The 72,089-nt window shown below is 34.7% G+C and overlaps 1 protein-coding gene and 2 non-coding genes across 3 annotated transcripts; 1 reads left to right on the top strand and 2 right to left on the bottom strand.

Moving 5' to 3' along the window:
- The first annotated feature begins 1,663 nt into the window (after positions 1 to 1,663).
- On the top strand, positions 1,664 to 1,770 carry LOC121225462 (small nucleolar RNA R71). Its single transcript, XR_005923338.1, has one exon. It is a non-coding gene; the product is annotated as a small nucleolar RNA R71 (small nucleolar RNA).
- Positions 1,771 to 5,255: 3,485 nt separating this feature from the next.
- Positions 5,256 to 5,361, bottom strand: LOC121226630 (small nucleolar RNA R71). Its single transcript, XR_005924375.1, has one exon. It is a non-coding gene; the product is annotated as a small nucleolar RNA R71 (small nucleolar RNA).
- A 32,042-nt stretch (positions 5,362 to 37,403) lies between these two features.
- LOC107931919 (ATP-dependent DNA helicase homolog RECG, chloroplastic) lies at positions 37,404 to 56,498 on the bottom strand. Its single transcript, XM_016863877.2, has 18 exons — positions 56,321 to 56,498; positions 55,895 to 55,991; positions 54,969 to 55,051; positions 54,749 to 54,884; positions 53,025 to 53,660; positions 52,808 to 52,920; positions 51,916 to 52,144; positions 51,101 to 51,261; positions 50,101 to 50,182; positions 49,017 to 49,106; positions 48,115 to 48,348; positions 46,806 to 46,877; positions 46,446 to 46,598; positions 46,230 to 46,373; positions 44,927 to 45,085; positions 39,415 to 39,498; positions 38,315 to 38,887; positions 37,404 to 37,820 (listed from the first exon to the last, which is right to left on the bottom strand). The coding sequence occupies exons 2-18, from the start codon at positions 55,931 to 55,933 to the stop codon at positions 37,728 to 37,730; spliced, it is 3,081 nt and encodes a 1,026-aa protein (XP_016719366.1). The 5' UTR covers positions 55,934 to 55,991; positions 56,321 to 56,498; the 3' UTR covers positions 37,404 to 37,727.
- Between the last annotated feature and the right edge of the window lie 15,591 nt (positions 56,499 to 72,089).

Here is a 72,089-nt window from a genome sequence, read left to right as displayed (position 1 = left end):
CATGCGTTCTCCATTCATCTAGTTCATCAATCTGAAGCCTTCGTTCTTCGTGAGTCGCTCTATTTTTGTGGCATGGATTAGAATGTGGCTCCATCATGTTCTTCCTAGGGGACTTCCACAAAGAAGTTTGAGTTGTAACATTATTTAAGTTAACTGAATCATCTCGATTGCTAGATATTTTTGCAGAATCACGAGCTTGAAAAGTAATCATGTCATCCCCTACACGAAGTATCAATTCACCTATGCCAACATCAATGATAGTCCTAGTAGTTGCTAAAAAAAGGTCATCCTAAAATTAAAGGCACATCACTATCCTCTTCCATATCTAGAACAACAAAATCAATTAGCAATATAAATTTTTCAATTTTAACAAGTACGTCTTCAATAATACCCCTAGGAAATCTGATTGTTTTATCTGCCAATTGAATGTTCATCCTAGTTTGTTTGGGTTTCCCAAGACCTAGTTGTTTAAACATTTTATAAGGCACGACATTAATACTTGCCCCTAAATCAGCCAAAGCAGTGTTAACATTTAGACTACCAATTAAACAAGGAATCATAAAACTCCCTGGATCTTTCAACTTGTTGGGTAGCTTTTTCTGTAGAATGGCTGAGCAAACTGCGTTCAAATCCACATGTGACGCCTCATCCAACTTTCACTTATTTGCTACAAGCTCTTTTAAAAATTTAACTGCGTTTGGCATCTGTAAAAGAGCTTCAATAAATGGTAAGTTAATATGTAATTTCTTTAATAATTTAAGGAATTTACCAAATTGTTCATCCTTGTGGTCTTTCCTTGTTTCAATGGGGTATGGCACACGAGGTTTATATTCTCTACTTACCGATTTTTGCTCACAGTGGTCCACCTTATCCTTGCCTCGATTCTGGTTCAAGTTCAACTAACCCTTCTTCGTCTCACACAGTAATCGCATTAAGCTGCTCCCTTGGGTTAGTTTCAGTATTACTTGACAGGCTACCTTGTGGTCATTCGGAAATTAACTTAGCAAGCTGTGCTCTCTGAGTTTCGAGCCCTTGAATTGACACTTGTTGACTTTTAAGCGCTATTTCAGTATTTTGAAAATGAGTTTCTGACTCCAAGATGAATTTCGTTAGCATCTCTTCAAGGTTCAACTTCTTCTCCTGCTGGTAAGGTGGTTGTTAAAAACCTGGGAGATGTTGTGGCCTTTGATTTCCTTAACCATCCCACGAGATATAGGGATGGTTTCTCCAACTTGCATTACAAGTGTTATTTTATGGGTTATTTTGAGGTCTAGAATTATTATTACCCATATATTGAACTTGTTGCTCCTCGGTTCTAGGGTTGAAGGTTGGATAATCTGTGTGTACTCCTCCTCCACTTGAATCACACCTCATCACTGGATGTACCTGAGTAGAACCATACAAGTCATCAATGTTTTTATTTAAAAGTTATACCTGGTTAGATAGCATAGTAACCGCGTCGAGGTTGAAAACACCAGCAGCTTTCGTCGGCTTCATTCTCATGACTTGCCACTAATAGTTTTTCAGTGACATCTCTTCAATAAATTTGTAAGCCTCTTCAGGTGTTTTGTTGTTTAATGTTCCACCAATAGCTGTGTCAATAAGTTGCCTTGTTGAGGGGTTCACACCGTTGTACAAAGTCTAAACCTGTAGCCATAGGGGTAACTCATGGTGAGGGCACCTTCTCAATAGGTCCTTGTATTTCTCCCATGCATCATAAAGTGTTTCTAAATCCATCTGCACAAAAGAAGAAATATTATTTCTTAATTTAGCTATTTTAGTCAGCGAAAAATATTTTAGTAAAAATTTTTCGGTCATTTGTTCCCAAGTTGTGATTGACCCTCGAGGTAACGAGTTCAACCACTGTTTAGCTTTGTTCCTCAATAAGAATGGGGACAACCGAAGGCAAATGGCATCGTCAGAAATGCCATTGATCTTTAAAGTGTCGTAGAATTTCAGAAAATTTGCTAAATGAGTGTTTGGATCCTCGTCCTGCAAACCATCAAACTGAACAAACTGTTGTATCATTTGAATTGTGTTAGGTTTCAGTTCAAAATTATTTGCAGCAACAGCAGGCCTAACTATACTCGATTTGCTTCCTGTTAAAGTAGGTTTAGTATAATCATACATAGTACGAGGAGTAGGATCCTGATTTACTGGGTTTGCAGCAACCATGGGAGGTAACGGATTATTCTAATTATCAGCCATCTCCTCGATTGTGGTTTGAATATTGTCCTCTTGCCATTCCTCTATATATTGTAGGCTTCGCCTTATTTCTCATATGTTTCTGCAAGCTATGTTTTCGATCTCACTATCAAAGAGTAGAGGTCCTGACGGGTTTATTCTAGTCATAAACTATAAAAACCTGCCAGAAGTAAATAAAAGAAAATTTAGTAATTTCAGCAAAATAAAATTTAAATTGCAATAAAAATAAAAAAATGGCTAAAGTAATAAAAATTAAGTGTTCCTAATATCTTAGTTCCCGGCAATGGTGGAAGAAACTTGATGGTCGTAAAACTAACTAAAAATTCAACTTAAGGCAAGCGCACCTATCGAACAGTAGTATAATTATGGTGAGACCGGAAATATTGTATCCACGAGGACTAAAAGTACTAGTAATTACTATCTTTTTATTATCTAGCCTAAAATTTAAGAGAATGTTTATAAACTAAACTAATTTTCTAATTTAACTAAGATTACGAAAGAGATGAAAGTTGGAAAATACTTTAGAAAAACCAATGGAGAAGACAATACCCAAGAGAGAATCCACCTAGACTTCACTTATTACCTTTGACTTAGACAATTTATTCACTTGACTTATTCCGTTGAAATCCCTGATTTATGTTAATATCCCTTTTGAGACTAAAAACAACTGACTCTAGGTTGATTAATCGAAATCTCTTTCTAATTAAAACCCCTATCGTCGCATTACCTCGATCTATGGATTCTCTTATTAGATTTCACTCTAATCCGGCAGATTTATGTCGTCCTATCTCTAGGATTGCATGCAACTATGCTTAATTATGAATGATCTACTCTTAAACAGGGATTACATGCAACTCCACTTTATTATGAATGATCTACTCTTCAACAGGGACTTTTCCTCCACTGAATAAGCACATCAAGAACCTGAATTAATATCCTGGAATATTAAAGCAAGAATCATGATAAACCGTAATTTATACATATTTCTATCCCATGCTTAGCACATTTTATGGATGATTTTTCCTTAAAATTGGTGAATTCAATGCTCCTAATGCCTTAATTTCATGTTTTATACTTAGGTGAGCATAGGAGAGTGAAAGGAACGAGAAACGGGCCTCAAATGGAGAAAATGGGCCAATGTACTAAATCAACACGGCCTGGACTTCCTCACACGGGAAGACCACACATCCGTGTCAATTTGGCAGAATCGAAGCACGACCCACACGGGTGTACCACACGCCCGTGCTTATTTAACAGGCTTGACCACGGCCTGAAGTAATCGCACACGGGCATGTCCCTACCGAGCCCAAGTTTAGTCCAATTCAGAAAATATCAATTTTGAGGGTTCTTAGGCATTCTAAAGCCTATAAATACACCGTAGAGGAGGAGGAAAAGGGGACACGGAGGGAAGGAAGTAGGGAACTGCTCAAGGAAAGCCGATTAATCCATCTTAGAAGCCGAATTCATCATCAAGACTGAAAATCTCCCCTCAATTTCATTTCAGGAGTTTTGGGTTTTTCTTTATGTTTTGTATTCATTATTCTTCTAATATGTTTACCTTTTTAGTTATGAACTAAAACCCCTAAATACCTAAGGGGAATGAAACCTAAGATAGATCTTGTTATTATTATCTGAATTGTATGATAAATATTTGACTTATTCTTAATTATGTGTTCTTAATTCTTGTTTTGATATTCCAGGATATTGATTCAAGTTAAGCTCTTATTCAGAGGAGGAATAGACCCTATTTAAAAGTACATTTGTCATAATTAAGCGAAATTGATTGTGTGCCTAGAGATAGGGTTGACAAGATTTTGCCGGATTAGGGTGAAACCTAATAAGGGGATCCATAGATCGAGTTAATGCAACCCTAGAGAGTTAATTAGAAAGAGATTTCAATTATTCAACCTAGGGTTAGACATTGTTAGTCTCGAGAGGGATAATAATATAACTTAGGTATTTCTACGGATCAAGTCAAATGAATAAATCGTCCGATTCAGAGTCAAATAACAAGTGAAGTCTAGGTGGATTTTTCCTTAGGTATTGTCTTAATTCAATCATTTTTCCAAAAGTAATTCCCTAATTCTATTTTCTGTGAATTCTTAGTTTAGTTCATTAGTTAGTTAAAACAAACCCCATTATTCTTAGGCTAGACAATAAAAAGACAGTCATTACTAGTACTTTTAATTCCTTTGGGTTCAACAATCCTGTCTTGCTAAAGCTATACTACTGTTCGATAGGTACACTTGCCTTCATCGTGATAATAGTTAGTTTCAAGAATGATTCATTATAAATATTTAAAACCTGTCACGAAAATCACGTATCAACTTTTTGGCGCCGTTGCCGGGGAACTAAGATATTAGGAACACTCGATTTTTATTACTTTAGCCATTTACTTTTACTGCAATTTAAGTTTTGTTCTAATTTTTATTACTAATTCTTCTTTTTCCCTTTTTCTGGCAGTTTTTTATAGTTTATGACTAGAAAAAACCCATCAGGACCATTACTTTTTTACAGTGAGATTGATCGCATAGTTCGCAGAAACCAAAGAGAAATAAGGTGAAGCTTAAGTTACATGGAGAACAAGCAAGAGGACGATATTCAAACCACAATCGAGGAGATGGCTAAAAACCAAGAAAATCCGCTACCTCCTGCGATTGCTGTTAATCAAAATCCTGCTCCGCGCACTATGTATGCTTATGCTAAACATTCTTTAACAGGAACCGAGTCAAGTATAGTTAGACTTGCTATTGCTGCAAATAATTTTGAACTAAAACCTAACACAATTCAAATGATACAATAGTTTGTTCAGTTTGATGGTTTGCAGGACGAGGATCCCAACGTTCACTTGGCAAATTTCCTAAAATTTTGTGATACATTTAAAATCAATGGAATTTCTGATGATGCCATACGTCTTCAGTTGTTTCCCTTTTCGTTAAAGAATATGGCTAAACAATGGTTGAACTCATTACCACGAGGGTCAATCACTACTTGGGAACAAATGACCGAAAAATTTTTATTAAAATATTTTCCACCGGCTAAAACAGTCAAATTACATAATGATATCTCTTCTTTTGTGCAGATGGATTTAGAAACACTCTACGATGCATGGGAGACATACAAGGACCTTTTGAGAAGATGCCCTCACCATGGGTTACCACTTTGGCTACAGGTTCAAACGTTCCATAATGGCCTGAATCCTTCGACTCAGCAGATGATTGATGCAGCCGCTGGAGGAACTATCAATAATAAGACCCCTGAGGCAGCTTACGAATTTATTGAGGATATGTCATTGAATAACTATCAGTGGCAAGTTATGAGAACAAAGCCGATGAAAGCAGCCAGTGTTTTCAACCTCGACGCAGTTACTATGCTATCTAACCAAGTAGAACTCTTAAATAAAAAGTTTGATGGTTTGTGTGGTTCTACTCAGGTACATCCAGTGATGAGGTGCGATTCGAATGGAGGAGGAGCATACACAGAATATCAACCTTTCAACCCTAACATCGAGGAGGAAGAAGTCCAATATATAGGTAACAATAACTCTAGATCCCGGAATAACCCATATAGTAACACTTATAATGCAGGTTGGAGGAACCATCCCAATTTCTTGTGGGGCGGTTAAGGAAAACAAAGGCCGCAACATCCTCCGAGTTTTCAACAACCACCTTACCAGGAGAAAAAAAACCCGAACCTTGAGGAGATGCTAACAAAATTTATGTCGATGACAGAAACTCGTTTTTAGAATTCCGAGACAGCACTTAAGAATCAACAAGCATCGATCCAAGGGCTCGAAACTCAGATTGGACAGCTTCCCAAGTTGATTTCTGAACGACCACAAGGTAGCTTGCCAAGCAACACAGAATCTAACCCAAGGGATCAACTCAACGCGATTACTAGTCAAGATGAGGAAGGGTTAGTCACACCTAAACCAGAACCAAGGTAAGAAACTGAGATAAGCAAAGGTAAAGGTGAGGTAGACCACAATGAGCAGAAACCGGTAAGTACATAATACAAACCTCGTGTGCCATACCCTAATGCGACAAGGAAAGACCGCTCAAATGAACAATTTGGTAAATTCCTTAAACTCTTTAAAAAATTACATATTAACTTACCGTTTATTGAAGCTCTATCGCAGATGCCAAACGCAATGAAATTTTTAAAGGAGCTTTTAGCAAATAAGCGGAAGTTGGACGAGGCTTCGCATGTGAAGCTAAACGTAGTTTGCTCAGCTATTCTACAGAATAAACTACCCAAAAAATTGAAAGATCTAGGGAGTTTTACAATTCCTTGCTTAATTGGTAGTTTAGATGTTAATAATGCATTAGCTGATTTAGGGGCTAGTATTAACGTTATGCCTTAAAAAATGTTTAAACAACTAGGTCTTGGGAAACCCAAACAAACTAGGATGAGCATTCAATTAGCAGATAAAACTATAAGATTTCCTAGGGGTATTATTGAAGATGTGCTAGTTAAAATCGATAAATTTATTTTTCCCGTTAATTTCGTTGTTCTAGACATAGAAGAGGATAGCAACACTCCTTTGATTTTAAGAAGGCCCTTTTTAGCAACTGCTAAAACGATTATTGATGTTGGCACAGGTGAGCTCATACTTCGTGTGGGAGACAAACAATCACTCTTCAAGCTCGCAATTCTGGCACCACATCGAAAATTGAAGGTGATTGTCTAAACCATTCTACTAAAACTGACAATACGGTGCAACCTACTTTGTAGGAAATGAATTTGAAGGAAATACATGAGCTATTTTCAAGCAATAGTAGAGGACCTATTCATGAAGAACGAAAGCTACAAATTAAGGAGCTAGATGAATGGCGGACACATAAATTGAGAACACACGATAAACTAAAACTACACCAGAATAAGCTCGATACCTTTCCAAATCAACTTAAGGTTGGAGATAAAGTTTTATTAGATGCCGCAAATCCTCACATTGTCACTGCCAAACTGAATGAAGAAATTCCTCTTACGGTACTTAGCATTTTCCCATTCGGTACAGTCGAGGTAAGTCATCCTAAGTTCGGCACTTTTAAGGTAAACAATATCCGCCCAAAACCTTATTTTGATGAGATTCACACCAGGAATGAGGAGTATAAACTCCTCAAACCACCATGACCATTCAATGGAGAGGTAAGTCGAGCTTAGACTATAAATAAGCGCTTCTCGGGAGGCAACCCGAGCACTAACAATATTAATTTCTTTAAATTTTAGTTTAAACATCTAACATACTAACAGACTCATGGAACGCAAGCTTTCGAAAGCGCATAAGGCCAAGAACATGGGCGTGCCTTAGGCAGTGTGAAAATAAGGTAAAATTTTTCCCTAACACGGGAAGCGATAAGTTGCCACGATCATGCAACATGGCCGTGGGCGAACCTGCCAAAACAACACAGGCGTGCGACACGCCTGTCCCTTGAAACAGTGGCTGAACTTGTCCAATTAACACGGGCGTGTGACACACCCGTGCCAAGCAACCGTGGGCGAACCTACCAAAACAACACGGGTGTAGGCCTTCATACACGAGCGTGGGAGAAGCGAACGAAGACAGACACGGTCGTTTGACACAACCGTGTGCACCCACATGCCCAAGGAACACGAGCATGGGCCAAATGTCAGACACACTCAAATTCAAAATTCGAGAATCACACGGGCAAAAATTGGGGAACACGAGCGTGTTCCCTAGCCGTGTGTCCCAAAATCTATAAATACCCTTTACTATTCATCATCTCCCTCACCCAAAATCCCTAACCCTAGCCGCTGCAGATTCATACGACCTCCTGCCACTCCCATGCACCGCATTCAACCACATTCTCGACGCCCATTCTCCTTTTTCTAGCGTCTGTTTACTCTTTTCTCTTTTCTTTTACTGAGTTCTAATGCTATTTATCATAGTAATCTGCATTTTTCATGCCATTTTCATCTTTCTATCACTCAAATTTCATATCGAGAGTAGTTATCATTTTTTTTCATGTTGAAGTTTTTACTCATTGTATGATCTATCTGCTCTATTTGACTAGTTTACAATGCATATTTATGGTTAGGATAATAGAAAGACTCATACCTTTTTAGTTGACATTTTCCGTCAATAAAATATACTACATAGAATTATCTGCCATTATCATGCTAATGATACACCATAAAATTAATTGTTTTTATTAAGATTGCTAGTAGTTGTGACTGAGATTATTAGTTTTAATTTATGACTTTTGCATTTTTGAATTTGTTTCATCTTACCTTGAACATTCATTACGACGAAATAATGGTTTTGCTTGCAGATATACCATGTCGTCTTCATGAGGAAAGAAAGCCGCTGTCCCTGCTTCGAAGAAAAGTAATGGAGCGTCATCTTCCTCGGGTCCTACCGCGAAAATTCGTCACCCCTTCCTGCAATTCCCCATTGAGCCCCAAGAAGAAATTTTCCAGATTCTACGGGCCCGACCCTTGGAAGTGGGCCACTGTATAGACTGGGTTGCGCTAGAACAAGTCCAACTTGCGGATGCCATTCGGGCCCTCCTCACTACCGATCCTTGGGTGCTTTTTTTTGAGATTATCAAGCCGACATATCTCAAACTCACGATGGAACTCTACTCAACATTCCATCTCCAGACCGTGATGGCCCGCTTTGATGACCCGGGAACGATCTAATTTTGCCTCGGCAGTCTAGTCCGCCAGCTGAACGTCCCAGAGTTCGGAACCGCACTAGGCCTTTACACTGAGGAGTTTATGGAGGAGAATGAACTCCACGCTCTCAATTGCCACATCGATCACTCTTCTTCACGACGTTGGAACGCCCTCACTCCAGGCGCTGCCTCCTACAATCCTAGCCGCTCCAAGGTATCAGCTCTCCCTCCATCTCTGAGGTACTTACACGCCATTTTGGCTCACACGTTAATAGGAAGGCAAGAGAGCACTAGCGTCGTCAACACTCATGATGCCTACTTTCTATGGTGTATGTCACACGGGAACGTCATAAACCTTGCTTATTTCATTGCCCTCGCCATTCAACATCAGACGAAGCGGCATAAAAAGGGGGTCATCTCCATTGGGCCCTATGTGACACGGTTGGCTCGGCACTTTGGGCTCCTCAACACAGTAGCCCAATCATCTGCCCCCACTCTCATGGGCCAGATGTCCCCACAGGGCATCTCGAGCATGCTAAGTATTAGGATGATCGAGAAACGACGTGGCACCTTCCCTCCTCAGTATCGTCTCGTCCAATCCACCGAGGAGGACGCCCCCGAGGACATTACTGATGAAGTCCCTCCACGTCACGAGGACCTACCGTCTCAGCCACCACCACCCTCTCATCCAGTTTATGCGGTGGCTTCATACGCCGACATCTCTGAGTGCCTAACTCGATTCAAGCAACAGTGTTTTCAGCGCTTCGATCAGATTGATGGTACACTACAGCAGATTTGTCAGCACTTCCACATCTCATCGCCACCCCCACCTCGCGAACCATCTAGCAATGAAGATGTTTAAAAACTTTTATTTATTATTTTATGTTTTTACTTTTATTCTACTTTAATACTACTTTTTATTTTTCTTTAAGCTTATTTTTATTAGGTTTTATAATTTTTATTTAACAATTTTGAATTTCGGCTATTTCCTATCGAGTAATTATTCTTCCTTATATATTTTCTAAAAGAGTTCCTCATTCTATCACAGTTATAAAGAGCTCCAAAGCTCACTATCACTCAAGGACTCGAAACTCCACTGGGAAAGGTTCTCCACGACTGCCATGTCCTGCTCGACCACGACCATAGCCAACTTGAGTTATAATATTCTTTTGGCGCAGCATTTGTGGAACCCAACCTCTACCACCACCAGAGTATCCTCCTTCACCCTCATCATTGCTTTGGTCGATTATTCTCCATAACCTCAATTCAAAGAGTTCATTCATCATTCAGGAAGTTTCACTTCTCTCCCTATCTTTTGATTATCAATCTATCTTTTCAATATATCTATCTTTGTACATTGAGGGCAATATACATCTTAATTGTGGGGGGTCTTTTATATCGTAATTAGAAATCCCTGAATTTTGTCTTATTCTCATGTGATCTTCTCATGCCATGATTAGAATGGGTTTTGATTAATTTATGATTTTTATTGATATGTCTTAAACTAAAAAATAGGCATTTATGCATTAAGTATTTAAACTTTAAGACATTAGGGAATCAAGCATGATAAGTTGATTTTTGAAGAATTAAAAACTTTTAGGGTGTTTCCCCCAAGTTTAGGTATTACCTTGAGTTGGAATTCACAAGTTTAAACATCAAAAAGCCATAATTTTTGTGAGATTTTGAGCTTTTAGAGCATCTATTAATTCTTTCATGCTCACTTTCATTATAAGTGCATCAGTATTGAATTGTTATTCTAAAACTTGCTTGATTATGAATGTCAAGACCACACCATTTGATTTGATATGTCAAAATGATAAAGGTAATTAGGTTTAACCTACTCACTCCATAAAAGCCTACCTTCACAATTAACCCTTAGTGAACCTTCTTGAGCCTAACAACCCATTCATTGATTTACACTCATCATTAATCCATAACTCATTATTGTTGAAACCCTCTAGATTAATTTCATCCCCATTTTTGTCGAGATTTGAGTTGGACTAGTTTCTTAGCTATGTTTTATTCTATTTTGTAATTTGACTTGTTCTTAAAATAAAAATTACATGTATACATATTAGTAGTAGTGATCTTCTGAGCTAAAGAAGTTAAATTCTATATTCTGAGAAAAAGCTCTGTTGTACACAATTGATGTTTAATTACTTTTTCTAGTTAGGCAATTTTTCAATTCAATCTCGATTCTAACATTTTCTTTCAGCTTGTAACCACACCCTCTAACAAAGCCACGTTACAACCCTCTAAAGACCTTTTGCTTGATGTTTCATCTCAATTTATAGTGGTGGAGATTTGAGTTTCATGCAAGCCTATGGTAATGACTTTTCATTATTGACTATTGAGTGCTTCATTTATTGTCCTTAAAAACCTCGAGTGAGTTGAGTGAATCTTTAGTGAGGATGTGAAACTCTGTAATATTTTGAATCAAAGGTAATTACTTAGATGAGGGGAGACACCTATGTTTTGATAATAAAATGCTCAACTTGGAATGTTTGAAACTTTGATGTTCTTTTAGTTGAATTTTCAATGTATGATTACTTATTGATTATTTTGAGATATTATCGATAGAAATTATAAGCTGAGAAAAATTTATTTTGATTATGAGTTGCGGATTTTGCTTGAGGATAAGCAAATGCTTAAGTGTGGGGGTATTTGATAAACCGTAATTTATACATATTTCTATCCCATGCTTAGCACATTTTATGGATGATTTTTCCTTAATATTGGTGAATTCGATGCTCCTAATGCCTTAATTTCATGTTTTATACTTAGGTGAGCATAGGAGAGTGAAAGGAACGAGTAACGGGCCAAAAATGGAGAAAATGGGCCAACGTACGAAATCAACACGGCCTGGACTTCCTCACACGGGCAGAACACACGGCTGTGTCAATTTGGCAGAATCAAAGCACGACTCGCACGGGTGTACCATACGCCCGTGCCTATTTAATAGGCTTGACCACGGCCTGAAGTAATCGCACACGGGCGTATCCCTGCCGAGCCCAAGTTTAGTCCAATTCAGAAAAGACCAATTTTGAGGGTTCTTAGGCATTCTAAAGCCTATAAATACACCGTAGAGGACGAGGAAAAGGGGACACGGAGGGAAAGAAGTAGGGAACTGCTCAAGGAAAACCGATTGATCCATCTCAGAAGCCGAATCCATCATTAAGACTGAAGATCTCCCCTCAATTTCCTTTCAGGAGTTTTGGGCTTTTCTTTATGTTTTGTATTCATTATTCTTCTAAGATGTTACCTTTTTAGTTATGAACAAAAACCCCTAAATACCTAAAGGGAATGAAACCTAAGATAGATCTTGTTATTATTATTTGAATTGTATGATAAATATTTGACTTGTTCTTAATTATGTGTTCTTAATTCTTGTTTTGATATTCCAGGATACTGATTCAAGTTAATCTCTTATTCAGAGGAGGAATAGACCATGTCTAAAATTACATTTGTCATAATTAAGCGAAGTTGATTGCGCGCCTAGAGATAGGGTGACAAAATTTTGCCGGATTAGGGTGAAACCTAATAAGGGGATCCATCGATCAAGTTAATGCAACCCTAGGGAGTTAATTAGAAAAAGATTTCAATTATTCAACCTAGGGTTATACGTTTTTAGTCTCAAGAGGGATAATAATATAACTTAGGGATTTCTACGGATCAAGTCAAATGAATAAATCGTCCGATTCAGAGTCAAATAACAAGTGAAGTCTAGGTGGATTTTTCCTTAGGTATTGTATTAATTCAATCGTTTTTCCAAAATTAATTCCCCAATTCTATTTTCTGTGCATTCTTAGTTTAGTTAATTAGTTAGTTAAAACAAACCCCATTATTCTTAGGCTAGATAATAAAAAGACAATCATTACTAGTACTTTTAATTCCTTTGGGTTCGTGATAATAGTTAGTTTCAAGAACAATTCATTATAAATATTTAAAACCTATCACGAAAATCACGTATCAAATTAAAACTCACAATTAAGAATAAGAACAAATATTTCTCATATAAATCAAAGAGTAATAAGATTCGTCTTAGGTTTCATCTCCCTTAGGTATTTAGGGAGTTTAGTTCATAATAATAATGGGAAACATCTCAAAGTTTGGAAAACAACAAAACATAAAGAAACCCAAAGAACTTCTAGGAAATTGGATGGAAATCTTCAGTCTTGATGTAGATCCCAGCTCCGGGGTGATTCTGATGGCTATTCTCAAGTATTTTCTGCCTCCAACTTTGTGCGTCCCCTTTAATCCTCTTCTAGGGTGTTTATATAGGCTTTAGAATGCTTCAAAACACTCAAAAGTGCCCTTTTTCGAATAGAACTTGGCCTGGGTTCGACAGGAACATGACCTGTGCCACACCCGTGTGCAAGTGCTCAAACCGTGTGCAATTCTGAGTTGGTTTCTAGTCGACACGGCCATGACACACAGACATGTGGTCTGCCCATGTGCCTCACACTGGCGTGCAATTTACCCGTGCAGAAGTGCCTAGGCCGTGTGAAACACTATTTTGAGCCCAGTTTGTCCGTTTTTGGCCCGTTTCTCGCCTTTTTTGCTATCCTAAGCTCTCTTGAGTATAAAACATGAAATTAAAAGATTAGGAGCATCGAATTCACTAAAACCAAGGAAAAATCATTCATAAATATGCCAAGCATGGGGTAAAAATATGTATAAATTACGGTTTATCGAAATGAAAAGAAGGGGGTAAGATTGAAGCTTAGTAAGTTAGCATGTAAATGATAATCAACTTTAAAAGTACAATAACATGCACATAACATGATGTAAATTAGCACAAAATCATCAAGTGATCATAGACATATATTATTCATTTGCATCCTTACCAATAGTGCATCTTAAACCGAGATCATTTCTCATAAGTTTTGCATACGTACTTGTACCACTTCATAACATAATCATAACCTTTCACATCTTTGACATACTCTTTAAATCACTCGTTGAACCACTTGGAATACTAAAGGATACTCGGGAATCACATACACATAGAAACATACCAATGTCATATCCCAAATATGGTCTTACATGGGATCACATATCGATTCCAATAGCCCAGATATGGTCTTCCATGATTCTTATATCGATGCCATGTTCCAAACATGGTCGTACATAAAATCTCATAACGATGTCATATCTTAGATGTAACAGCCCGATTTAGGGCCTAGTCAGAATAGTGGTCTCGGGATCACAAATCTAGAGTTGAATAAATTATTTTATAATTATTTTGATATTTTAGCATGTTTTTAATGGTGTATGAAGATTTTGGTGAAGTAATTTTAACGTTTGTGAGTCCAATTGCGAAAAAGGACAAAATCGCATAAAGTGCAAAAGTCCGATTTTGATAGCTAAAAGTTCTAAATAGCTAGAGAACTAAATTGGGAGTCTTTTAAAGGGAAATTAGACCCTAAGATTGTACATGGCCGGCCATAGGAGGTAATTTGGTCAAAAAGTCCAAGTTTGGTGGGTTTAGTGACTAATTTGACTAAAATAGAAATAAAATAAAAGAAAGATGATATCATCCTATTTTCCCATTTCTTCTCCATCGGTCTTGCAGCAATTTTTGGGAGTTTTGAGCTTAAAAATTTTCAGCAACTTTAAGCCTTCACAAGTAAGTGATTTTCCAACCCTTTATTGAATATTTTTGTACTTTTGAAACCCTTGAAGCATGAGCTTTCAAATCAGAGTACTATTTTGTAAAATGATCGAGAGTGTAGGGTTTTTCCATGAAAGGATTTATAATGTTTGCTAATTTTTTATGGAATAAAATAAGTCTTGGGTGTATTATGAAGAATTTTTGTGAAAGGTGTTAACATGAAAACACCTAAAAGGACTATATTGCATAAGTTGTAAAATAGATGTTAAGTATGTGAAATAGTGGGAATTTGGAGTTTCTTTAAGAGTAAAAAGTGTTCAGATAGGCTTAAAATGTGAATAAATTATATGAAAATTGATTTTCGGGCCTACGGGTAAAATGGTCATTTTGCAAAAGTCTAGGGGCAAAATGGTCATTTGCCTAAATATAGGTTATTGAATACCTAGATTGGTAAAGTGATTAAATTTATAAATTTTTGTTATTATAGATCAAGAAATACCGAATTCGAACCTAGACTGGGAGAAAGCCAAGCAAATCGACTAAATCGACTAGTTGCCACATTTTGTAATCCGAGGTAAGTTGTATGTAAATGATACAACTACATCGCTTATGTATGTATTGAATTGTTTCTGAATTATTATAGCATGAATTGCTTGATTTTGGAAATGAGACAATATGATGGAAATAGAGATAAAAGAATTCCCGTATGAACCTCAGGAGATAAATCGAATATTCATGCCATGACATTTGGGTCACTTGTGTGAGCTAGTGTAAGACATTTCTGGGGCATGCATCAGCCACATTATGAGAGCCAGTGTAAGACCATGTCTGGGACATGGTATCGGCAATAAGACGAGTGCTAATGTAAGACATGTCTAGGACATGCATCGGTCACGAGATGTAAGCTAGTGTAAGATATGTCTGGGACATGCATCGGCTACGATATGTGTCAGTGTAAGAATATGTCTGGGACATGGCATCGGTACAAATATACTAGAACTTTTATAAGACTATGTCTGGGACATGGCGTCGATGTTTGACCTCATATTAGAGGCTAAATGAGTATCCGATAATATTCTATATGGTTCAACGATGAAATTATGATTTAAAGTTAACTAAGAAAGTATAACCGTGTTGTGAGTGGTTCAGGTACCTATATGGTACGTATGAAATGTGAACTCAATATATGCTATATGAGGTGTAATGAATATTGATGAGTAAGTTTTGTTTATGCCACTTGTGTATTATGATACTTGTTGATGAATGGTAAGGATATGTTGTATATTTATTTATGTGCAACTTATTAAGCTTTATGCTTACTCCCTCTCCTTTTCCATTTTCTTATGGTGCCGCCTATCTAGCTCAAGGATCATCGAAAGTCAGAGATATCGATCACACTATCAATTGAAGCTTTCGGTATAGTTTGATTTATATTTTTTAATACGGCATGTATAGGGCTTAGACTTTGCTATTTTTGTGTCTTCGAAAATTGGCCAAATGTGTTGGCTTGGGTTGGAAACTCTTCATTTTGTATTAAGCCTTGAATGGTGGCAAATATTCATTTTGATTTAAAGATGTATTTTTCATAGATGAGTAAAATGCACAAATGGAGTGTTGATTATTGTGGCTGATTTGGTTGCATGGGATAGTCTTATCTTGATTGCGGTAGTTATTATGAAGGTTGTATAAGTAAGGGTGACAAATAGGCTTGGTAAATAGCCTTCTATTGTCCACAATGGTAGACACATGAGCGTATGTGTCCTACACGTAAAAATTTCAAGTCAGTATGCATGATAGTAAACACACGGACAGAGACATGGCCGTGTGTCTCAGCCGTGTGAGGGACACGGCCTAGCCCACGAGCGTGTGCCTTGGTCGTGTGTCATTTTGGGGATGCTGACGTTAGAAACAGAATGTCCATGTTTTTACACACGGGCTAGGACACGGGCATGTCATGGTCGTGTGAAACACACGGGGCAGGGACACGGGCATTTGCCAGGCCATGTGAAAACCCCTGTAGGTGTACAACTAGAATTAATTCCATATAGAGATGTGCCTTGTTTTTCAAAGTCAAATTTTCTATAGATGGTTTAAGGGCCCGGGTTGATCCCGAATAGTTTCTAATGGTCGATTAGGTGCTCGCAGGCCCATCACAAAAGGATTAAAGTAGAAATTGAAAAAGTTTTATATTAGACCGAGTCTGGGTTACTTGTGAACGTTTTTGTGCATGAAATCGAGTTGGGTAATGCCTCGTATTCCGCTACGGCGTGGGTTACGGATATGGGGTGTTACACCAGATATGCTCTTACACGTAAACTAATAACCCTAATGTCATGACATTTGTATTCTGACTATTCCTAAGGTTCAACTGGGAAATTTCACCGTGTCGAATCTTTGTCGAACAAATCCATAATCATAATTATACAAGTCATGCAATAACAAACTATTAAATGCATAATATAAGTTGCATTATTTACACACGAACTTATCTCGGTACAAAATATGGCTAACCAATTTGATTTAGTCTACAACCTTGTTCTTTCCCCAGTCTAGGTCCGGACTCTATTTTCTCGATCTATAATAGCAAATTTAGCGCATTTGATTATCACATTGTTCAAATCAGTCCAAAAACTATACTTTGGAAAAATTATAATTTTACCCCTAAACTTTCACATATTTACAAATTAGTACTTAGGCTCGTAAAATGAAATGTACTCATTTTCTTTATTACCCATGCCTAGTCAACCCACACACATGCTCATATAAGCCTACATTTTTCAGTAAATCAGATTTTTACTACACATTTTACAACTTTTACAAATAGGTCCTTTTTAGGTGTTTTCATCAAAAATCACTTAGTAAAAGATGTTTATCACACATCAAACTTACATAATCTACCATGAAACATCAAAATACATGCATGTCACACATGAGTCAGACCCTAGGCATCAACTCTAGCTCAAATAAATGGTAGAAATGGCTAGATCGATTGATAACAACTTCAAAAATGTAAAGAACAATAAAAACGGGGCTAGGATACACTTACCATCAAGTTTGAAAGTTTAAGAAACCCTAGCTATGGTGACCTTAGGAATTTCGACTATGGCATGGAAAAGATGAGCAAATTTTGACTTAATTTTCCCTTTTTATTCTTTTATTAACCAAATGACCAAAATGCCATTTTTACTAAACCTTCAAATTTTACTTATTCATGCCCATTTTTGTCCATAAAAATAGAAATTGGCCAAATTGCTATTTAAGAACCTCTAATTAATAATCCATAGCTATTTCATGCTTAAATCTTATACAATCACATATTTTGCAACTTTTACAATTTAGTCCTAAAAATCAAATTGGACACTCTATCAATGAAATTTATTAACGAAACTTTCATACAATCATGCAAACATATCATAGACCTCAACACATTCATAAAATAATCATTTCTGCTTCAGATTTGTGGTCTCGAAACCACTATTTCGACTAGGCCCAAAATCAGGATGTTACAACTCTTCCCCTTAGGGATTTTCGTCCTCGAAATTCTTACCGATAAAAAGGTTTAGGTATTGTTTTCTCATGGTTTCATTGGGTTCCCATGTAGCCTCTTCAACCCCGTGTCTTTGCCATAATGCTTTCACGAGGGCTATACTTTTATTCCTCTTGTTTGACTTTCTGAGCCAAAATCTTAACCGACTCTTCACAATAAGTCATATCCGGTTGAATCTCAACCTCTGTTGGTGAAATCACATGTGAAGGGTCTAATCGGTATCAACGCAACATAGACACATGAAACATGTTGTGATATTTTCCAACTCAGATGGCAAAGCCAACCAATATGCTATTGGCCCTATCCTTTCGGTAATCTCTTACGGTCCAATAAAACGCGAACTTAACTTGCCCTTCCGGCCAAATCTAAGAAATTTCTTCCACGAAGACACTTTGAAGAATACCTTACCACCGACCTAACACTCAATCTCTTTTCGTTTCAAATTTCACGTAGGATTTTTGTCCATCCGAAGCTGTTTTCAAACAACCACGAATTGTCTTCACTTTTTCTTCTGTTTCTCTGACTATATTGACCTGTGAATCTAATTCTCTCTGAGTTCAGTCTAATACAATGGTGTCCAATACTTACGACTGTACAATGCCTCATACGGTGCCATTTTCAAACTCGACTAAAAACTGTCGTTGTAGGCAAATTCTACCAAAGATAGATATTTTTCCCAACTACCCTCGAATTCAAGAATACAACATCGGAGCATATCTTCATGAATCTGAATTACTCGCTCAGACTGACCGTCAGTTTGTGGGTGGAAAGCGATACTAAAGTTTAACTTTTTACCTAAAGCTTCTTGCAACTTTTTCCAAAACTGCAAAGAGAATCTAGAATCCCTATCTAATATAATCGAGATAGGCACTAATTTTATTAATGTACAAATTAGCTAACTTATCAAGTGAGTAATCGGTACGTATCGGAATAAAATGAGCTGACTTCGTTAGCCTATCAACCACAACACAAATGGCATCTTTCTTTTTCGGTGTCAAGGCCAAACCCGTCACAATGTCCATAGTAATTCTATCTCATTTCCACTCAGGGACCATCACAGGCTGAAGTAAACCCGTAGGTACTTAGTGTTCGGCCTTTACTTATTGACAAACCAAGTATCTCGATACAAACTCTAAAATGTCTCTTTTCATTCCCGACCACCAATACATTTTCTTCAAGTCATTATACATTTTTGTAATGCTTGGATGAACAGATAAACATCCACCATGTGCCTCGTGCAAAATTTTCTGAATAAGCCCGTCATCTTTCGGTACACAGACCCTATCTCGGAACATCAAACATCCATCAGAACTAATCCAAAAATTTGATTCCATACCCTATTCATATTGGGGTCTTTTGGCTTGCAAATCACTGTCACGTTTCTGAGCTTCGCAAATCTCTTGGAGAAACATCGGTCTAGTTCTCAATTCAACTAGAATCGAACCATTATCGGATAAGGTCAACAGCCCTCAAAGTAAACAATGACTTTCTACTTAAAGCATCAGTGACCATATTCGCCTTTTTCGGATGGTAGTCAACCACTAACTCGTAATCTTTTAACAACTCCAACCATCTCCTTTGCCGTAAATTCAAATCCTTTTGAGTCATTAAGTATTTTAAACTTTTATGATCAGTATAAACATAACATTTCTCACCATACAAATGATGTCTCCAAACCTTCAACGCAAACATAATGGCGGCTAGCTCCAAATCATGTGTCGGATTATTTTTCTCATTCGGTTTCAATTGCCTCGAGGTATAAGCTATCACTTTACCTTTTTGAATAAGTACACAGCCCAATCCATTCAAGGATGCATCACTGTATATCACAAATTCTTTTCCCGGCTCAGGTTGTATTAAAAAGGGGGCCTCAGTCAACAATGCCTTCAACTTCTCAAAACTCTGCTGACATCTTTCTGACCATTCGAACCTAACATCCTTTTGTAGCAACTTTGTCATCGAAGTAGCAATCATGGAAAATCCTTTAACAAATCGCCTGTAATAACGAGCTAAGCCTAGCTTATAACCTCGGATACATTCCTCAACAGTTTCCAATCAATAATTGCTGAAATCTTACTCGGGTTAACTCGAATACCATCACCAGAAACAATGTGCCCCAAAAATCTAATTTCTTGAAGCCAAAACTCACTTTTACTAAACTTAGCATACAACTGTTTATCTCTCAAAGTCTGTAAAATAGTTCTCAAATGCTCAGCATGCTCGGACTCATTTCAAGAATAAATCAAAATATCTTAGATAAATAGAACCACAAACTTATCTAAATATGGTCTAAAAAGTCGGTTCATCAAGTCCATAAAAACAGCAGGAGCATTCGTTAAACCAAAAGGCATAACCAAATATTCATAGTGACCATACCATATCCAATATGTAGTTTTCAGCACATCCGAGTCTCTAACTCTCAACTGATAGTAACCAGACCTTAAGTCTATCTTTGAAAACCATGTAGCCCCTTTCAATTGGTCAAACAAGTCACCTATTCCCAGCAAAGGATATTTATTCTTTATGGTTAATTTATTGAGTTGTCGGTAATCAATGCAAAGTCTCATAGAGCCATCTTTCTTTTTTCACAAATAATACTAGCGCACCCCACGGAGAAAAACTAGGTCTCGCAAAACCTTTATCTGTCAACCATCTTGGGGCAATCTCTAATGAAGTGATCTTGGGAACCACACTTGAAACAAGTTCGATCATTCACTCGACACTCACCTAGGTGACATCTACCACAATGTGGACATTCAGGTCTACTAGGTCGAGCATTACCCACACTCGCTATCGAAGTAGTCTGAGCCTTATAACCCGAATAATGTTTCCCTTGGTTTCTATTTGAAAACCCGACTGCAGCACTTGATCGAGTATTAAACTCTCTCAGTTTCTTAGATGATGACCAAAGTGACTTACCCATCTATCTATTTTTCGAGTCTCGAGACTCAAACTCAACTTTTCTTTTCTCTTTAGCCAACTCCTCAGCCTTACAAGCTCTTTCTACAAGCGCAACGAATTCTTTCAGTTCAAGAATACCAACCAATAATTGGATGTTTTCTTTCAGCCCATCTTCAAATATCTTACACATGATAGCTTCAGTCAAAACACATTCTCGGGCGTATTTACTCAGTCTCACAAACTCACGCTCATACTCTGTTACCGTTATTTGACCCTGTTTTAACTCAAGGAATTCTTTTAGTTTCTGATCGACAAATCACTGGCTAATGTACTTCTTACGGAACTCCTTTTAGAAAAATTCTCAATTAACTCTCTCCCTTGGTACAACTGACACAAGGGTGTTCCACTACTGATAAGCTGAGTCTCTCAGAAGTGATACCACACATTTCACACATTCCTCAGGTGTGCATGATAACTCATCAAATACCCTAATTCTATTCTCAAACTAGAACTCTGCCCTTTCGAGATCATCATCTATACCAGCTCAGAACTCTTCGGCTCCTTATTTTCAAATCTTATCAACTGGAGGTCTATTCAATCTCATGAAGTCCATACCTCGGGGTGCTACGGGAATAGGCTAAGGAATAGGTGGGGGTAGAGGGGGTTGAGCGTTCAGGTTCGTTCAAACGAACTCCGTATACCATGCGTTCATCATATGGAGAAAGGCTTCCTTGCCTCCTCCTCTTTAACTAACTGTAAGGGGTCTACTATTAGACAGCGTTGCCCCTTGAGCGGAAGCCGGCGTATTACTTTCGACTCATCAACCTCAGTTCGGTTGGGATCCATTACTCTATGAAAACACAATATTCAATTGTCAGAAGTCATCACACTATCACAGTTCATTTATGGCATGTATAGCTAGACTCATACACATGCCACGTTAGTTTGAGAATCAACTAAATTGTAGCTCTGATACCACTAAATGTAACACCCCTTACTCGTATCCGACGCCCAAATAGGATACGAGGCATTACTGGACTCATACACAAGTAATCATGCTGAACCGAGACATAAATTTCCATCCAAATTAAAACTTTTCAAATACATTCATATTGTCCCTATCGTGAGCCTACGAGGCCCAAAACATACATTGGGAGTGGTTCGAGACTAAACTGAGAACTTTCAAAATTGTTACAACACATAGAAAATTTTCAGGTTTTGAAGGGTCATACGCCCGTGTGGTCTCACACGCCCGTGTGGCTTGGGGCACACCCGTGTCCCCAGCTCGTGTAACTCTCTGTTTATGATGCCATCAACAAATTAGGGTGACACGGCCAAGGCACATGCCCGTGTGCTATGCCATGTGGGCAATTTAATTTTCATAATTTTTCACAAATTATGTGCAGACTTCACACGCCTTGGGCACACGCCCATGTCCCTAGGTCGTGTCCTTTACACGGCTAAGACACACCGCCGTGTCTCTACCCGTGTGGCCAAGTCGAAGCTAAAATTCAAAAATGCAGGGGACACACGGCTAGATCACATACCCGATATGCAAGCCGTGTGTCACACACGGCCTAGACACACGCCCGTATGTACAAAAAAAGGCTATTTACCAAGCCTTTTGCCACTCTTACTTACACCAACCTACACAACATCAAACAACACCAATCCAAGCATATACACACTACCAATTCAGCCACAACCAAGACATCCACACATCAATTTCATGCTTTTTTTATCACATACAACATCTCATACTTATCATCATAAACCATGCAATAACCATATCCATGAAAGGCATCATCATATGTATATATACTTAACCAATATTAGCCAATACCATATGGCCATTTACAAAATGAATCAATTATCATTATAAGCCAACACACTTAGCCAAATCAATAATGACACATATCACAAAAAGACCAAGTCCCTATACCTGCCATAACTCAAAATAATGGAATCATATATACCCAAAACGATAATTTGATAGTGTGAATGGATCTCCTACCGTCTTCGATCCCTGAGCTGGCTTGATGACACTATAAGAAATGATAAGGAAGGGGGTAAGCTTGAAGCTTAGTAAGTTAGCATATAAATAATAATCAACTTTAAACGTACAATAACATGCACATAACATGATGTAAATTAGCACAAAATCATCAAGTGATCATAGACATATCTTACTCATTTGTATCCTTACCAATTGTACCACTTCATAACATAATCATAACCTTTCACATCTTTGACATAATCTTTAAATCACTCGTTGAACCACTTGGAATACTAAAGGATACTCGAGAATCACATACGCATAGAAACATACCAATGCCATATCCCAGATATAGTCTTACATGGGATCACATATCGATGCCAATAGCTCAGTTATGGTCTTACATAATTCTCATATCGATGCCATGTCCCAAACATGGTCTGACACAAAATCTCATAACGATGCCATATCCCAGATATGCTCTTACACGTAAAATCATAACCCTAATGTCATGACATTTGTATCCTGATTATTCCTAAGGTTCAACTGGGAATTTTGCGATGTCGGATCTTTTCCGAACGAATCCATAATGATAATTATACAATTCATGCAATAAAAAAATATTAAATGCATAATATAAGTTGCATTATTTACACACGAACTTACATCGGTATAAAATATGGCTAACTAATTCGATTTAGTCCACAACTTTGTTCTTCTCCGGTCTAGGTCCGAACTTTGTTTTTCTCAATCTATAATAGAAATTTTAGCTAATTTAATTATCACATTGTTCAAGTCAACCCAAAAACTATACTTTGGAAAATTTACAATTTTGCCCTTAAACTTTCACTTATTTACAAATTATTCCTTAGGCTCGTAAAATAAAATGTACTCATTTTCTTTGTTACTCAAGCCTAGTCGACCCACACAAATGCTCATATCAGCCCACATTTTTTAGCAAATCAGATTTTTATTACACATTTTACAACTTTTACAAATAGGTCCTTTTTAGTGTTTTCATGAAAAAGCACTTAGTAAAAGATGTTTATCACTCATCAGACTTTCATAATCTACCATGAAACATCAAAATACATGCATTTCATGCATGGTTCAACCCCTAGGCATAAACTCTAGCTCAAATAAATGGTAGAAATGACTAAATCAGTTGATAACAACTTCAAAAATGTAAAGAAAATTAAAAACGGGGCTAGGATGCACTTACTATCAAGTTTGAAAGTTTAAGAAACCCTAGCTATGGTGACCTTAGGAATTTCGGCTATGGCATGGAGAAGATGTGTAACATCCCGATTTTGGGCCTAGTCAGAACAGTGGTTTCGGGACCACAAATCTGGGCCATAAAATTTATTTTAATATTATTTTGAGATCTACAGTATGATAATATGAATGTGTTAAAGTTTTATTAAGAAATTTTACTGTTTGAATGCTTAATTTGTGAAAAAGGGACCAAATCGCATAAAGTGTGAAAGTTGTGTTCCATTAGATAAAGGTGTTAAATAGCTATAGAACTTAAAATTTGAGGTCCTTAATGTGTAATTAGGCCATTATATATGTTTATAGATCCACATGAAGTGTAATAAATGAAAATTCAAAAAGTCAAAAAAATGGGCATGGGTTGGTTTTTGATTATAGAAGCAAAAACTAATAAAATAAAAGAAGTGGCCATTTTATTCTTCATCCATTCTCAGCTGAAAATTTTAAGCAGAAAACCCCATCGAAGCTTGAAATTTTTATCAAAATAAACCCTCTACATGTAAGTCATTTTGGTGTTAGCTTTTGATGTTTTTGATGTTTTTTAGATCATTGAAGCATGATACAACTATTTCTGCCATTATTTTGAGCTAGGGTTTATGTTCAAAAATTTACCCATGTGTGTCATGCATGTATTTTGATGATTAATGGAGGAATATGGAAGTTTGGTGTTAGATGAACATTTTTTTCTAAGTGAATTTTTCATGAAAACACCTAAAAGGACTTGTTTGTAAAACATGTAAAAATAGGTGTTAAAAATGTGATTTGATGAAAATTTGGGTTGTTATAAGATGGAATATGAATCGGCTATGCTTGGGTAACAAAGAAATTGGCCACATTTCATTTTACAAGCCTAGGGGCTAAATTATAATTATGTGAAAGTTTACGAGAAAAACTATAATTTTGTAAAAATATAACTTATAGGTTGTTTTGAATAATTTGGCAACTAAATAAGTGAAATTTTCTATTATAGATCAAGAAAACCGGAGTCCAGGCCTAGACCGGGGAAAAAGCAAGATCTTGGACTAAAGCAATAAATTGTCCATATTTTTGTACCGAGGTAAGTTTGTGTGTGGTTGATACAACTTTTTATTATGCATTTAGCATTTAATGTTTTATGAATTGTATAATTGTCTTGTGAATATTATTGATGTTGTTCGATAAAGATTTAAGGTGATAAAAGTCGGTTGAACCTTAGGAATACTTAAGGTACAAATATTATGACAATGGGTTGATGAGATCCCGTATAAGACCATATCTGGGATATGGAATTGGCATCAATATAAGTTATCATGTAAGACCATATCTGGGATATGGCGTTGATATGAAATTTCGTGTAAGACCACGTCTGGGACATGGCATCAAAATGAGAATTGCATAAGACCATATCTGGAATATGGAATCGATGTGAGATCCCATGTGAGACCACGTCTAGGACATGGCGTTGGCATCTTATTGTGTGTATGATAATCCCGAGTATCCTTAGTATTCCAGATGGTCCAACGGGAAGTCCAAGGATTTGTCAAATATTTATCGAGGTATGATCATGTTGAAAGGGTAGGTATGTACGCTAAGCTCGTAGTTATTGAGATTACAAAATTATGAAACTTCGGTAAGATGAGAATAAAGATATTATGATTTCGAGTTCTATTTAACATTATGTAAATTGAATGAGGTAAGATATGATTACAATGATTACTGAAAATGGGATGAGTTAGGTTATGTTATGTATGTGTACGATAATGCATATTATTATTACTTATTAATTACATGCAAGCTTACTAAGCTTTATGCTTACTCCCTCTCTCTTCCATTTCCTTGTAGTACCGCCAAGCTAGCTCGGGAATCAAAAGACGTCGGAGGCTCGTTCACACTATCAATTGGATCTTTTGGGTATAGTTAGTCTCAACATTTTGAATATGGCATGTATAGGGACTTGGTCTTTTGTTATATGTCATATTGGTCTAGCCAAATGTGTTGGCTTATAATGATAGTTGATGCATGTTGTGTATGGCCATGAGATATGGATCATAATGATTATTGGGTTGTAAAACTATTCATCCATGTATGTATGTGCCAATTCTATTATTATAAGGCCTATGGTTATCGATGATTGAATGTTTATGAATGTCTTTTGTGTGTGTATAAGATGGTATGAAAATGCATGCATACAAGTTTAAGTAATATTGCTTATTCATATATGCGTGTTGGTAAGATTTGATTTGTCATATTTGGGAGTCTTAAATAAGTATAATGTGATGGGAAGTTGTCATGCATAGGCTATGTTATGAGTGTTAAGGTATCATTGTAGCCATAGAGGTGTTTGTACAAATAAGGGTGGCAAGTGGCTAGGAAAATAGCCTTAAAGTTGCCCACACAAGTAGACACACAGGCGTGTGTCTAGACCGTATGTGACACACGGCTTGCCCCATGGGTGTGTGATCCTCCCATGTGTCCCCTAGCACTCTAATTAATGCAAAACAAACTGCCCAGTAGTAAACACACAAGCAGAGACACGACCGTGTGTCTCAGCCGTGTGAGAGACACAGCTTCAGAACATGGGCATGTGCCCAAGCTGTGTGAAGTCTGCACCTGATTTTGGAATTTAATTCGCCACACGGCCTAAGGACACGGACGTGTGCCTTGGCCGTGTGACCTTATTTGGTTGATGACGTCATAGTCAGTGAGTTACACAGGCTGAGAACACAGGCGTGTCCCAAGCCACACGGGCGTGTGTGACCACATGGCCTGCCCACACGGGTGTGTGATTTTCCAAAACATGAAAATTTTCTAAGTGTTGTAAAAGTTTCAAAAGTTCTCGGTTTAGTCCCAAATCTTTTCCGATGTATGTTTATGGCCTCGAAGGCCCGTATAAGGGATGTTAAGTATATGTTTGAATGACCTTAATTGGAATGAAATCTTATGGTCTGGTTTTCGTGCGTTTGATTGCGTTCGAGTACAGTAATGCCTCGTACCCTATTCCGGCTTTGAGTACGGGTAAGGGGTGTTACAAGATGAGCAATTTTTGACTTAATTTTCCTTTTATTCTTTTATTAACCAAATTACCAAAATTCTCTTTTTACTAAACTTTCAAATTTTACTTATTCATGCCCATTTTTTTCCATAAAAATAGAAATTTGTCAAATTGCTATTTAAGGACCTCTAATTAATAATTCATAGCTATTTCATGCTTAAAGCTTCTAGAACCACATATTTTGCAAGTTTTGTAATTTAGTCCTAAAAATCAAATTAGACACTCTATCAATGAAATTTCTTAATGAAACTTTCATAATGAAACTTTCATACAATCATGCAAACATATCATAGACCTCAACACATTCATAAAATAATCACTTCTACTTTGGATTTGTGGTTTCAAAACCACTATTCCTACTAGACCCAAAATTGAGATGTTACACTTGAGACACACGGCCAACCACACACCCGTGTGGCTGGGCCGTATGGCTTACACAACCAAGATACACGCCCGTGCCTCAGACCGTGTGGCTATTGTAAAATTCACAAATTAGGTGCAGGGTATACACGGCCAAGTCACACGCCCGTGTGCTAGGCTGTGCGTCACACACGGCTGAGACACATGCCCCTGTCTTTGCCCGTGTGAAGTTACCTTAGCATTATGTTTCTACATTTTAAGATACAACTGTCATACGGCCAAACCACACGCCCGAGCGCATGGCCGTGTGTCATACATGGCTGAGACACACGCCGGTGTCTCTGCCCGTGTGGACAAAAATAGGCTATTTTTCAAGCCTTATTTGTCACCCAAATTAACACCAACCTCAATTCAACCATATGCATATGACCATAATATAGGAGGCATTCAATTCAACCCAGAATTGGACTTAAAAACTTATAGCATTACCACTTACAACATTGAATTTGTTAAATGCACATTCTTCATTTATCATTCATATTTGATTCATTAAGACAAACATCATTTTAAAATAGTATTAAATGTCAACAAGTATTTACCATCATATGCATTTACAAAAGCTAGTGCTTTAGTGTTCAATAAACAAAATGACACTATCATTAAATTTGTATCCTAGATACATGCCAAACACAAAAAGAAGAAACGTCACCAACTTTGAGGATGGGATTCTCACTAGATGCCGAGTCCAACTCTACTATCTATCTAAGCTGTAACACGTAAAGCAATTTATCATTAATAGGTTTCATTTATTAACTAAACACAATTCCAATCTCCATTTCTATAAATTTCTAACTTCGCCAAATAATAATTCTAATCCTTCGATAATTCATTTAACTTTATCGTAATATCAGTTAACAATGTGGCACTCGGTGCCTGGCGGTAATCGGCAGAAAAGGTTGCGCCCAGCGCTAGTCAAATTAACCGACAATAATGAATTTGAGCCCAGATCTAGTTGGATAAACTAACAATAATTTCACCCAGTTCTAGTTGGGTTAACCGACGATAATAATTGTGCGCCCAGCTCTAGCTGGATAAACCAATGGTGAATTGCACCCAATGCTAGTCGAATTACCCAACGGTTGTGTGCCCAGCATTAGTCAGACAAGCTGGCAAAGATTACGCCCAGCGGTAGTCAATTATATCGACAATTGTACGGTAATTTCTTCCATAACTACCTCATTTATTTTCTTATCATTAATTCCATAATATGCATACATTTGATATCAAGAATTAATTTAGCAATAAATCAATTTAAATAATAATTAGAAGTAAGATTAAGTTCGAGTCCACGAACTTACCTTAACAAAATAGTCGTATTAGTGAGGTCGATAGCTACACCATTACCTTCATTTTTCCTCGATTCACATTTGATTAATTCGTTCCTTAACAAAAGTTCATAATTTCATTCAATCAATACTATTTCATCAATTTAATAATGACATTTATACAATTACATTATTCTACTATTATTATAAACTTGTCCTAACATTTAGTCACTTGTTTAATTCGATCCCTAATACCAAACATAGAATTTAACCACATTAAACCCTTAAAATTTACATATAATTTAAAAGCATTTCAACTAAATATAATCCACCCAAATCAATCCACTATTTTTACCAAAATTATAACTATGTCTCTTTGAGGTTACCATATTCAAATATCTAAAAATTATTACCCATAAAATCATTCACAACATGACCAACTTAGTCTTATCACAAACATTTGGTATTCAACAAAATAACCTCAAACCTTCACATTTCTCATACATGGCAACTTTCAAAATCTCCATTCACTCTCAAAATTTCAACATGGGTAAACTAACTCATAACATCATACTTTCAAAAACATAATTTCATGCAAAAATAACCAAAACTTACTTACAATTTTATATAAATATCAAACCCCCATGGCTGAACATATTTCTTGCTTTTCTTCTTCAATTTTCGACAGCAAAAGGGAATGAAAACTTTTACTCCACTTTTATACCTTCCTTTTTAATCTACTCTCTCTTTTATCTCTTGTTACTATTAATTTATTCATCACTTTATTTCATTTTATTTTATTTATTCACTTCTCTTTCATATATAATAGATATCCTATTATAACCATTAATGATATCACCTATATGTCTATATTTATTAGTCTATATTCATCCACTAACTCTATTTGACTAACATAAGAAATGGACTATTTATTCAAATAGTCCTAGCAACTATTTCTCTTTTCATATATATAATATAGCCCTTAAGAATTAAAATTTGTCAAATTAACATTCAATTTACCTCTAAGGTAATTTCCCAAAATATATTATCAATATATTTAAACTCGACACATAAAGGCGGGGTCCCGGGAGTATGTTTTCCAACAACCCCAACTTTCAGGTCATTACATTTTCGACCATAGGGATTTTTTCCTTTGCAATCTCACCCTTATCTTGCGCCTATAAAAGGGGGCTCCCTTTCCATACTCCATCATCCCTAAAACATCATCTCTCCTGGCTTCCATCCCTCAACTTTACAATATTTCTCTCTTCGTTTTCTTCCTCGCTTCAGTATTAAAAATTTTTGTCATAATAAAATTTCCAGCTTGAGGTATTTTCGAGCCGTCGGTGATGTGATATCACTTCGAGACGTACACATTTCACATCTCATGCCTAGATGGGACCATTGCCTCTAAAACTATCTTGTGAAAATCGGGTTCCTGAGTTATTTTCCTTTGTACGGTCACGAGTGAAAGTCTACGTAGAGGTCTTAATCGACGGTTGTTATGCGGTCATGGATCAAAGTATAACGGGGGAACCAGTTGTCAGTCGTTACACAGGCACAAGCTCAAACTTTTTGGATACCTAGAGATGTTGCCTTATAAATATCATATAGAAGTTTGAGGGCATAATCAAAAGGGAAAACTATAGGGATTACCGCTATAATTAGCATAATTTTTTTCTCCATTTCCACGCAACCGGTATCTTTAACCTTCTTTCTTATCAAAGGCCGACACCGTCGTAGATGCAGGAAAACTCTTAGGTGGACAGCAGCTGTTGCGATGCAGTAAAGGTGATGCTCTTTTTAGGATGACAATGATTTTTGTTATTAAATAATTCATTAATAACTACAAACGCAATCACACTGACTCGAGTTTCCGTTTTCCTCTTGAGAGCCCTTCGGATAAGAATAAAAGGTTAAAGATATTGGCTACCTGGAAATAGAGAAAAAATTACATTAATTACACCTGAAAGCCCTCCATTTTTTCCTGTGATTATGACATCTATCTTATATAAGATATATATAAGCTAGGGGTGAGCAAAATCCGATTCGATTCAAAAAACTCGATAAAATTTTCAAATTTTGAATTAAATAGTTCAAGTTGTTTGAGTTAATCAAGTTATTTTGATCAACTCGAATAAAAAATTAAATTTTTCAGTTTAACTCGAATATGAATTACAAAATTCAAGTTATCCGAAAATCCAAATAAGAAAAGGTAAAACTATGCCATTTTGATAAGTGTTTACATTTTCTAAAGTTAAAAGTCAAAACCATAAAGTTAAAAGGCAAAACCACGTTGTTTTGATAAATGTTTACTCATTAAGTTAAAAGGCAAAACCATTATATTGTTTATGTAGTTAAATAATTTTATACTTCGTTTACTAGTTAAATAATCGGTTCATGTAAACACAACATTGAGTATAAATAATAGGATTCGTTAACTAGACTATAATTTTATACTTCGTTTACTAGTTAAATAATCGGTTCATGTAAACACAACATTGAGTATAAATAATAGGATTCGTTAACTAGACTCGACTTGACTCGAAATTTTTTTACTTGATTCGATCCGATTCGAAAAAAATTCAAATTGAGTTCGGTTGCTAAAATAAGATTCGTCAACTATACTAACTCGAAATTTTTTGACTCGATTCGACTCGACTCGATCGAATACTCACCCATAATATAAGCCATCATTTGCAGGTATCCAAAAAGCTTGAACTTGTAACCGCATAACGACCGTTAACTGGCCCCCGGTTATACTCGAACCTGTGGCCGCATTACTGCCGCCGACTGGGAGCTCCACTTAGACTTCAACTCGTGATCGTGTCAAGCATTGCCACACTGAAACCTGACTTCCATAGGATGAGTTTTTAAGGTAATGGTTCTATCCCAACATGACATATGAAATGTATGTATTCTGAGACGCATTATCGCATTCCCGACCCTAAATTCTACCTATAAAATTTTACGATTTTACCCTATAAAACCCTAACCCTATCACAATTTAAAAAAAGTCTAAGGAGAGAGAGAATGAAAGCGCGCCTAACAGGACGTGCTTTGACACACACTCTCTAAAAACAACTTATTTCCCTAATTTAAAAAAAACCTAAAAGGCCGATTTAAAAAAAACTATATATATCTTTAATTTACCCCAAAATATATATACTAGTGTGGATTATATCCATATTTAATAAAAGATTAGATTATTTGCTTTTATTTAAAACAACTACTAATACAAATTTATTAAAGAATATAATAAATATTATTCTCATTATATTTATATACTTAAATTTAAATATATAACTAACTCATGCACCCCACTTGTAAAAAAACTAGTTTATAGATAGGTTTAATGGTTTAAAAAGTCCTAGAATTTTTTCAAAAAAAATCAATTGAATCTCTACATTTTTTTTCACTCAATTGAACCTTTTAAACTAACAAAACTGGTCAAATTGACCCTTTCACTAGCGTTGATCGTTACAATGCTGACGTAGCAGTTAACGACAATGACATAGTGCTCTTTATCAACGACAATACATTATAAAAAAATAAAAAATAATAAAATTAAAAGGAATATTTTTTTAATGAAAGGCTCATTCTTTTAAATCTTATTTTTTTTAAAAATTAAAAAATTAAAAAGTAATAAAAAATCATTTAAAAGTTAAGTCCAGAATGAATCTAGAAAAACATATGCTTAAATTCATTAAAGACGATTTTTCTAAACTATATAATGTTTAAAAAATATTAAAAATTAAGTTTATTTAAAAATTTGATGTGTATCAATGTTTTAGCTCTATTGGTACCTTTTAGGATGTATACAAAATAAAAAATATTTTATAAAATAAATAAATAAAATTTTAATTTTATTAATCTTATGTGTAAATTTTTTTTATTGTATGAATATATCCAATTAAATAATTAAATTTAAAAAATTAGATATATTCATTAAAAAAAACTTTACACATACAATTAATAAAATTAAAATTATTTATATTTTTTTTCTAAAATATCTTTATTTTGTCTACATGGCACCGATTAAAATAAAATGTTGATACACATTTCAAATTTTTAAAGAAAATTGTTTTTTAATATTTTTAAATTTTATATAATTTAAAAAAACCTTCTTAAATGAATTTAGACATATAATTCTCAAAATTCAAATGTGATTCTAGACTTACCTTTTAACTGAATTAAGAAATATTTTATTTTCAAAAAATAAACTTTGAAACAAATGAATATGGGTTTTAATAAAAAAAATTAAATATTCTTTTTAACTTTTTAAATTTTTACTGATATGGTAATCATTATTGACATTAGTTAACCATAGACATATTTTAGTTAATGGGCGTACAGTAGATATACCAAGTTATCGCTGCAAACCCCGAGATATTATTTCAGCGAGGGATGAACAAAAATCTAGAACTCTGATTCAAAATTATCTTGATTCATCCACCAATGAGGAATTACCAAAACATTTGACCTTTCACACATTACAATATAAAGGATTAGTCAATCAAATAATAGATAGGAAATGGGTTGGTTTGAAAATAAATGAATTGCTTGTCGTAGAATATTATTCTCGTCAGACTTAAACCTAACTAAAATAACAAAACAAGGGTTCTGCCCCCTTTTCACCTGAGTTAAGGTTAAGTAAAGGAAGACAGGGGAATGGGTTTGATTCGGAGATTTTTCTCCTATTCATGTATGATAGATCCAATGGCCAATTAAATTATATATTATATATAAATATAATTTTAAAATTATATTCTAACTAAAAATTGAAAAATTGGATTATGAAATTACGAAACATAATTTTTTTTTTTCAATTGGATCAATACTTCCAATTGAATAAGTATGAGGAAAAGATCCATGGATAAAGATAGACAAGTGTATTTCTAATCGTAACTAAATCTTCAATTTTTTTTGATGGGATAGATTGAAGCAAAATAGCTATTAGACGATAACTTTGGTTTACTAGAGACATTTACATCTTGTTTTAGCTCGGCGGAAACAAAATGCTTTTCCTAAGGATTTTCTCAAATAGAAATAGAGAACAAAGTAACTAGAAAAATTATTCTATTCTAATCCCACTCTTCTAGAAGGATCATCTAGAACCACTAACAAAAAGGGTAGGATAAAATAAATAGACAGCAAACGGGCTTTTTTGGGTTGGGGATAGAGGGACTTGAACCCTCACGATTTTTAAAGTCGACGGATTTTCCTCTTACTATAAATTTCATTGTTGTCAGTATTGATATTGACATGTAGAACGGGACTCTATCTTTATTCTCGTCCGATTAATCAGATTTTCAAAAGATTTATCAGACTATGGAGTGAATGATTTGATTAATGACTATTCTATTCGATTCTTTCTTCAACTTGGAATCGATTCACAACAATTCTTTTTATTTTTCATATTTTCGTATAAATATATAAATATAAATTGATATTGATATTGCATATAATAGAAATAAAAAAAAATATGGGTTCGGTTCGTCTATATAGTAGTGGAGGATTATGGGACAAAAAATAAATCCACTTGGTTTCAGACTTGGTACAACCCAAAGTCATCATTCTCTTTGGTTTGCACAACCGAAAAAGTATTCCGAGGGTCTACAAGAAGATAAAAAAATAAGAGACTGTATCAAGAATTATGTACAAAAAAATATGAGACTATCTTCTGGTGTCGAGGGAATTGCACGTATAGAGATTCAAAAAAGACTGGATCTAATTCAGGTGATAATCTATATGGGATTTCCTAAATTATTAATTGAAGATAAGCCACGAAAACTCGGTTTTACATTTACAGACGCATAAAAAACTATTTTTGTGGACAAAAAAACTGTTTTTTTATGTTATGACTCTTCCGTATACGTCCGCTTTGGTTTGAATGGGCATTCTGAAGAAACTTCAGTTTAGTTCTGCTATAGAAAAAAGAGGATTCTTGGATTGAGCTTTTTCCTCCCGGCTAGAAAGCTTTTATTCTGCAATTCATTTCAAAAGACTTCAATCGGTACACGCAAAAAATAGGCCAATTCAGCAGCTTTTTGTTCAATTTCGCGCGAAGTCAAATTCTCATCAGTAGTCCGCGAAAGCTCTCTCTTCTCTCTCTTACTTAATTAGTAGTTTGCTGTAATAAGAAAGGTGTTGCTATTCAACGATGCGGCAAATCATCTATTCCATAAAAACTCACTTAACACTTTCTCATTCACACCGCCCGACTAGTGCGCAATAAAGACCAAGGCAAAGCCTCTTATTTCGAATTCAATAATTCTAAGGGAAGTGCTTATTCAATTGACCATGAGGCTCTACCCTTCCTTTCCTTACCGAATTCATTCTAGGCGAAAGAGTCTCGCGCCAGGAGCGCTGCTGTAAGCAGTTATGATCTCAAGCACCTAACCTTTGTTGTGAGGACTTATTCGCCATCGGCCGGTAATACCCGATTCGCGTAAAGAGAGGGCGCCTTACTAAATAGGGGCACTTAGCTTTCCCACGGAGGTTAGTGAGAAGCTTGTAAGTTCTGCTTTAAGCTATGGGCTTCCCTAGAGGGATGATAAGGTGTCACATCAACGTGAGGACTGTAAAATTCAACATCAGTAAAAAAGTATATCTGACTAATTTTGTTAACTTGTAAACTCAATTGTGTGAAAAAAATTGCAGAAAAAGTTCAAAGGCGTTATAGATGTTACAAATAGCAAAAGTATGTCATGTGGTACCAGTAAGTGCAAAATGGTAGGTCTTCATAGGCTAGTAAGTCGGTCCATTGGGAATCTTCTTGAAAAAGTCTGAACTTTTGTTTCCCGGCCCACACCATACTGACTTATTTTACTGATCAAGTAATTTATTTCATTTTATGTTTGAATTAGGAAATATTTTATTTTCAAATTCAAAATTAACTACATAATTCGATTTAGTCCCTTACCATTTAACAAAATAGAAGATACAATGAATTGCCAATTAATTCAAAACCAAAGTGGGTGGTGGGCTTATTGGGCTGTTGAGTCTACCCCACTAACACACACACCTTGTGCTAATCGTTCCCATATGTCCATCTAACTATGCGTGCATGCTATGCTACCATCCCAACTTCTCTTCTCAATGCCTTCATCAACTCCCAAGTCGGTGTTTAACATTTATAATCCCTTCTCTTATTCTCGAACTGCTTTCAGCCCGTGATCATGCCTTTTCTTTTGTTTCTTGTCGAGTGGGGTGGGACTGGGGGGACTCTAATGCTAAAACCTTAACAAGCGAATGCCAAATTCAAAGTCCAAAGCACATGGCGTAAATTGGTCAAATGTAGCACATTGTTTACACTTTTTTCTTTGTTTCAGATGAACTTTGTCCACAGGGAAGTGCCATCCTAGTGTAAATACTTAGCTTTAAATCAAATGATTGTGATTAAATCTTAGGTTGGATGTAACAGTAAGTGGATAAGCTACCAATTTTTAAACCCCGCACAACCCTTTTTGGACCTAAAAGGTTCACAAAAAACCTTAACCAAGACCAAGAATCTAGGACCATGGTAGGGTTTTTTAGAGCCAAGACGCGTGAGCCACCGTTATATGCATAAGATCTCTATGATTGATAATGCCTTGTAGACTCGGTCAAACCTGTCCAAAATCCGAGTTACCCGTCCCGACCTTTCCAATAAATCTTGGACAGTCTTTTTATAGCTCAGGTCAACCTGTCTTGACTAGATCTTTTTTGATTGGGCCTCATTCTTATCTTATTTGGACCAACAATAAAATTGTTTGGCCCAGTTTCCTGGATTCCTTTATAACTTATGTATGCTGCCTCTTATTTGTGTGGCTATTGATAGGACCAATTCTAACTTTTAATTATATCTTCACAATTATAACAAACACAAAGATTACTTGTCATGTTATGCACGCTATGGCTTGGACTGAAACTTCACCATTTTCACAGTTTTGAGTTGACCCTCCTCGATACATCAATCTCAATCTCGAGCAACGATGCTTAAGATAAGGTTCAATCATAACTAGAAAACAGAGTAATAATTAAAGAGGAAAGAATATTATGATGCTGATCAACTTTGATTTGCACCAATGAGATTTTGGTCCAATTGTGGGGATTTGCTCAATCATGACTGTTATCATATCAAAAAACTCCGAAGACCTTCCATGTGAAAAGAACATCCTCTTTTAAGATGGTGTCACTCGACCACAACAGAGCCCTTGCTCTAATGGCTCTTGTAATGGCAGATGGAGACGACATGTTTAGGGTTTCCACCACAGAGCATGGGTTACAAATTTTATGAACAAGTGCCAGCGAATTGTAATGGAAAAACCAACGCCTTGAAAATCATCAAGTCCTACAAGAAAATAAAGATCTGAGTTTGTAGGGAAAGGTGCCTGTCTCAGACATGATCATAGGGTTGTCCCCCTTGGGTTTATGTGGAGGGGGGGAACCCTCCTGTTTTGCTACCTGTTGTTGCCCCAATTGACTTCCCCTTTCATCAAAAATTTGTCATAATCCCAAAACAATGAAACACACATGGAAGCTACCTCGCTATCTATTGGAATACACGGAATCAAAAACAATGTGCAATTTTAAAGAATGTCTGAATATAACTTTTAATGGAAACTGCCTAGATGCTGACTGTAATAAAATATAAATGACAACATCCAGAACTGTACAGCTTTTTTACCAGCTAATTATGGATTTACATCACATTAAAATGAGGATGCAGCAAAAGAGCAAGTAAGCCACCTAAACACAATGATATACAAGCAAAGGGCTCACTAACAAGCCATACCTACAGTCTCTGTCCAAATGTTTTAACTGAAACCTTGAAATCACCATGCCAGCTACAGCTCAATCACCTAGAATACAGAGTGGCTGTCGCATGCTAAGTTCTGCTTTCAGAGCCGGAAAAAGTTCCAAGTCGTGAGAATAACTTAGGACTTTCTGCATACAGAAAAACCAGTGTTTGTATTATAGATCATGGACACAAAGCACACATGAACTAATAGTAGAACTCATTCTGAGAGATAAATTAATACAATATGGTATCCGGATTTTAAAACAAAGACATGACATTATCAGTAGTTCAGAACCATCTCTAGAGTACAGTTACCGAAAACTAGGTTTGGTTCTATTAATAGTGATTTTACTGCTAGGAGTGTATGTTCAAATATTTTTTTCACACAAACAATAAAGACACACCTATATATTAGACTTCACAGAAATGCAAAATGCAGAAATACTGCACAAGCAGCAGCGACTGTTTAGAAAAAACTAGTATCTCAATCAAGGATGAGGAATTGAGGATACATGTATTCACTGTAGCGGATAACTATAAGAAAGAAACACTATACCTTTATTGGATGAAATGCCCATCTCAAAAGAAATTAAGCAAAACAAAGAGCAATTATATAATAAGAGCAAGGGAATAAATTTACCAATGCAGCAACATGTGCCTCTTGCAAAATATTCCCATCCATTTCCAATCTAGCAATAGGAAATTCAGGAAGGTGCCCAGACTGCTTTTTTCCAAGTAAATCACCAGGTCCACGTAGACGAAGATCTACACTAGCTAAGTGGAAGCCATCTGATGACTTTTCAAGCACCTTCAGACGATTTAGGCTACTTGAAGAAGATGCTACTAATATACATTTAGACTTTCTTGCCCCACGACCAACTCGTCCTCTAAGTTGGTGTAACTGAGCTATTCCAAATCTCTCAGCATTCATCACAACCATCATAGTTGCATCTGGAACATCAACACCAATCTCAATTACTTGAGTAGAAAGTAAAATATCTGTTTCTCCAGACCTAAACTTTCTCAATGCTTCTTCCTTTTCATCACTCTTCATTCTTCCATGCAACAACCCACAGTTATAATTCTGAAACTGATTTGATATGGTCTCAAGATCTGCGGAAGCAGCCCGAAGTTGAGGTAATTGCTCTGATTGTTCAATGACTGGATATACAATATAAAGTCTTCCTCCTGCTTCTAACTCCTCTAGCATCATCTGTTAAAAAGGAAAATGTTCAAATCCATTTATAGATTCTTCACCACTTGAACTAAATAGGCAAATTTTCATGCACAGGTTAAAAATCTGCATTTAGTTTAAGTAATGTTAAATATATTCCTTTGTGTTGCCCCTCTCCTTTTATTTCTCTGAGAAATATAATTAAATGATACATAATTACACATAATAGAAACAAGGCTCATAAGGATTTTCTACAAAGTAATAAAATACCAGGTGAATAAGCAAAAATTTGATTTCTACATTTCTAGTTCTCACTTCAATTGACTTCTCTGATATGAAATCTGATGGTTAGCACTCCCTAGAAGGAACTACTGCACCAATATTGTTTTGATTCCAAAAGTACAAGAAAGCAAATGAATGCAAAGAAAAATGGCATCAAACACATTACCAAACTAATGCATACTGTATCACGTTTTCAGTTATCAACAATTATCATGCCGTTTCCTTTTAAGTAGGAAATAGACACATGCAGTATTTCAACAGAGTAGGACAAGTATATGCCATACCACATAAATATTCTTAAAGCCATTGTCGGTTCCTTCAATGATGTATGTTTCAACAGGTATCCTTCCAGGAGGTAAGTCAGTAATCTGTCATTACAGGAAACCCGAGAAAAATCATTAGTAGACAATGAGCATGTAACTGTAAACAAGTCACTTAAGTGCACTAAGTTGTCCAAATTATCCTTAACTGTAGGTGAGTTGGGTTCAGACTAACCCACCTCAATTTATCATTTGGAATTTGTCAGATTTCAGAATATTTGAGTATATCAAATATGATTCTAAAAATATTCTATCCCTAACTTTAAGGCTGTACAGTATCCCTACAATTATTCTGTTTCCTAGCGTAAAGTTACCTTAGTTAGGCTAACTATGTGTATAAATATGTATGTAATCTCTTGTGGAAAATATAATAGAAAATATCCTGTTTTTCACATGGTATCAGAGCCTGTTATTTAGCCCGATTTCTGGGATTTTTTAGCCGGTTTCTTTAGCCTGTTTTTTTTCTGACTCCCAACCAGTCCTCAAGTCTATAGAACTTGTTCAGACACATGACTGAAATTGTCAAGACCAGTAACACTGGGGAGGGCTCAAAAATTTCTGTAAACAACTCAAATCCAATGAGTGAGTTTCAGAATATCCAAGTAGCCTACAGGCTAAATGGAAAAAATTATCTGAAATGGTCCCAACTGGTTCATACCTTCTTGAAAGGAAGAGGAAAGCTGAGTCACTTACTCGGAACTGGACCTAAAGAAGGGGACCCTAAGTTTGATGCTTAGGATGAACAAGAATCTATGGTAATGTCTTGGTTATGGAACTCTATGATGCCAGAAATCAGTGATACATGCATGTTTCTTAGCACATCCAAAGAAATATGGGAAGCTGTGAAGCAGACTTATTCTAAAGTTCGAGATGCTGCTCAAATCTATGAAATCAAGACTAAGATTTCATCCACCAAGCAAGGAAGTCGATCAATCACGGAGTATTCCAATCTGTTGCAAAGTTTGTGGCAAGAGATGGATCATTACCAGTGCATTCAGATGAAGTGCAGTAAAGATGCAGCACTCCTGAAAAGGTTTGTTGAAAAGGATCGAATTTATGATTTTCTTGCTGAACTGAATGTTGAATTTGATGCAGTAAGAGTTCAAATACTTGGAAAAGAGGAACTACCATCACTAAATGAAACAATTGCAATTGTTCATGCTGAGGAAGGAAGAAGAGGAGTTATGGTGGAAAACAATCAAGTGGATAGTTCAACCTTGGTTACTAATGCTGTAAATGAGAGGAGATTTGGCCTGGAGCAGCCAACTAGTGAAGATAATAGACAGATAGAACGTACAAAGTCTTTTAACAAGGATTCCGTATGGTGCACCTACTACAAAAAGGCTCGTTACACTAAAGACAGATGCTGAAAACTCCATGGGAAGCCACAAACAACAAACAAAAATTTTTCAGAAAAAGGTGGACAATCAAAGGGACAAGGACGAGCAAATACAGCTAGACAGCTAGATAAAAAAAACAATTCTCAGGAATTACCTATGGAATTCAATAAAGAAGAAATTGAGAAGTTAAAAAATTTGCTGGGATCATTGGAAAAAACTTCTTCAACAGGTACTTGTAGTTTGGCTTCTAAAGTCTCAAATACAGATACCAAAAGTTCTTGGGTCATTGACTCAGGAGCTACAGACCACATGACCCACTCCTCACAAAAATTTGTTTCATATACACCTTGTTCTAGTAGCAGAAAAATAACAGTAGCTGATGGTTCTGTGATCACATTGGCCGGTCAAGGTGATATTGTTATAAACAAAAACCTTACTCTTAAAAATGTTCTTCATGTTCCAAAATTATTTACCAACCTTTTATCCATTAAAAAAATTACCAAAGACTAACTGTAAAGTGGTTTTCTATCACAATCAGTGTCTTTTTCAGGAACAGAATACGAGGAGGATGATTGGACATGCTAAGGAAATAAATGGCCTATACTATCTTGAAGAATCCAGTGAAGAAGTTAGTGTTCTGAATTCCTCACCTTTATCTCTCATATCCGAGTCTATTAAAACCAATAAAGACCAAATTTGGCTCTATCACCTTCGCCTTGGTCACCCATCGTTTAGAGTCTTAAAATTATGTTTCCTTCACTATTCAAAGGATTAACTGTTGAAAAATTTCATTTTGATATCTGTGAACTAGCAAAACATAAACGTACCTCTTTTCCAGTAAGCAATAAAAGAACATCCACTCCTTTTACTCTTGTTCATAGTGATGTTTGGGGGCCATCCACTATTTCAAATATTTCTGGAGCTCGGTGGTTTGTATCCTTTATTGATGATTGTACTCGTGTGTCTTGGATTTTTCTTTTAAAACAAAAATCTGATGTTAGGTCTGTCTTTTCAATTTTTTACAACATGATCAAAACACAATTTTGGGCCGAAATAAAAAGGTTTAGGTCAGACAATGCCAAGGATTATTTCAATCAATTCCTCTCAACATATTTTCAAGAAAGAGGCATTATACATGAGTCATCTTGTGTTAGTACACCCCAACAAAATGTAGCCGAAAGAAAGAATGGTCACATTTTAGCCATTACAAGAGCCCTATTGTTCCAAAAAAACGTCCCTAAACAATACTGGGGGAGGCTGTTCTAACTGCTACTCATTTGTTAAATAGATTGCCTACAAAGGTCCTTGAATCTCAAAGTCCTATGCAAGTTCTAGCCAAATTTTTTCCTGATTTCAATACCTCCAGTAATCTTAAAAGTATTTGGCTGTGTCGCCTTTGTCCATGTTCATTCTCAAAATAGAGGGAAATTTGATCCACAGGCTGTCAAGTGTGTCTTTCTTGGATATTCTTCCACTCAAAAGGGGTACAAGTGCTATCATCCAGCCACAAAAAAAAAAAAATTTGTAACAACTGATGTTACTTTTGTTGAACAAGAAAATTTCTTCACTCGTCCTTATCTTCAGGGGGAGATCTTATTCACAGAAGATAAGGACAAAGAATTCTTTCTTCTTGACATTCCAGCTCCTGTCCAGCAACCAAACACTCTCATTCCAGCCCTAAACACTCCCATTCCGGCTCCTGTCCAGCAATCAAACACTCTCACTCAGACCTTGCCTGCTACCCAACCTGCCCAACTTGAAACAATGACCCCTATACAACCTAAAACTGAGCCTAGTACACCCAAATCACCAAGAGGAATTTAGGACACTACTCGTCCGTTACTGGTTTACTCAAGGAAGAAGGCACCAGTGCAAGTTCAATCATCTTCTTCTCCTATACGACCTGAGGTAACTGCTGAACCTACTTTGAATTCTAATACTACAGATTTAGATGATTTTCCCATTGCTATTAGAAAGGGGACTAGAGCTTGTACAAAACATCCCTTGCACCTATTCATGTCTTACAAAAACTTGTCCCATAACCACAAAGCCTTTCTTACTAGCCTAAATTCTATTTCCATTCCTAAAACTGTATTCGAGGCATTAGAAGATGAGAATTGGAGAAATGCCATGAAGGTTGAAATGGAAGCTCTTGAAAAAAATAAGACATGGGACTTAGTGAAATTACCGGAAGGAAAGAAACCGGTGGAATGTCGCTGGGTGTACACAGTGAAATATAGGTCAGATGGTTCTTTGGAGAGGTACAAAGCAAGGTTGGTTGCTAAAGGGTACACTCAAATGTATGGGATAGACTATCTTGAGACATTTGCCCCTGTTGCAAAGATGAACACTGTAAGAGTGTTGTTGTCACTAGCTGCCAACCGAGGCTGGAAATTACAGCAATTTGACATCAAAAATGCCTTTTTACGTGGTGACCTTGAGGAGGAAGTCTATATGGATGTTCCTCTAGGATTCGGTCCAAATACAGGACAGGCAGTTTGCAGACTAAAAAAGGCTTTATATGGACTAAAACAGTCCCCAAGGGCTTGGTTTGGAAGATTTACCAAAGTGATGCTCAAGTTGGGGTATAAACAGAGTCAAGGAGATCATACTCTGTTCGTAAAACATTCATCTTCAGGGGGAGTGACTGCTTTATTAGTCTATGTTGATAATATTATTGTGACTGGTGATGATCTAGAAGGAATGGAGAAGTTAAAAAAATGCCTAGTAAAAGAATTCGAAGTCAAAGAGCTAGGTAAGTTAAAATATTTCCTTGGTATTGAAGTGGCACACTCTCGGGAAGGAATATTCATATCTCAGCAAAAAGACAGTTGATTTGTTGACAGAAACAGGCAAGTTGGGCTGTAAACCAGCAGAGACACCCATAGAGGTGAACCACAGACTCGGAGATGTATTAGAAGATACAGCAGTTGATAGAAGGTCATATCAAAAACTTGTGGGGAAGCTTATTTACTTGTCCCATACCAGACCAGATATTGCCTATGCAGTAGGTGTTGTAAGTCAGTTTATGCACAATCCTAAGGAATCACATCTTAGTGCTGTATATCAGATTCTACAGTACTTAAAAGGCACGCCAGGCAAAGGAATCTTATTTAAAAAAGGAGAAAATTTAACCCTTGAAGCCTATACCGATGCAGATTATGCAGGATCTATGGTTGATAGAAGATCAACCTCTGGTTACTGCACTTTCCTAAGAGGCAACCTTGTGACTTGGAGGAGTAAAAAACAAAACGTTGTGGCTAGATCTAGTGCAGAAGCTGAATTTAGGGCAATGGCTCTTGGAGTTTGTGAGTTGCTATGGCTAAAGATTATATTGGAAGACTTGAAGATCAAGTGGGAAGGTCCAATGAAGTTGTATTCCGATAATAAGTCTGCTATCAATATCGCACATAATCCAGTTCAACATGATTGAACGAAGCACGTTGAGGTGGACAGACATTTCATAAAGGAAAAACTGGACAGTGGCTTAATTTGCACTCCATTTGTGTCCACTGATGAACAACTAGCAGATATACTTACCAAAGGATTGTCTGGGAAGTTGTTTCAGAAATTAGTAAGCAAGCTGAGAATGGATGATATCCACTTCCCAGCTTGAGGGGGAGTGTCAGATTTCAGAATAATTGAGTATATCAAATATGATTCTAAAAATATTCTATCCCTAACTTTAAGGCTGTACAGTATCCCTACAATTATTCTGTTTCCTAGCGTAAAGTTACCTTAGTTAGGCTAACTATGTGTATAAATATGTATGTAATCTCTTGTGGAAAATATAATAGAAAATATCCTGTTTTTCACAGAATTTCTTCTAACTTTCCACAAATGCATGTTGAGTATTAGGTGTTTAAAGTTACAAAGTCAGACATTCTATTTCCTAGCTCTCTAGTATTACTTCTCTGAAAAATGCTTCTATTTCTTTTTTGCTAAATAAATTTTTCCATCACTGAAAGATATAGTCAAGAAAAAAACTGAGCAGAATCAAGAGAGAAGTTTAAATAAAGAAATTAACAAGTTTTTGTTCAATACAAATCAACAATAAATCAAGGATTTAATCTATTTAAACATAGAACGAACCATAGAGAATTCAAGCAGCTAGAAGTACCACAAATTGTACGTACATTTGTCAAAGACATATCACCATACAAGGCAAGAGCAAGAGTCCTTGGGATAGGAGTAGCTGACAAGGCAAGAATATGAGGAGCCATATGGATGTCATGTTCAGAGGAAACATCTGTGTCAGCCGCTTGCATTCTCGAGCTTGTTGAAGTACAGTATAGCTGTAAGGTTGAGTCTCTCCATTAACTCATCATAACAACATTGGCACATAACAAAATGAGTAACTGCTTCTAACAGCTTAAAGATGGAATTATTCTTGCAAAATCAAATAAGATAAATGATACCATGTGAAACATTAAGGGTCAACATATTTCATCAAATCATATTCTGAAATATAACTTCCCCTTTTTCTTCTGTTTAGGGCAGGAGGTGTAGGGGTCTACCAACGTTTCTTCTCAAGCAAATGGATGATGACCAGCATTCTAATATCAATTGGTATTTAATTTGTAGATGACATTCATAGCTAGCCTTCAAGAATTTGATTGATATGTAAATGTATTTTAAAATATGTAAAATATTCAAGGTTGAAAGTGACATCTGACAAATGCTGAGTAAGATTCAATATGTTAATTGATAACAATATCAATCACAGAAATAAAGCTAACTTTACTACGCATCCAGCATTTAATGAAAACAATGCCAAAAAAAGATCATGAACATATTGACGAAGCAGTGAAACACCAAAGTTTTTTAGGTGAAAGTATACATTGCCACTAACAAAGCAAAAGGGACACCTTATGTAATCCAAAGGCGAAACTTATATGACTCTATTTCAGTGCTTTTCCTTTCTTTTAACCAATTACCAATGTTCTTTTCATCATTTCTTTACCAGCCTCACAGCTACTGACAAAAGATTTCCCTTGTGAGATATTTTCATCTCTTCAAAATGATATTACACCCATAGACACAAAAACACATACACCTACAACCAATTTCACAACGAGAATGAAGCTAAAACAGCTTAAACTTTGTTATGCAGAGCTCTTGACTGTAAATTTTTTGTTTGAAGGATTGACTGTAAATTTTTAATCCTTTAAAGCATAATAAACTTTTCAGTATTGCGATAACAAGTCAACTTATATTTTAAAAGAAACAGACAAATGCAGCAATGTCATAACTTCAACAAGAGATAGAAAAGAAGAAAAGAATAATAGTCCAAAGCCCAAACTATTTTATCCAACATTCTGCGATGACTGAAACACGATCTGAAGATATTACACTCAATAAAATTCTCCATTGACACATATAGCTCAGGAGATATATGCATATAATTTAGGATTTTATAGCCAAGTAAAAGTGGACAACCTTACTGTTAAACTTTCCTCTCTGGATCACACCAAAACGATGCTGCTCATCCACCACAGCAATACGTAAAGAAGAAAACTCCACTTTTTCAGCTATTAGACTATGGGTTCCAATGACAAGTGAGATATTTCCACTTTGGAGATCCTGCAGCCTAAAATTGTTAGAGAAACTGAGGATGATTATACAACAAATAAGAGCACCAGATGATATACATACCTTACGAATCAGACGTGATTGCCTTAGTGGGGTTGATCCAGTTAGTAAAGCAACAGAAGGTTTATTATCAACCTCATCCATCTTCTCTAGCAGATCTACAAAGTGATCATAGTGCTGGATTGCAAGTAACTCAGTAGGAACCATGAAAGCTGCCTAAAGTAAATAAAGTCAGCTCAAAACATAATCATGTACCATTAAAACCAGTACGGAATAGAATACCTATAACACAAGCAAGATTACCTAAAATATTACCATAATGAGTAAGGTGATAAGCAGCATATAGTATGTTTAGCTGTATGCAAAGATAAATCTTTAAAAGGCTTACAGAAGAGGTGAAACGTGTAGCTTGAATTTACCAACCTGATAACCAGAGGCAATAACCTCCACGCATGCCAGAAAAGCAACAATAGTTTTCCCACATCCAACGTCTCCCTACAAAGAGATCCATATATTATCAAGCAAGCTTATCAGTTTCCAAGAATAACAAAATAAACAATGACAAATATCAGATAAAATCAAATCTCAACTCTCTATACATTTTTTCCTCTTCCCTTCATCTAAAACTTGATCTTTGCCTATTCAAGATGAAGTTATTCCAAATAAAGTCATCATTACATAGAATCTTGCTCTTAAATATATAGACAAGAAGATATGCAAGAGTTAAGGATTTACACAAAATTTAGATGTTGCCATTGCAATTTGGATTTTTTTATTTTTTGTGTCAAGGATTATTAAAGATACAAATATTCCAGGCAAAAGCTAGTAGTTGATGATGGATTTTCCCTGGTAGTTAGAGCTCAATTCTTTTCATTATGCAGGGTAGATGTCATGTCTTCAACAAAATCAAGGAGCTAGAACATTATCCACCTTCTCATATTTTGAACAACCAAATCCTACTTATATCACATGGTAAATTAAATCCCATTTCCCACAATAGTAACTTGTTGAAATACATTACCATAGCACTTCCTCTCTACTGTACACTATTGTTTTGTTAAAATTGCATTCTTAGTTCTTCTTAGCGGGCATAATGGCACAGGCACTACTGGAATTTCAAAAAAAATAAAAATAAAGGAATGATTTCTAGCAGCAAGAGCCCAAAATCAGAATCAGCAGAGGCTAGCCTTAACCATGAAGCTGAACTAAAATTTGGGAAGGAAACCATCAAGGAAGATACAAGCAAGTTCAAACTATATCCTTTTACATTTATCAGGAACCAGTCAAACCATTAACCTTTTCTACAAATCTACACACCATCAAACCTGTCAGCTTTAAGAGTCATAGTGTCATGCAATGATAAAATGAAGCCAATGAAACTCATGATCCAATATCTTTGCTAATTACCAAGAATTTGCTAGTAATTGTGGCAGACTATCATAGTCCTAGAAGACTTTTAGGCCAGGAGGTCTGATTTGGGAGTTAAATTTATTGGATGTATTTCTTTCAAGGAAGCTAGGGCGTAAGGGGGCAGACAATGTAAACAGCCAAAGAGCCCATCTATACTTCTATAGCGACGGCTAATTCATGAAGAAGGTTAGAAAGAAAATTAACTTCAAGAACAATAGAACTAAACATAAGTTAAAAAGAAATATGTATGTCGATTAAATTAGAAAAGATGTTAGACAGTTGATTCATGAAAGAATAGGAGCATCCTTGCAAAATCCAGAACCTGTAAAAGTCGATTCATGGGGACTGGCCTCTTTAGATCCCATATAATTTCTGAAATAGCACTAAGTTGGCCAGAAGTGAGGGAATATGGAAGAGCTTTCAAAAATTTCTTGGTCAAACTGGACCATTCTTCCATGTATGCAGCATTCACTTCAGGTTTTCTGTACTTTTCCAGTAATCCGTCTTTCTCAATTTTTGTGCCAAGACCTTCAAGCATTTGAAATAAGCGGCCCAACTGCAGTAGGATCATTTTGCTTATGAGTATATGCGCGACTAATGCATAATATGAAATCCAAATGAATTATCATTGTGAAACAGCAAGGATATTCAGATACAATGCTAGGAATGAAGACTTGGTAAAGTTCTAAACTAATCTATTTCAAAATACCTAGAAATCCCTAAAGGAGTTCAAACTCAAACTTGGGAAGAGGCAGACAAGAAAATAAGCTCATCAAATTCCTAGCTTAACTTCTGACATGGGAAAGAAAGGAGATTAGGGCTTATGGCTGCTCAGTAATCAAATACTTGAGGAAGTATGAAATTTACGAAAAAGAAAAGTGAAAAAGGAAAGAAACTCCTAAGCCCCACACTTAAGGTTCCTCAAGACTTACATCTAAGCTTCATTGTATCAGAACAGTCACATAACAATAATGCTGGCAAGAATTATACAAATAGTTTTTGTAATACGGTTCAGTATTTACAAATTCAATACATAATTTTGTACAACATTTAACTTTTTTAGTTTATCAAACAACACCAAATCAATGGAAAGAGAGGTTATCCAATAAAGATAGATGGTAAAATAAACAAAATATATATAATGGTAGCAATAATGAAAGATGAGGAAGTTTAATACAAACATCTCACATTTAAATAGCAACTAAAATCACAGATTATTATTACCTGTAGGTAGAAGAACTCATCAAATATGATTCTTCTGCGAGCTAAATCAGCCTCCTCTATATTCTTTGGCTGGTGAATCCCAACGTATGCCTACATTGTTAACAACAAATTAAAATTCTTGCTATAGTAAAATATCAAATAATGAGAAAAAGAAAACACTATGCAAATGCTACTAAACTATGAACATCAAAATAGCATATTGAGATGCTAGAATTATGGCTAATTTCTACACTTCTTTTTGTTTGTGGGGGAGGGGAGGAGGGATGATTTACTTGTAATTATGTACCTTTTGTAGATCACTGGATCATCCTTATTTAAATGATTTTATAGACCATTGTGATCATTTTCATTTCTTAAAAATTCTTAACCCATAGATTAAAAACTCAGACTGGTTGGTTGAACCAGGACTCAACAGGTTATCTGGTTTGATGCATTGCTTGAATTCAGTTATTTATTGAAGTGATAGAAAAATTGACTTAACAGGTGAAAACAGTTTATATACATTTCTTCTTTTTTTTCGTTGTTGAGATTTTACCCTTTAGCTTCTTTGTTTTATACTTAAAACTATATTAGTAAGTCAAATGCTTATTTTGATTAATTATTTACTCTACTTAATATTAAGTTAACATTAAAATCTTTTTTCTTTAAATTAAGATCTTGTTTGTACCTGACTCCAACCAGTTGAAATGGATGGATCAAAAATTAAAGATCTTAGCAGTTTGATCTTCGGTCCATTTTTTAAAGTTAAAATAGAGGTATAAGCTCATGTAACCATTCCAAACTAGCCTGAAAATATGCTCTAGTTAAAATTTGAGCAGACACTCAACAGCGTTAGTCCTGAGCTAAGTTCCGGGTAAATCACAAAAGTCTTGCCTCTCGACTTCAGACGATGTCTTTCTAAGGGATGTGTTCAAAATTATAATAATGCAATACGCATAAGCCAAATTCATTCTATTAAATTGAGAAGCAAATATTACTATTCAATCATCAACAGAAAATATTATTGCACAATGCCAAACTTGCAGGAAACAACAATTTCATTGTTAAAGAATGATGCATCATGGACAAAGAAAAGCTCACTCACATCATTGAGACATAAAAGTCCAAATTCTTTAGTGATTTCTTCAGGTATAGGATCAATATTGACCTGCACAGCTTGTAAAGCCCTGAAAGAAAATGGAATACAATATTATTGGTTAAGAGGAAAAACTAAATTTAAGAGAAATAATTATCAAATTCCTTTTCAAGGGAATTCAATTAAATCCTACAAGTACAAAACACATTCTATTGTATAAAATGTCAAGGAGGGAAAAATCACTTATGCTATAATCACTGTATATTGAAAAGAATATGAATAGTGTCTAAATATTCAACTTCTTCGAAACAACGGCCATTCAAACTGAAGCACATCTTTCTTCCTGCTTATAAAATAAACCTTTATGGTGAATACCATTTTAATTATGGTGTACAATTCAACTTCAGGTGTTACTATAAAGGAAATGAGAGTAACTGGTTGCACAAGAACGGAATCCAAACAGCATCAATCCAAATAATGAGCTGAATGATGGATCTAGAATATGCTTGCTCGCAAGATTGTTAATGATGGCAGCATTTAAAGCATGAGCAAGATGACATCTTCAGAAAACATTCTAGTAATGTGTATAATCCTATATCACTCACTGGTCTGCTGCATTCATCAAAGAGAGAAATGAGGACGGAATATTTTTGTGTCCTCACCACCTGCTCTTATTTCCACCTCAATGAGGTATCAATCAACCAGTACAACATAACTCCCAGGACAAATACTTACAGCAGCAATATAGACCATTACAATAGCAAAACTCAAAGTACCACAGATCAGCGATTTCTCAATGCAGAAACATTACCTTTTATGGATTGAGATTTCACAATTCACAGACGCACCTTAATTAACTATACAAAAATAAACATGTAACTTACAAACATATAAAATGGAATTAATCAGGAAAAAAAATGCAGCATAAGAACTAAAGCACTAGTCTAAAAACTCTTCTTGAAAGCCGGTAGTGATGTAACAATTCAAAACAAAATAGTCAAAGACAAACCTTGGAATGATGTCTCTAAGAAAACAAGGTTTTAAGCCACCTTTTGAAGGATAGATAGGATAAGGCCTTCCTTTTGTGATAACAGATGAATCGTTTTCATCTTTTAGTACATCAATACTGTATTCCCTCATTTCATAGTGATCTTTACTCAAAGCCCTCACCTATATTGGAAAAAAAGTTGGTACAAAATTTAAGGATGATATTGTAAGAAGCAGAAATCAATACTTAAGGGTGAATGGCAACATCTAAGAAACGAAGTTAGCAAAAGCTTATATAGATGAAAAATCTACATTAGTCGGTGTTTATTTCACTGTACTAGTAAGAAAGACAACCAATAAAGTAGAGAATGAAAAAATTACAATTAAAACCAGAAAATTTAAACTTACTAATTGAATATCCCTCTAAGAAACTTTTTTTACAATCCTTCTAGCATTTGCTTTACAACACCAGACAACCAATAAAGTAGAGAATGAAAAAATTACAATTAAAACCAGAAAATTTAAACTTACTAATTGAATATTCCTCTAAGAAACTTTTTTTTACAATCCTTCTAGCATTTGCTTTACAACACCTCACCACAATCATCCAAAACATGTTTGCTAAAAGAGTAAACAGAAGCAAACAATTTATTTAAAAAAAAAATCTGTTATTACTGATGACTATATAGGCAGCTATGAAGCTGGTTCAAATACCAGAACCTAGCCTATACATGTCAACCATTGTCTTCATCATTACTCTTTGAATGAATTAAAAAATGCATTGACAAGGATATAAGCTGAGCAATTTTGAAGAGTGCAAAAGAAAAAGAAACTCACCTTACCACTAACACATACAAGTTCTCCCAGCTTATGCTTTCCTTCAATACTTTTAAGAAAAGGATGAGAAGCAAAACGAGCACCTCGGAAAAACTTCTTCAAATGCAAATAAATTGTCTTCTCACCCTTAGTATCACTGCCATCATATTCTGAAGTGGGTCCATTATTTGCAATTTCACAACCGACAATTACCTCAAGAAATGAAAAAGTATAACTGGCTCTAATTCCCCTGCATGAAAAATGATAAATATTGACAACCTAAATGTAAATCTCAATAATCGCTATAAATGTAAATCTGTGTCATACAAACAATTTTACAAGCTAGGGTAGATTAGTTGTTCCCAATCTCAAGGTTTTTCCTTTCTCTTTTTGTTTGATACATTAAATGGCACAGAACCATATATAGAGAATTTTCAAATGGAAAATAAATATATGCTATGCAGTAAGCAAGACAACTTTTAACATGTACAACCGTATGTATGACAACCCTGTTTAGTTCTTGGGATGAAAAACGACAAGGTCAGATTTTATTCGAAGTGGTTTGTAATCATATACTATGCCAACATATCTTGTCACTAGAAAACAACCTAAACAATTGCATACTGAAACATCAAATTATTTGTATGTTCTGACATTGATTATCCAATGATATAAATATTAACACCATAGAAAAGTCAGCTCAGCTACCTAGGCACATCAAGGTACTTCACCTGAGGCTTGAACCTCACCTCTACATCAATCCAAATTTAGCACCAAGGGCAGCTAAGGAAATAGTAAAGAAGATATCTAGCAGACCAAATATAAGTGTGATAATGTGTTTCTGTCAACAAAATGATCATGGTTTAATGAGAAAAAGGTTAAGTCATAGTTTAGTGAGCAAATGGTTAATCACCTTGACGACATAATTTTCCCAACAAAAATCAAGTACTGGCCATCATCAATCTCAGTTTGTGCATTCTGTAAATCTGCATAGGTCCGAGGAAAATGATGTAACAGTTTCCGCAACTGCATGACAGTAGAGTAAAAAGGTAAATAGGGTGAAACACAGCTTGTATAAATACAAGAACCTCCATCAAATGTGATTTTGACATAATTTCAAAAGAACCTACAGTGTAAAAGCCACATTCTTCTAGCTGGCGAGAGTGCCTTTTACTTAAACCAGGAATGCAACTGATGGATCTATCAAGAAATAAATCAATAGTTGCTATTTCCGAATGTCGTTGAACCCCAACTTTACTAGAGGATACCTCCTTTGCAACTAGATGATCAGACTTCCCTTCAAATTCTGAAGTCATGGACCAAGAAGATTGATCCAATTTTTCTGTATTTTCTTCCATAGTAAGTAGATGATCCGACTTTCCTTCAGATTCCAAAGTTGTGGACCAAGAAGACTGATGTGAACCTGTACTTTCTTGTAATGCTGCAGAAGAACCAGCCTCTGAAAGAGGTTCATACAAAGAATGCCAGGTTTCAGACAGACCATTTGGATCAACCCACTTTTCATCCATTGAGTTAGATAAAAATCTTTGAGCTGCTAATAGGGCCCTTATTTGGGAGCTACTAGTTGCCTCATCATACAATTCTACTGGCAGGGAACTACCCAAAGTGATGGAAGGAAATCGTTTACATGCCAGGGAAAGATCAAAATCATCTGTAGCGTCTCCAAGATTTCTATCAGGTTGCTCATCAGGTCTTTCGTTCTCGAATAAATCATGAAGGCCATTATAACCCATCCAAACTGACACCTGTAAGCAATGAAATGTGGACATTGTGCATGGAAAAGTTACCAGATGTATGTAGGATAGAGCAAAGGAACATTTCAAAGTCCATAAGCAAAACACAATCAGATTACAAAACTTTCGAATGCCTCATTACAAAATGAAAAGAAATATTTTAAATACATTACAGCAAGCAACCAAGACAAGTATCAGTTGGAAAAACATAAGTTATCTGAGGGAATGACTAAGAAGATGCCATAAATTAGTTTATCAACATGAAGAGCCAGACTAAATTCAAGTTCACATATCCCTTCAACATGCTTTTACATAATTTTAAGATGTTGAACTTAAACCAAAAAGTGAACTTTCTAGTGCTGTGAATTCCAGAAAACTGAGTTCTTACTTGAAGCCTCTATATTACCACCTGATCCAAACCAATTAAACTCACCTTTAATCTATGACAGAGTAGCCCTTTAGCACAATGGGATCATCCTATTTTCATAAACCTTCCATTTTTTTTCATTTCCTGACTTTTTTATTGTTCTTGATTTGTTTAAGGGCATAAGAAGTTAAGAATTCAATGCACTTGGATGGCTGATTAACTTAGAATGCAAGGATGTCGAGGGCTAAGATTACTGAGCAGCCATATAAATAGTCTTGTAATGCCTTGTTAGCAGTGTCTTACCATATATTTATTCAATTGATAAAGCCAGTCTTTTAGATTTGGTAACGTTGGGCATATCCTTCTAGTGTGATTTCTTCAAGTACTAATTTTTTATATTCAATGCATGCATATCAAAATATATAATTGTAAGATTTGGGCCCTCACTGGCTTTTGAACAACAAAAATGAAATAAAGAAAGAAAATGTAATATTGGTCAAGATTAAATACTAAAATATATAGTTTCTCATGAAAATTGCAGGGAAAAAGTGAAACAAATAGAAGCTAGAGATCTGCTTTCTACAGGTATTGGAAACAGTAGGTACCCATTTTTATGCAAAACAATATATAAGCATAGAATGCAAAGAGAAGAGTTATTTTCTTGAGGATATAAGGAAATTTCTGAGAATCACAAGCAACATCCAATAGCCAAATCTTGTAATTAGACATCTACCTTATTTAGCAGCTTTGAGCGACCTGAGATACTGGTTGTATCATAATTATGTACTTCCTCCAATAACTTTTCTGGAAACTTGTGCTTGGACCGCGAATAAATTTTTGAAACTTTATTGAAGAGGTAATTATGGAACCTAACATTAATTGAAGGCAACTCAAAGTAAAATTCCATCTCAACCATCATGGTTTAAGCAACCAAACTTAATGTAGTGCATTACCTCATTTTTCTACCTAAAGCATTCCTATAGCCTCTCTCTGCTTCAAAGACTATAGCACTTCTCAAACCCTTCCCGGTAAAACACTGAAAGAAAAGGAGGAAAATTTTAGAATGCATAACAAAAATTCAGTGTCACCATGCTCATTTGATTCTTAAGATGCTAAAATAAGCCATGAAAAACAAAGAATTGTACATAAAAATTTCCACAATGGAATAATAGCACATTAAGTTTCCATGAGTATCTAAGAACCTGGAAAGCATGCTTGGTTGGATAAGTAAAACTGATACAAAATAAGTTAGGGAAAATGATGGGATCTCTACAACAAAAATACAAGTACTTTGACATAGGCAGAAAATAGCAGAAGCCAAGATCTAATTTATGCGAACGAATAAGTGCTACAAGGAGTAAGTGAGAGAGACAAAGAGCATAATAGAATTTCTAATTTGGCCCATCTGAATCAGATTTGAATGAATTTTAGGATCACTAGATTTGGAAGTAGTTAAGATTTTGTGTTAAGAGAATATGGTTGAATAACATAATTCACTTTCAAAGCAAAAGAATTCAGAATTTGAACTCAACAGTTACCTTCCAACCTATGAGTTCAACCATGTAAATTTACAACTAAAGAGATGAATTTCTTTAACTTGGCAGTATTACCACTAGTCATTTATCCTACTGGGCTTTTCACCTGTTATCGTACTCTTACATACAGTAGCCTCTCAAATTTTCCACATGCACAACGATACATGTAATATTATTCATCATTCTTCTAATCCCGACCCAATCTTACAACTCCTACTCTGACTACTTCATAGCAGAATCTAAAACAACAATAATCTGAATAGACATAAAAAATAATAATAATAAAATAAAAAACTCTTGCTTTAATCATTCATTTAAAGCAAAAGAGAATCGTGGTACTGTACCACGGTACATGAAAGCACGCTTGAGACAGTCAGTGCCATGTGAAACAAACTTGCTGCACCAAAAGAACATGCCTAACTCATCAAAGCATATACAATCCTGCAAGACGGCATTTGAGTTAGAATCCAGGGAATACAATCAACTGCCACAACCCATACAAAAATGAAAACATAAACATTGGGATTTAAAAGACTTGGGTTTCTTTCAATTCATAATTTTTTTTTCAATACAAGTCCACCATTTCCAGCTTCAGCTGGGGAAGGAATTTGAAGTTGTGAGAACTGAACCAACGGAGAGAGAGGGGGGAGATCTAACTTGGCAGCTTGTTTACAAGCAGTTTCCGAGAAATCAAAGATGGGAGATGTAAACGAAAACCAATTTGGAAGATAAAATATGGACTGGGATTAGGCAATTACGACGCTCCTCACCTGGATTTCTAACAACAAGATTTATTTTGTAAGTAGATGCGAATGCCTTCAGTGGCTGGGAATCTAAAGGAATTTGAAATAAAAAGTACATAAACATAGACGCCAGTTACAAGAGAGTAAAGAGTTTGGAAGAAACACTCAAACAAACAAAGCTTCCATTTCGAGTCTGAATGACATGCTTATGTTGGGCCGGAAACTGCTACTACTTGCCTCATAGAGATGTTCCACTCCTTTTGGGCTTTTGCTCTTCCTGCCTTGCCTTGCTTTGCCTTGCACTGCTCTTTAATTTTTCCCTCATAATTCGGATTCATTCAAAAGCTTCCTTTATTGGTATATAATCATCAATTTAGTTACTAATTTTCAACTCTTTTATCACATTTTCTCTAATTTTTTATTGTTTTACCTCTTTTTAACTTTTTTATATAAAAAAACAACTTAAAACTATTACCATTTTTATGGCATTAATATAATAGTCTGCTGAGCACTTTATATATATATTATTGTGGATATAGATAATTTATTTTTAAAATTTTGAACTTTTTATTGCTTTTATTTTTACCAAGGAAACGGGAATTACTACATAAAATAATATGTCTTTAAAATTGTAATAATCCAATCAATTTTTCTTTTCTAACAAAAAAATTTAATTTTTCTTTGAAGAAAAGTAAATTAACTAAATTTTAAAAGTTTAATAACTTTCTTCGTTTCCAAGTAAACAAAGTAAAAGAACAAGTCATAAACCTAAAAGGGTCTGCTACCCTAGCACGCAATTGTCTGCCGCCGCTAGCATGAGTTCTTAGGTTTTTTCTTATTTTTAGTATTTGTTTTGTCTTTTAGGTACAACCAGTGTCTTTAAGTCTGTTTATTTCTACGATTGGAGTGTGGCGATCGTATCCTGGCCTTCAAACCTGTATTCATGGAAATTGAATTAGCACAATTATCATTAAATGAGAAAGAAGAAGAAATATTACAGATCCAGGTAGATCCAAGCACGGAAAGAATAGTGGAAGAATTTCAACTTGTGGGATGTTTCCTAACAGCCAATATAATTCACTTCCCAGCCATGAAAAGCACTATGGCTAATCTGTGGCATCCTGTTTGTGAGGTTCAAATTCGAGATCTGGGGGGAAAAAAGGTATCTTTTTCAGTTCTTTCATGGTATGGATATGGACAGGGTTTTGAAAGGTTCACCTTGGGCTTTCAATAATCATTTGTTGATATTTTATAAATTGAAAAGGGAAGAGGATCCATTAAGAGTACCATTAATTTTTCCCCTTTTTGGGTACAAATTCATGACATCCCAATAGGATTATTTTATGAAAATTTAGCAATATAACTGGGCAATTTTATAAGGGCTTTCTTGGAATATGATGGTTCAAATCTTGGAAAGGAAAATCATAATTACATGAGTGTAAGGGTACAGATTGACATTAGGAGGCCTTTGAAAAGAAAGAAGCAGGTTATGTAGGGCGGGAGATGCTCATATGTTAAATTTCAATATGAACGTTTATCACTTTTTTGTTTCTATTGCGGACATTTGGGGTATAGTGACTCATTCTGTGAGGAAAAAATGATGTTAGGGATGGAAATTACTGAATTGGGTTAGGATTTATCATTACGAGCACAATCTCGAAGAGCCCTATCTATGAATAGTATATGGCTTCGGGATGAAGGTGAAAGAAAACAAGAAGAAGGTTGGAAGGATAATCGGGTTTTCGGGTTCAGATTATGGGATGGGGATAATAAAGACAGAAGTGGAAAAGCCATTGATATAATTCTAGGATTTAACATTGAAGGGGGATTATCATCTCTAGATCAACGAAAGGAGAATTCTTGGTCTGATCAAATGCAAACGGCTATGGAACATGATTTAGGAGATGGTATTTTAGTAGGAGAGGAAGGGAAAAAAAGAAACAGGGGGGAGATGGGAGACCTAGCAGGAAAAGAAGAGAGTGGTAATGCAATGACAATGAGCAAAAAAATGGTGGAACTTAATCTTTTATCATTGGCGGTTGTCGAGAGGCAAGCCAACTGGACGCAATGAAAATCATAAGTTGGAATGTCCGTGGTTAGGGAGACCACGGACGATTAAAAGACTTCGGCATTTGCTGAAGATATATAATCCCCAAATAGTCTTCTTTATGGAGACAAAGCTTAATAGACGACAGATGGAATCGTTCGTAGAAGTTATGGTTTTGCGAATGGTATTGAAGTTGACCCAGAAGGTACAAGAGGAGGATTGTGTTTAGCATGGAGGTTTGATTTTAATATAACGCTCCGTAAATTTTCTAAGAGGCATATTGATGTGGTAGTTGCAGATAAGGAAGAAGGAACCAATTGGAGATTTACGGGATTCTATGGATCCTCTTATGCGCAAGATAGGAATGATTCATGGGTTGTTTTGAAAAGCTTAGCTAATGACGTAGACATCCATTGGTTCGTTTGTGGAGATTTCAATGAAATTATGTATGGATTCGAGAAAAAATGAGGACTACCTAAAGATGAAAGAAGGATGGAACTCTTTCGAAGAATACTAGAGGTATGTAAACTGAATGATATGGGCTTTTACAGTAATTGGTTCACTTGGGAGAGAGGTAATTTACTGGAGACGAACATCCAAGAACGATTAGACAGAGGAGTCACCAACATAGAATGGATTACTATGTCCCCGGAGGTGAAAGTCCAACATTTAGTGCATTCGTTTTCTGATCATTGCCCTCTTCTCATTAATACAAGAATGAGTGAAGAACATTTAAGGAACAATACTTTCAAATTTGAAGCCTGGTGGTTATTGGAGGAGTTTTTTGTTAATGAAGTTAAGTGTTTGTGGGAGAAGTCTTCAGGGGAGCTATTCCAGAAGCTGGAAAAGTTAAAAAAAAAGGCTTGAAGCAGTGGGCTAGGCATATTCAAATGAACAGGAAAAAGAAAAAATAGGTCATTACTAAAAAACTAGCGAAGCTGTCTGATGCTGAAAGAGATTATATGAATTTAGCTGAGTTGATTGATAAAAAAATTAATTTAAATTTTGAGATCGAAAAAGATGAATGTTATTGGGAACAGAGGGCTCGACCTAACTGGTTGAAATTTAGCGATAAAAACACAACATTTTTTCACAGCCAAGTATCACAACGACGAAAGACAAACCTTATTCATAAATTACGGAACAAAGATGGAAGAAAAATGGTGGCCTTGCAGGAAATAAGGGGTGTTGCTAGATCTTATTTTCAAAGATTATTTTCGGTAGGAGGAAGGGGAAACTACGACCATTTGTTATCAGGGATCGAGCGTTGTGTATATACTGAAGACAATTAAAAACTTACAGCAACATATACAATAGAGGAAGTCACAGCAGCAGTGTTTGATATGGGGCCCACGAAGGCACTAGGGGAGAACAGTTTTCCAGCTCTATTTTATCATAAATATTGGCATATTGTTGGAGAAGAAGTCACTTCATTTTGCTTATGAATTCTAAATGGGGATATGGAGGTTAGTTCAATTAATTATACTAATATAGTACTTATTCCCAAAGTTACCAGTCCCTCTACTATGACGCAGTTTCGGCCGATCAGCTTATGCAATGTGCTTTATAAAATTTTGGCCAAGGCAATGGCAAATCAATTTCGAGAAGTTATTGGAAAATTTATTGATGATGCACAGAGTGTCTTTGTGTCAAGTCGATCAATACCAGATAATGTGTTGTTAGCCTATGAAATATTGCATAAGCTAAACTAAAAGAGATCGGGGAAGAAAAGGTATATGGCCGTTAAACTCGATATGAGCAAAGCATATGATAGAGTTGAATGGGATTTTATAAAGGAGATTATGATACGGATGAGGTTTAAGAAAAAATGGGTAGATGCTCTTATGAAATGTGTAACAATGGTTTCTTATTCAGTGGTCATAAATGGGCATATTGGGGATAAATTTCTTTCAACCAGAGGCCTTAGACAAGGTGACCCGTTAAGCCTGTTTTTATTTCTTTTATGTGAGGAGGGTCTATCGAGTCTACTGAGACTAGTAACGAATGGCAGGTTCTTAAAAGGTGTTAGGGTTAGCAGAAGTGGGCCACAAGTATCCATCTATTGTTTGCTGATGATTACATTTTATTCGAGAAGGCAACAAGCACGGGTGCAACTCTATTCAAGGACATCCTACGCGAGTACAAATCTTGCTCAGGTCAATGCGTTAATTTCGACAAAGAATACATCGGAGGAAGATAGGAGTTTGGTTGTTAATTTATTGGGGGTCCGTAATTCAAATGAACTTGAGCGTTACCTAGGGTTGCCGAATATGGTGGGTCGGAGGAAAAAGGAATCTTTTCAAAATTTCAAGGACCGACTCAGAAAATGTATTGATAACTGGAGTAATAGGTTTTTATCTCAAGGGGGAAAGGAAGTATATATAAAGGCCATTCTTCAGGCTATACCAATTTACACGATGACTTACTTTTTATTTCCTAAAGCTCTATGTGATGAATTCGAAAGTATCGTCGCGCGGTTCTGGTGGCAAAAGGGCCATGGTAAAAAGGGAATTCATTGGTGTACTTGGAAAAACCTTTGTGCTTTAAAGGAAAATGGAGGTTTAGGTTTTAAAAACTTTGGTCATTTTAATATCGCGTTATTAGACAAACAAGGTTGGCGCATTATTAATTATCCAAATTCTTTATTAGCCAAAGTTTTAAAAGCAAAATACTATCCGCAATCAAGTTTTCTAAGTGCAAAGTTAAGAAGTTTACCTTCACTTACCCAGAACAGTATTTGGGCAGCAAAGGGACTTCTCCAAAAAGGGATATGCTGAAGAGGGGCAGAGGAGACAAAATTTCTATCTAGGAAGATAGATGGATTCAGGGGATTGATACAGTTGACGGACATAGCAGACCAAACAATGGGGAATTACAGTTAGTCTCGGATCTTCTTGATACTTCAAACAGGAAATGGAGAACATATTTGATTAATAGTACCTTTCAAACAGGAGTTGCTCAGAAAATTCTGCAGATCCCTCTCGCAGAAACTGACCACGAGGATACTCAAGTTTGGAAAGGAGAATTATCCGGTGGGTTTTCAGTACGTAGTGCCTATAAACTATTACATGATGCTATTCCGGATCCTAGTAATTATTTATTACAGATCGAAATTAAAGAATTATACAGGAAGCTATGAAACCTACAGCTACCTTCTAAGATTGCAATCACTATTTGGAGAATTTTTTGGGATTTTATTTTGAATCTTGCTAATCTCTGGTACAGAAGAGTTATTTCAAATGATAGATGTCCCAGCTGTTGTTCGTGGGTAGAAGACAGCCTCCGTATCTTTCGTGAATGCCCTATAATAACGGAAGTCTGGCAGTTTTTACACTTATCGTGGGTTATTAATAATATGAATTAAAGTCTATAGGAGTGGCTAACCTGGGTATTCAAGAGAGGTAACAACGTTCAATGCCAACTTTTCTATTATGCTTTATGGTTAATATGGTTTTCCAAAAACCAGTTCGTGCATGAGGGGAAAAATACAACAGGAAGAGATTTAGCACAAAACATACAGAAGCATATGGCAGAATATGAAGTGGTAAGAGCAATGAAGAGACCTGTAAATATGAACAGAAATTATAGAACCCAAGAGTACATACCGAGAATGACGATCTATTTCGACGCAATGTTCGATAGTAGAAACTTCATATCAGCAACAAGTCTGGTGGTTTGGGATCTAATGGGGAAACTCCTGGCCTTAAAGACGACCATTCACAACAATATTTCCTCCCCATTTACATCAGAAGCGTATGCATGTTTAGAAGGTACAAAGTTAGGGATTTCACTGGGATTACAATGGGTAAAACTTACGGGAGACTCCAAAACAATAATCAAGAAATGCCAAACGACTTCAATAGATAAATCAGTGATTGGAGCCATTATCAAAGACATCCAAAACAAAAAACTTTGTTTTCAAGAGATTATTTTTCAGCATATTCACAGATCGAGAAACTCACAAGCACATAGAATAGCAAAAAACACTCTTGTTGAATGGGAGATCGCTTACCTGATGGGAGAAGAACTGAATCGTCACGTTTTCGCTTCAGAGAGACGATGGCCAAGTAACCCAGATTGAAGAAGCATTTGAGGGAAACTGATTTCAAAAGAAGGTAGTAAGTAAAGTTTATCCTTGGAAACTGCTATTGTCAGAATGGAGTGGACTTCAAAATGACAAATCGAGAGAATTAATGGTATCCAGCCGTTTTGAATTGACTGGGGTAGATATTTTAGGTTTCCTTTTTTCTTTCTTTGCATTTATTGCTTTCCATTTCCATTAGTTACATTTTAATTGCTGGTTAGGAGGTTTTCATTATCAAATAAGATAGTGAGGCCAGATTTGCTTTTAGACTTTGATGTAATGGGTTTGGGTCCAATGGTCTGTTGGGCCTCAACCTATTTCTTCTTTTTCCAATAAAATACCCGGTCATTAATTTCAAAAAAAAATTTAAAGGTTTAAGATCAATGTGATTTAGAGAATAGTATTGAAATTTAATAAAAATTTCATTTATCCCTTCTAGTTTCAAAATTACCTACTTACTCCCCTAAGGTTTGATTAAAAATACACTAACCCCTTATTTATTATATGAATTAGTTTTCTTATCTGATGATGTACAGATTTGGTGGTAAAATATACCAAAATTGTTTTAGTAATTAAAAAATAATCAATTTTTAAAAAATTATGTTAAAATCAAATTTTAAAATATATACTAATATATAATATATAAATAAAGATTTAAGTTAAATGAAATGGATAAATGGATAAATTATCTAATTAATTTTTTATTTAATTAATTATGCATCTAAATTTTAAAAATTCTTATTATCTAACTAAATATTTATGTAATTTATTTTAAACAAAATATTATTTATATAATATAATCCAATTCATTTAATTTAAATATTTTAGCTTACCTACTGAATATATAAATTAGGTGAGTTAAAATTAAATATTTGAAAATAATGATAAAATCTTTTAATTTAAAAAAAATACTTCTTCTAAAAATGTGCTAATTATTAATATTTTAAACATTTTTATGTTAAAATGGAAGTTTAAAATAGATAATAATATAGATAATAATAAAATATGAGTAAACTACTAAAATATTTACTTTTGTTTGTCTCGGTTTACATTTTAGTCACTTATGTTTGAAATGTTACGTTTTAGGCACTTACGTTATCGTGTTGTAGCATTTTAGTCATTGAGTATTAATTGTCGTTAATGGTGTAATGGTAAGCTGATGTGACATGTTAAATAATTATTTCAGATGAATATTTTAAGTTAAATTATACAATTGGTCCCTATACTTTTTTTTTATTTTGAGCAATTTAATCATTTCTTTTATGTTCTTTGAACTTTTCTTTCTTTCTTTTTTTCCATTCTCTTCTCATTCTCCCTCTGTTTTCCTCCTTTCTTCATTTCTTTTAACGTAGTTTTTCTATATTTTTCATTTGTTAAAACTAATCCCTGTACTTTTATTTTTTAAAATAATTTATTTTTTCTTTTTATTTCTTTATTTTCCTTTTCTTCTTTACCTTTATTTTTCTCTCTTCTCATATTCTTGACTACAAAAATATAATATTTACCCATCAAATAAACCAAGCTCTTGTTTCTTTCACATGATTTTTAAATAGAATTTCACTCAAAATCGAATATCAATCATTCTTAATCAATCTCGATTTGAATATAATCTAATTTTGAAACTAAAATTGGATCTAACTAATCAATATAAAAAATCATCTACTTAATCAAATCTAAACATAAATTGAATTATTTATATTTAAGATTTTTTTTCTGTTTCCAAACTTTTATAGAATCGTGTAGATTATTCATTTCATTTTCTTTTTATTTTCTGACAAATAAAATTAAGCAAACGATAAAATTGATCTAAACCTTCTTGGATATTCCTAAGCAAACTTGATAGGAAGCCAAGAATGGATGAACCAAAGAGAGAAAGGGAGCATGAAACCAAACTGGTTTGGATAAAGTTGAGGGTAATTTTCGTATGATGGTCATTTTAGTCATTGAGAGTGTAGAGCTCGTTTGAAAAATTCGTGAAACAACGTAATTTCGAAAAGGCAAGAATGTTGTAGGTAAGATAGGTAAAGTGGTTATGGGGGTTGGTTAGGAGGTTAGGGAACGGGCTTGGAAAATTTTGTTGAGGGTGGATTGCCATAAGTCACGACAGGCGAGGTTTTCAAGTGAGGCAAGCTTGTGGGCTAGGTCATTGAGAGATCCAAATTGGTTCGTTAAATCAATTATGGATGATGAGGGTTTGTAATTGTGGGGTGACAATATGCGAAGCAAATTTTATTTTAGTTTCAATTTTTACCTTTTCTTTTTTCATAAACATAAAAAAGTTTTAACAAATGGAAACTGTAGAAAAACCATGTTAAAAGAGATGGAGAATGGAGGAAAATAGAGGGAGAAGCAGAGGAGAATAGAAAATAAAGAAAAAAAAGATAGTTAAAAGAACATAAAAGAAAAAAATAAATTTCTCAAAACAAAAAAATACGGGACCAATTGTATAATTTAACCTAAATTTTTTGTTTGAAATGATGATTTAACATGTCATGTCAGCTTATCGTACATTGTTAACGACAATTAATGGCTCAGTGACTAAAATGTTACAACGCGTTAACGTAAGTGACTAATACGTAACATTTCAAACATAAGTGACTAAAATGTAACCTAAGCTAAACAAAAGTGACTATTTTGGTAGTTTACCCAAAAAATATTTAAGTTAAATCAAATAGATAAGTTATTGTATTTTTTTGGTAGAAAGATAAATTATTATATTATATTAAGTAAATTATGTTATATTATTTTTTAATAATTTAATACAAATTTTAATATTCAAATTTTAATATATTATATATTATTTTAAAAATTAAATACATAATTATAATTATAATCCCATTTAATTTTTTTAAAATAAAACAATTAAAGGATAAATAAAGATTGTATAAGTTTAAAATGCATTTTTAAAAATTAAAATTAAATATTAAATTATATTTTTTATTGGTGAAAAAACAAACTATCTATATTAAACTAACATAATAACAAATTTGTTATTCTATTAATCTCAAAACTAGGTAGTAGCTCTTTAGGAATGTCTTCAAACACCTGCAAATATGTACTCATTTCTGTAGCCATCTTTGTGATACGATCAACGACTTGGTTTCTCTCCCTTGGAATATGTTTTATCTTCCAATGTTGTATAGCTTGTAAGTCTTGTGAATCCTTCGTAACAAAGCAGAGGATGAATCTACCAAGTGAACATCTTGAATAGTGTTGACTACCTCTAGAATATATGTGTGGATCTCAACTTTTTGATATCCCCTTCTTTGGATGAGGGTCAAACCATTTAGAATACCCTAGAGTTTAGCATTGAAAACTGAACAAAGCCCCAAATAGCGATTGAATCCAAAGATCCATTCCCCTTCTTGCTTATACGGCACCCCCCAGCAGCAGCAAATCCTACACCCATCTTAATAGCCCCATCAATGTACAATTGAGTCCAATTACCTGTCATAAAAGATCCATAAGCAGTTTCAAAGTGTTTTGATGAGTTGCCTCTATGAGCTAAAAGCAATTGTTTTCCCCAACACACAAAAGACTTAATAGTTTCAACGAAGTTCCAAGTTATTCCTTGGAAATAAAAAGGCTCATGTTCTGTAGCAGTCCGATTTAGACCCTAATCAGAATGGTGGTATCAGGACCACGAATCCAAGTCAGAAAAATATTTTTAAAATTTATTTTTTGTGTTTATTATGTGTGAATTTATATTTGTGAAATTTTCATGATTTAATTTTGTCGTTTGAGTGTCCGATTAAATAAAAGGGCTTAATCGCGTAAAATGAAAACTTGATAGTTTAATGTGTGAGGACCAAATTGTTGTTGTCTTCATAATATGAAGCATTTATGATGTAATTAGGAAACTATTAATGTAGATGGACGGCAAGGGACATAATATATGTGATAGTATAATATTTTAACTAAGGTTAAATATGTAAATTAAATGTTAAGTTAATATATGTTATAATATATCTTAAAACATAAAAAAAATAAAGCCATTTTTGTGTTTATATCTTGTTCTTGTCGAAAACAAAGGAAAAGAAAAAGAAAACTAGGGTTCGGCCTTTTCAAAGCTCAATCAACGTAAGTTCTAGCTCAGTTTTTGATAATTTTTACGTTTTTGATATCGTTGCTAAGTTATCTACAAGACCCATGCTTGAATTTTTTATTTTGGTGAATATTTTAAATTATGCCTTTGTTGAAAGCTTGTGATTTTGTTGTTTGATGGTAGAAAATAAAAGATATGTGATAGATTAATATGTTTTGTATTGGAATTTTTGATGATTTTATGTAATTAGGACTAAATTGCAAAAATAATAATTTGAAAGACTACAATGTGAAATAAATGAAATATATGGACTTGCATAAACACTAGGAACATTCGGCCTAACATGGGTGTATTGAAATTTTGCATATTTTGTGTTTTTTGCAGTAGGGACTAAATTGTAAAAAGTGTAAAATGTTAGGGGTAAAATGGTAATTTGCCCATTTATGTGTTTTTGGATTAAATTGAATGAAAATATGTTTGAATGAATTTAATTTAAATATGTTTAGATCAAGAACCAAAGAAATCAGATTTGGATCAAGGGAAAACTAAAGTTGTCGACTAGCTGCCCAGTTCCGTTTTTCATCGTCCGAGGTAAGTTTATAAGCTAATAGATATTGTTAGTATTGATTATTTACAAGTTTATATGATGAATTGAATTATGTGAATTTATATAAATGAAAGCTGAATGTATATAAGCATGAGAACTAAATTTACGAGTTCGATTCGATCGAGTTACGATGTCCAGAATCCCTGTATGAACCATAGGACTATGTTATGTGTTTTTGTGTAAGACCACATCTGGGACGTTGGCATCGATATATGTGGTTACGAGTAAGACCATGTCTAGGACATCGGCGTCGTATTTGATTCGTGTAAGACCCTGTCTGGGACAGTGGCATTGATAGGAGATAGCATATAAGACAACGTCTGAGATGTTGGCATTGTTCGATATATGTGATTATCCGAGTATCTTATTCGATCCCTAATGGTTCAACGATAATATTAAGACAAGATCAAATGTGAAATCGAGCTAAAATGTCAGGTATGTGTTAAATGATTTAAAAGGCAAGGTAAGTATATAATTGATATGAACAAGTGAAAAATGCATTATGAAAGTGAGAATTTTATATGTTTATGAACTTATGTGTATTTGGCCAAGGTAATATAATTACATATCGTTCATGTAATGGTATATGAGTTTTAAGCTTGAAGAATGTGTAATTGATTATAGATTACTTAATTTGGTCTAGTTGATTCAATACTAATGTTCATTTAATGATTTATTTGCTTATGACTTACTAAGCTACAATAGCTTACTATGTTTGTTCTTGTTTACCTCAGTTTTATAGATTTTGGAGTCAAGTTACAAGCTCAGGGATCGTCAGCAAAGCCTATCACACTATTGACTATCTTCGGTATCTTTGTAAGTGAACTTTCGAAACTATGGCATGTATAAGCTGGATTATGTTTTGAAATGTTGAATTTTGGTTATGTGTAATCTAAGCCAAGTGAAAATGGCTTAACTTTTATGTTTGAATTTGGTTATGTTGATTATGGTTTATGTTCATCTTGATTATAATGTTACATGCTATGAATGCATAGTAATTGTGGTAGGTATTATATGCTTTGATAATGGTTGATGATTTTGGATGTACATGTTATGCATGAATAGAAGTATATGTGAATTTGGTTATCATATTGACTTATTTAGGATGTGTAATTTATCTTGTGAATTGGTTTAGAGACAGCAAAAGATATGTCTTTATAATTGGCTAGTGATGGATAAAATATATACATATGCTTATGACATGTTGTTTGTGGTTTGGTATTTAAAGGTGAAGTTGCTAGTGAAATGATTGATATTTATATGTACTATATATATGTGGTAGAAATTCGGCCTTGGTGTGTGGTTCATTTAATAAGCATATGACTTGATAATGGTGTGATCGATTAAGATTATAATTGATAACCGAATTAAAGGATTAGTTAATATGTTGGAACATGAAGTTTAGACATGTTATTATATATGCAAATTAGGTATACAACTATATGTTAGTTGTGTTTAAAAGTTTGAATGTAACTATAATGAATTGCACATGATTTGGTAATGAGTTGATATTTGTGTCTGAAAATGGTTAAAGATAATATGGTGAAATGTGCTTGAACTTGGTAAAATATGTTAGCTTTTCTATTATGTTTGGTCGTACACTAAATCATAGATATGATTAGCCTTAATGCTTTAGTTAAATGTGCTATAGTACTCATATATTTATATATATAACCGAATGCTTGTTTTTAATTTGCATTAATGTAATAAACATGTAAAATTTATATTGACTAATATATTAATGCCGCATAAATGAATGAAAAGTTTAGAATTGTAATTTGTTTTGTTTGATGTATAATTTGTTTTGATATATGCTGGATTATGTTTTAATTATGTTATGTTATGAATGTTATGATTTTAAGTTTTGATATTTGACTAAGTTACGAGTATTGATGTAATTAAAATTTTGAATTGTAAAATGTAATACATATTTGTATGAACTGTGATATGATCGGTAATGCCTCATAACCCTAATCCGGCGACAGATAAAGGTTAGGGGTGTTACATGTTCTTCCATATGCTCCAAGAAATTACACCAAAAAGGCTTGCCCAAAGGCTTCCTACATTCGCAGCCAAATAAAAGAACATAAGTTCATCTCCATCCACTCGAGCAAATCACCCAAAAAAGAACATGCTTTGAAGTTGCACAGGAACAACACGAAGCCAAACTTCTCTAGCCACTGAACAATCCCTAAGAATGTGAGTTAATTCCTCATCGCCATGCCGACATAACGAGCATGAACCATTTTGGTCAATACCCCTCCTTAACTGTTCCATATTAAGTTATATATTAATTTTATTCTGACAAATATTTTTAAGTAATTTTTTACTTTTAACATTGATTTAAATTTTTTTTTCTTTTTTTAAGTAAACTTACAAAATTAAACATTAACTAAAATTTTAATATGAAAGATTGTAAAGTAGAATATAACAAATTTAAATATTCATTTTTTATATTTTTAAATAATTTAATTATTATTTTATGAATATTAAAATTTAAAATTAATAGATTCTTAAATTTACAAGTTAATTTTTATTTTTAAATAAAATTATTATTTTTTAAATAATCAAATTTATAAATTTAAATAAAATCTATGCTTTTAAAATATGTAATTAAATACAATTTCCAAAAACTGATTTATTATTTGAAAACAAAAATATTTTATTTTTCAAAATTTTAATTTTTAAATACAATTGCTAAAATACTGTTTTATTATGTTCTTAAAATATGTAATTAAAATCTATGTTATTATTTTATGAATATTGCATTTACATCTAATTACAAAAATATTATTTTATTTATCAAAATTTTAATTTTTCGAATAAACATATTTACAAAACACATGAAATTATTTATCATATATTTTAAATTTTCTAAATTGTTTTTTTTCAAATCTTTAATTTAAAACACAATTAATATTTAAAACAATTTTAAAACATTATTTGAAATTTATATTTAACGACAGTTTTAATTTAAAAATTAAAATATGTAAATTGATTTAATTATTATTTTAACAGTTGTACAAAAATTTAAAATTAAAATATTTGAAAGTTTTTTTTTATCATTAAACAATTTTAAAACTTATAAAAGTTCTAAACAGAATTTTACAATATTTAAAACTTCTTATAATTACTTTTGAAAAATATATATAATTATTTTAAAATAACCTTTTATAATTTTAATATATATTTAAAACAATTTAATGTTAATTTTATTATTTTAGAAGTTTTGCTTCCATTTTAAAACTACAAAAAAATTGTTACAACTTGTAAACTAATAGTTTGTCGCACACACAAAATATAGGGGTTAATTGAAATAATTAAATAAATAATGACCTAGTTAAATGGTTAAATGGCTAGTGCATTTTTTAGAGGTCCTAGGTTGAACCTAGGTTGAAGTCACTTATCTCTCATTTTTTTTTCTGTTTATTTTTAGCAAACCAAAATGAAAACAACATTAAAAAAATATTATTTGGAGTAAAAATTAAATAAGAAATGGGTAGTAACCTAATGGTTAATATGCCCAAACTCTCCTTTGCTTACCCAAGTTTGAGTCATCCATTGTCCTATTCCTAATAACATTAGAAGTTTTGCTTTCTTTTTCAAATCCAAACAGAATTTTGGCTTCTTTTCCCTGTTTCTTCTCCATTTTCTTTTCATTTTCTTCTTTGCAAAATATTTTTTCCTATTGCAAAAATTAATTTTGTTTCATGAATCAAAATCTATTCTCGATTTAAGTTGTTTTTCAACTGAAATCGTAGTTGTCATTAGAAACATTCTTTAATTGTTGCCAATAATCGGTAAATACGTCTCAATTCCAATGTTTGATGTCATATCCTTATAGAATTTCTATCTAATGATAATCTTGCAACCGGTTAAATGTTCTCTAACGATTCTTGCCAAAATTTTTTGATAATATCGTTGAATCTTGATACCCAATGTTAATACATGTGAAATTTGTCATTGAAGAACTTGATTTAGGTGAATTGAACTATTCTTGATCCAGAGGAATGTCGTTTGGGCTCCCACTGAAAGTTATGTGTTCTTTAACAAACGAATCGGAGCAAATCGTGCGTGACTCTAAAACCCTAGGCTAGTTTGAATCTCACACAACCAAGAATGTAACACCCTTAACTCGTATTCGTCGCCGTATTAGGGTTACGGAGCATTACTGTACAAATGAAACATTAAAACAAACATTTCAAACATCATCCAAAACATATTATAATACATTCATTGAGATATATATCGTCCCCAAATTGAGCCTTTGAGGTCCTAGAAATACCTTAGAAATGATTCAGGACTAAATTGGAAACATTTGGAAAGTCTAAGAAAAAGTTAGAAAAATTTGACTACAGAGGTCACACGGCTGTGTGCCTTATACGGCTAAGACACATGCTCGTGTCTCAGGCCTTATAACAATTGAATTATGGACACATGGTTGTGTCCCAGCTCGTGTCCTAACCCATGTAACTCACCGAGTTGGGTCACACGACTGTGTCACACGCCTGTGTGCCAAATCGTGTAACTGTTTGACTTGCATGCAATAAAACCTACAGGGAACACATTCCCATGTCTTAGGTCGTGTGGACATGAATTTGCCAAAATCAAGTCAATTCCATCACTAAATCATGCATATACCTAAAAGCCTTTTGTACACATAATCAAAGCATCAAAACATGATTATAACTTACATGTAATGACCAATTCAATAGTCTAAAATCAATCAACCAATATGCCATAAAAGGCACCTCAAATGCAAACATTAAAACTTATCTAAACATGCATATTTGGTCATATTTCGACCATTCACACATAATTCAACTTTTAACAAATCATGCCAAAATATGACCATTAATACTTCATCACAAACTTACCATTTGAGCCATACCATTCATGCATCATAAGTACCCAAAATGACATAATTTGGCAAGCATTAAAAGGTACCAAATTCAAACAACTTGTAAATGCCAGATTCTTCAACTAACATTCAACTAAATACCAAAACAAGTC

Source organism: Gossypium hirsutum, chromosome A03 (genome assembly GCF_007990345.1).
Source record: "Gossypium hirsutum isolate 1008001.06 chromosome A03, Gossypium_hirsutum_v2.1, whole genome shotgun sequence".
Lineage (NCBI taxonomy): Eukaryota > Viridiplantae > Streptophyta > Magnoliopsida > Malvales > Malvaceae > Gossypium > Gossypium hirsutum.
Note: the sequence above shows the minus strand (reverse complement) of the source record. Positions and strands in the feature narration are given on the sequence as shown.

What these genes read in the sequence shown, in the direction of transcription:
- LOC107931919 (XM_016863877.2), bottom strand. Translation starts at nt 55,933, where the DNA reads ATGGCACTGACTGTCTCAAGCGTGCTTTCATGTACCGTG. An exon ending in TTATTGCCTCTGGTTATCAG is followed by an intron (nt 46,599 to 46,805) that starts GTTGGTAAATTC and finishes TATTTACTTTAG; the next exon opens with GCAGCTTTCATGGTTCCTAC. An exon ending in GAGGAAAGTTTAACAGTAAG is followed by an intron (nt 45,086 to 46,229) that starts GTTGTCCACTTT and finishes TCAACCTTACAG; the next exon opens with CTATACTGTACTTCAACAAG.